This window comes from Phyllopteryx taeniolatus, unplaced genomic scaffold (assembly GCF_024500385.1).
Source record: "Phyllopteryx taeniolatus isolate TA_2022b unplaced genomic scaffold, UOR_Ptae_1.2 contig_65, whole genome shotgun sequence".
Classification (NCBI taxonomy): Eukaryota; Metazoa; Chordata; class Actinopteri; order Syngnathiformes; family Syngnathidae; genus Phyllopteryx; species Phyllopteryx taeniolatus.
In genome coordinates this window covers 10,530-82,618 of record NW_026903613.1, presented here as the reverse complement: position 1 = coordinate 82,618, position 72,089 = coordinate 10,530, and the positions used below count along the sequence as shown (strand labels likewise).

Here is a 72,089-nt window from a genome sequence, read left to right as displayed (position 1 = left end):
AAATGGTTATAAGTGGTTGACTTCAGTATGTGTTTGTTTACTATGATAGGGGTTTTAATAGTATTAAGAGTTTAAGAAGACTTATGCTTGACCTGGCGACTCATACTCATGATCTGAATTTGGTTTGGCGACCTCTGGTGGTTGAACCAGGAATTGAAACTGGGGCTAAGCTCAATCACATGAACCCAGCTACATTGAGCCAATCACTTCCTTTTGTTCCATCGCTTCATGTGGCTTCGGAGCCCACTTGACATCATGCAGCTCTTAAATTGTGACTGCTAAAACTTGGATATTTTAGCCCACTTCTAACTTGTGAAAACAAATTGCGGTAAGTTGCAGATGTTTCTATTGTTGTTTTGGTCATGGATATGGCAACATTAGCCCTCGCCCTATGGTGTCGCACACACACACACGATCACTAAGTCTGGTCCGCAAACAGCTTCTTCATGAAGTCATTTCAGTGAATAAAGCAAATGTTGTTTCTGGAGGGCCCAATGCATGTGTTGTTGGTTAAAAATTGAAAATTGCCAGGTGTGTGTCGACTCCCATCTATTATTTTTTTTTATTTTATTTTATGTTCATGCTCTGATTGAAAAATTTTTTTTTACTTAAAGTTACTTGAGTATTTTTTTTTCATTGAGTACTGTCAAAGGAACGCAGGACAATTTTTAAAGAACTGCAGGCCTCCCTTGCCTCAGTTTAGGTCAGTGTTCATAACACAACAATCAGGAATATCCATCCATCGATTTTCCGAGCCGCTTCTCCTCACTCGGGTCGCGGGGATGCTGGAGCCTATCCCAGCTGTCATCGGGCAGGAGGCGGGGTACACCCTGAACTGGTTGCCAGCCAATCGCAGGGCACATACAAACAAACAACCGTTCGCACTCACATTCACACCTACGGGCAATTTAGAGTTGTCGATTAACCTACCATGCATGTTTTTGGAATGTGGGAGGAAACCAGAGTGACCGGAGAAAACCCACGCAGGTACGGGGAGAATATGCAAACTCCACACGGGCAGGGCCGGGGATTGAACCCCAGTCCTCAGAACTGTGAGGCAGACGCTCAAACCAGTCGTCCACCGTGCCACCACAATCAGGAATAGACTGAGCAAAAACGGCTGCAGCAGGATAACAATCCAAAACACACCAGCCAATCTACTTCTGAATGGCTTAAAACGACAAAATGAATGAACTCAACACCCGTCGGGGAATTGAACACCTGTCTTACGCATGACAAGCGGAGATACTGTCCACTATACTAACACTAACACTATACCTTGCCTTCACCTAGTGTAAAGCACACGTCAATGCACCTGAACGCATGGGTAATGCCAGCTCGCGAGGCAGTTGGCTGGTTCTGCTGACAGATAGCATGAGCGTAACAGTTTCAGTTGTTATGTTCGCCGAACACGCGATAGGTCCCTCTTTGGAAAGAGGCTGATTGACTTTTTTGTTTTCCTGCAAAGAAGAGCCCCACCAAAAGCTAAAGACCAAAACCAAAACCCCATCAGGGAAACGAACCCCGGTCTTCCGCATGACAGGCGGAGATACTGTCCACTATACTAACGAGGAGTCTGTTGCTCAACAGTCACCGGGTGTCAAGCACATCTCAAAGCACCTGAACGCCAATGCCAGCTTGCGATGCGGTTTGCTGGTGCTGCTAACAGATAGCATAAGTGTAACAGTTTCAGTCGTGCGGTGGTTGTTATGTTCGCCGAACACGCGTAAGGTCCCTCTTTGAAAACGAGGCTGATGGACTTTTTTGTTTTCCCGCAAAGAGAGTCCCACCAAAAGCTAAAGACCACATGAAGTCAACTCCCCTTCGTGAAATCAAACCCCAGTCTTCCACATGACAGGTGGAGATACTCTCCATTACACTAATGAGGAGTCTTTTCATTTCACCAGAATGCATCAGCAATGCCAGCTAGCGACTCGACTGATTTACAGTTTAAGCAATTCAGGGATATATATTATTTGACGTGAACAAATGAGCGGGATTACTTTGACAAAAGTTATTATTAATGTGTAAATAAAAACAATGCGGGTTAGGTGTCTTTCTCATAGCAAAAGAGATTATTTAAATGAAGAGAAAATGTGTGAAATTAAGAAAATACATGAGGTGAAGAAAAGATTGTACTACTGGGAAAAAACCAACTCCACGAACTTTAAAAAAAAAAATCATGGAAAGAATTTCTACATCAATGATTTTCTTTAAGCCTTAAAGGGTCACTGTCCTTAAAATTATGGCTTCATAGGTAGTAATTAATTAGTTCAGCTGGCCAAAGCCCGTAAGAGCTGACAAATAGACCACCATATTGATTTATTTTACTTTTACAGCAACATTTTCGCCATACAGTTCGCATCCATTTTGCACCATCCACCGGTCGGGAAATGATTTGTGTTGACTCCTGCCTGGCAGACGAGAAGTTTGTTCAACATCCAAGAGGTACGGACAGTGATAATGCCATACTGCATACCAAAATACTGCAGGATTTCGACCCATGGGGTGCACACATATTGTTCCACGAAAGGAGTACCGTACTTAGGGAAGTCATGGCTCACTAATTGCTGTTGAGCTCCTGGCAAGTATAATCAAGCCCATGTGTGTACCGAGTAGTGAGGATATTACCGGTGAGGACTATAAAAAAACATTCGTCAACCTCTGTTGTCTGAAGCTAGCAGGTAGGAGAGGGTGGGGGATGCAACGTATGCTTTATAAAATATTCGTCGCGGATCTATTATTCTACTTCGCTAACTGGCCGTGCTAATTATCTTGGAGTAATGGAAAATGGATATATTGTGCTGTTTCTGTAAGGCAGTGGTGTCAAAGCCGGTTTTCCTCAGGGCCATTATGATTGTAAAACCATATCAATGTTAAATTGCCTTCTCATATTATTACACATAGACAAGAAATTGATGGATAACTCAATTACTTGAGTATTTATGTGACGAAGGATCGATACTTTTACTCCGTTACAATGATCAACATGCCGTTCGCTACCTTTATCCATTCCTGCGTGCGCGTGTCTATTTTTAGACTCCATCTTCAACTTCCTCATTGGGCGCTGTTGCTCCTATCCAACGTGATCACTAGTGTCATTTGACTCCACTTCACCAATCAGATGATGACTCAAGGCAGTCACATGACCGCACAGTAGCCTTCCCGATCCAATCAAAATGACTCATTTTTTGAGGGGTGGGGGGGAAACAGCCGCGCAAGTGTGTTTACTTTACAGACTCCAAAAAAACAATAGCTTTGTCATGCAGCTGTTAAATTGTGACTGCCAAAACTTGGATATTTCAGCCCATTTCTAACTTGAGAAAACAACTCTCGGTAAGTTGCAGATGTTTCTATTGTTGTTTTGGTAGTGGATATGGAAACATTAGCCTTCGCCCTATGGTGTCGCACACCCATAAAGAAGAGCCCCACGAAAAGCTAAAGACCACCTGACGTCAACTCCCCTTCGTGTAATCAAACCCCAGTCTTCCACATGACAGGCGGAGATACTCTCCACTATACTAATGAGGAGTCTTTTGCCCACTTAATTTCACCGGAATGCATCAGCAATGTCAGCTAGCGACTTGTCTGTGGCCTGACTGTTATTTACACTTTAAGCAATTCAGGGATACATATTATTTGATATGTGACCAAATGAGCGGTATTACTTTGACAAAAGAAAGCGTAAACTCTCCAAGTGTGTGTGTGTGTAATATATTGCATTTTCTTACATGGATTGCCTTTGTGTAATAAGAACATAACTCTTGTTATGGTTGTTATTGTTTTGTTATGACAAGCAGCAGCATCAGGGGTTGAGGTCAAGCAGAGGGGTTATTGAGGGACTAGGTGACCCCATGGTGGCAGTGAAGAGGTGGTGCTGGTCTTGGAGAACAAGGAGGAGGAGGAAGATGTGGTGGTCTTATTGGGCGAGAAGGAAGAGAATGAAACAGGAAGAACAAAAAATGTGTTCTTCGGTTGTGTTCACCCGGGGCCTCTCCATCTAAATTCTGGGCCGAGTACGTCCCTGGATGGATCGCATACAAACCAATCGGGTCTCGGAAGATGCCAACTTATAAAAATTCACTTCCAGAACAATTTGTCTAATTTTGTCTGAATTTCTATATATTTAGAATTATGTCAAGAACATTAGAAGGGACAGTTGTTGCAGTTTACCTGTATTATCTAATGGGATGAAAATGATTCTACATAATGTTAAATTGCAAAACATAATCACTACTCTATTCTGTCTAATTGTTAATAAATTATGGCTTCAATATTTATTTCATAAAATAAAAAAAATATGATAAACTGCAGAGTGACGTGAGGGTCGCATTTCATCACCACATAAGATGTGAGCATAAAAGTGGTTGAAATGGTAATATGTATTAAATGTTGATTTCAGTCAAATGTTGAGATGATTCACTTGATCGACAGTTTAATGCCTATCATGCCTTTCACATTCTTTCACTGTCGTGCTGCCTAAGGATCCTGCAGGTTTTGTCCTCAGCCTTGCTGCCAACAGCTTCAGACAGACAAATTCCTTTCCAGGTTCCACCAAACTAAGCTGTGACTGTATAGTGGTTAGTCCTCTGCGTTATGGCCGCAGCAACCGTTTTTCAAGTCTGGGTCAACGCAGGAATGAAGCGCTGCAATTGGCTATTTTAGTGCTAGTTTGAAGTTTGTGGGAGACAGTGAAAATCCTCCACAGGGGCTTTCAAAGGGCCCAATCCCTTTGTGGGGCTAGTGGCGCAAAGGATGATGTGTCTGACTTTGGATCATAAGATTCTATGTTCAACTCCTGGCTAGCTTGTGCACAGTTTTGTTGCACTTGTTTTTATTAACTTTATTCATTTACATTTTTTCATTTTTATTGTTGACCTGCCCAACTTCTTAAACACCTAACCTACAATTCCATTACAACATGCTGGCAATTTTTTGACTTGAATTTGTTGTTTTTTTACTCGTGCACTCACTGTAGTTGTCTCGCCATGCTGCACTATTTGCATATACTGGCCACTCATGCCAGAGTAGCATCTGCTCCATTTGCACACTGATTGAGGAGTATCTGCAACATTTGCACAACCAACATTGTCCCAGATTATCGCACTACTCGTCACTTTAAACCGCATACACTCCTTGAAGTCTCAGCGCCCTTTGCACAATGGTCATTGCCCCGGACTATTGCAATATTAGTCATTCGAACTGCTCTAAGTGTGAGAGGACTGCAGCTTTTTGCACAATTGTCCAAAAAAAAAAATAATAATAATTTACCGGCATTACCAGATAACTAGCAACCCTTTATTGCTCAGTGACTATTTTTTTTGTCAATGTCTTTCTGTCTCTAAAGTGTTCTCTGTCAATTGACTGTCTGTTGTCGTACTAGAGTGGCTCAAACTACCGGAGACAAATTCCTTGTGTGTTTTTGGACATACTTGGCAAATAAAGATGATTCTGACTCTGATTCTGAAGAATGAGCTGGAAGCGACATCTGCGTCGAAGTATATTGAGAGGGTGGCCGCCAAGGCGAGCCCCGAAAGATTCAATGAAAAGCAGGCAACTTTGACAACTCGAACCACTTAGAGCAGCGGAGGAAGGCTGGTAACCAGCACAGAAGGAATTGCACAACCCAAGTGGTCGTTGTAGATGCACCAGAAGAGTTGGGTTCTAGGCGTTGCCTTGGAAACGACAGGGTGGGAAAAAAGATGGCACCAAGGTGCGCTTTGCAAGGTGTACAGAACAAGTGCACAGGAAGTCTGAGGTCTCTGATAAGAGACGATGCCCACATGTCCTGTGCTGTTGAAGCCATGCGTGTGTGAGAATCACGAAAGAAGTACAATGACTTAGCGGCCACCGAGAGTGACGACCAGCTAATCAAGAAAGACACAATCAAGGTTAGAGTGACAGCCAAATGGATGGACCAATGATGAGGGCCGGGGCCCGTAATATGCGACTCATTGGGCGCAGTTTTCCATCTCACCGAGGGGTCTTGTGGGCTCGAAAGCTTGGAAGAATGGTCGCGAGAGCGCCCACTGGTGGACATATTCAGCGTTTCCGGTGTACACATCCCTTTCGTCAAGCTGTCATCTGGCTGCGATTTTGGTAATGGCGACGCATCAAGGAGGCTCAGAGCGTAGCACTAGGAGGATTCTCTATTGTGTTCTGGCCGCTTCAGGGGCCGGCGCACCTGTGCATAAATCTCGCGTCTAGTGTAGTCAATTAATGGCATGAAACGACTTAGCAGATCTTGTCCAATGACCAAAGGTACTGACTTGACAGGTGACACGAACACCGGATGAATTATGGAATCTGGAAGGTGGAAAACCGTCAGCCCCGTCATTAGTAAGGAAAATTAAAAGAAATCGCCTTCCTCATCTGTCAGCAAGATACAAAAAACAGCTTATTATTCCAGTTTTCAAATAAAAAGTGGCTAGCTCTCAATCATCTATTTTATAGTGTGTGTGTGCGTGTGTGAGAATATCTTGAAAACTGCGTTATCAATATCATATTATTTATCGTGTTATAATTAACATATAATAATACATAACACATCACAATATGTTGTGATCGTAGGAGGAGGAACTTTGTGAAGCAAAAGAGGAGGAGAATTTTTGTGTCTTGTAGGCTGGTTGAGTAAACATTTGTTCATGCCAAGTGAAATCAGTCTTCAGTCCGAAAATGTGATTGCAATGGTGGAAGTAACCAAGTACAGTAAGCCCCCGCTATATCGCGGTTCACTTATTGCGGTCCCGCTCTCTTGCGGACTTTTTTTGTAAGTGTTATTGCAGTTGTTGCTCTAATTTTTTTACTGTTTGGATAATATTTGTATCTATTACTCTTACTCTCTTGCAATATATTATGTGTTTAAATGAGTTTGTATCGTTTTAAAGGTGTTCAAAGACCTTAAAAATGTTTTGATTGCCGTAAATGCCATAAAAACATGGCTATGGTGTATTTAAATAGGGTTTTTCAAAATTGCAGAATCTCACTTATCATGGAATGGACTGCACTTATATAGCACTTTTTCTACACTACCACAGTGCCCAAAGCCTCACATTCACCCACTCACACACACACACACACACACACACACATTGATTCATTCATTCACCAATGGGTGGCTGCTGCCATGCAAGGCAGCTGCCAGGCCCACTGGGAGCAAATTCGGGCTCAGTCTTGCCCACTTTGATATGCAGACAGTGGGAGACGGTATTTGAATGAGCAACCCTTCAGTCACTGGACGACCCGCTCGACCTACTGAGCCATAGCCCCATGAGAGGTCTGGAACCTAACCCCAGAGGTGGAGTGGGGATTACTGCACATTGTACAAAAGTAGATTTGTAGTTAGTTGTCAGTAAAGTTAGTTTTTTTATCTTACTGTCGACAATTTACTTTCATTCTTTGAAGTTGAAAAAAACTGTAATTTCTCTTTGTTACTTTGTCAAAAATAACAAAATTTTTCAACTTCTATGGCTGATCGACATGTTAAAAAAAACATATAAAGGGAGCAGTAAAGTCATCGACTGTTGAGGTCTCAATTGATTGAGATATTTCGGGTCATAAAGGAACATCTAAAAAGTTATAGTTTTTTTGTCATTCATTGCGGAAAGTGAAACCCATGTAAAATAAAGGTATTACAAGCCCTTGTTTTTGCAAGCTGATGATAAAGGCTTAACAATAATGAAAACCCAAACATCATAGTCTCCCAAAATTTGAATATTTATCCAACACAAAATTGTGTCTCGTGAAAATAGTGAGTGGCTAATAACTCTGTGAAGCCAATAGCCACAGTAGCTGGAGAGCAAAAAGTTAATGTCAAGCCCTGGACCTGATGAAAGAGAATATTCACATTGGCATTATGTTTAATCTTAAAACAAATGACTTTGGCTCTGATTTGAAATCTATATTCAGTGTACCTTCTTTAAGGCTTACTGTTAACAAGTGTTGAGAATTAGCACTCGTGCTAAAACACTTGTAGCCACACATCTCCTTTATCCAATGTTTTTGTGATGTTTATTTCAAATAAGCAAATGATTGATTGAAATAGATGGTGAAGAAACTTTTAACTCTTTGGGTAAGATGGAAAACTGCATACCATCCATCCATCCATTTTCTACCGCTTATCCGGCGGGTCGGGTCCCGGGGGCAGTAGCTTTAGCAGGGACGCCCAGACTTCCCTCTCCCCAGTCACTTCATCCAGCTCTTCCCGGGGGAATCCCGAAGCGTTCCCAGGCAAGTCGAAGGACGTAGTCTCTCCAGCATGTCCTGGGTCGTCCCCGGGGTCTCCTCCCGGTGGGACATGCCCGGAACACCTCACCAGGGAGGCGTCCGGGAGGCATCCGAATCAGATGCCCCAGCCACTCATCTGGCTCCTCTCGATGTGGAGGAGCAGCGACTCTACTCTGAGATCCTCCCGGATGACCGAGCTTCTCACCCTATCTCTAAGGGAGAGCCCGGACACCCTGCGGAGGAAACGTCAAAATTTCGGCCGCTTGTATCCGGGATCTTGTTCTTTCGGTCACGACCCACAGCTCGCAACCATAGGTGTGTCATGTCCCTGTGTTTCAAGTTGTTTTCTTTGTGTTGCAGTTTCTGGGTGGGCGTGGACATCGGTGACGCACCTGTCATGCATTGTAATCATCAGCCTTTTTAGGGGGCACCGTGACAGTGTGTGGGCGTCGGAATATTCACTCGTTTTTGCCCAGTGTTTGCCGCTGTTCTGACAGCTGTCCAAATTTAGGCTCAATACGATTATACCACACGGACCGTTTGTTGTGTCTCCCTGCGTTATCTGTTTTTGATTCTCTCTGGTTGTGAGTTCCTTTAGTTTCGTATGTCTCACCATCACATGCTCTGCCATTTAATTAAAATTGTTCGGACCTCTGACCTGGAGTCTATTTTTTGGGATCTGCCCTTACGGCATTGCCGATCGTGACAAGGTGAGGGTAGGAACGTCGATGGACCGGTAAATTGAGAGCTTCGCCTTTCGGCTTTGCTCCTTCTTTACCACAAAGGACCGATACAAAGTCTGCATCACTGAAGACGCTGCACCGATCCGCCTGTCGATCTCCCATTCCATTCTTCCCTCACTTGTGAACAAGACCCCAAGATAATTGAACTCCTCCACTTGGGGCAGGATCTCATCCCCGAACTGGAGAGGGCATGCCACCCTTTTCCAACTGAGGACCATGGTCTCAGATTTGGAGGTGCTGATTCTCATCTCAGCTGCTTCACATTCGGCTGCGAACTGCTCCAGTGAGAGTTGGAGGTCACGGCTTGATGAAGCCAACAGAACCACATCATCTGCAAAAAGCAGAGATGCAATACTGAGGCCACCAAACCGGACCCCCTCTTCGCCTCAGCTGCGCCGAGAAATTCTGTCCATAAAAGTTATGAACAGAATAGGTGACAAAGGGCAGCCTTGGCGGTGTCCAACCCTCACCGGGAACGAGTCCGACTTACTGCCGGATATGCGGACCAAACTCTGACTCCGGTCGTACAGGGACAGAACAGCCCGTATCAGGGGGTTCGGTACCCCATACTCTCGAAGCACCCTCCAAAGGACTCCCCAAGGGACACGGTCGAACGCCTTCTCCAAGTCCACAAAACACATGTAGACTGGTTGGGCGAACTCCCATGCACCCTCGAAGACTCTGCCGAGGGTGAAGAGCTGGTCCACTGTTCCACGGCAGGACGAAAACCAAACTGCTCCTCCTGAATCTGAGATTTGAGTTCCCGACGGACCCTCCTCTCCAGCACCCCTGAATAGACCTTACCAGGGAGGCTGAGGAGTGTGATCCCCCTGTAGTTGGAACACACCTCCGGTCCCCCTTCTTAAAAAGGGGGACCACCACCCCAGTCTGCCAATCCAGAGGCACTGTCCCCGATGTCCGCGCGATGTTGCAGAGGCGTGTCAACCAGGACAGCCCCACAACATCCAGAGCCTTTCGGAACTACGGGCGAATCTCATCCACGCCGGGGCCCTGCCAGCGAGGAGCTTTTTAACTACCTCGGTGACCTCAAACCCAGAGATAGGAGAGCCCGCCTCAGAGAACCCACACTTTGCTTCCTCTTGGGAAGGCGTGTCGGTGCAATTGAGGAGGTTTTCGAAGTATTCTCCCCACCGACTCACAACGTCCCGAGTCGAGGTCAGCAGCGCCCCATCCCCACTATACACAGTGTTGGTGGTGCACTGCTTTCCTCTCCTGAGACGCCGGATGGTGGACCAGAATTTCCTCAAAGCCGTCCGGAAGTCTTTCTCAATGTCCTCACCGCACTCCTCCCATACCCGAGTTTTTGCTTCAGCAACCACCAGAGCTGCATTCCACTTGGCCAGCCGGTACCCATCAGCTGCCTCAGGAGTCCCACAAGCCAAAAAGGCCCGATAGGACTCCTTCTTCAGCTTGACGGCAACCCTCACCGTTGGTGTCCACCAACAGGTTCGGGGATTGCCGCCACGACAGGCACCAACCACCTTACGGCCACAGCTCCGGTCGGCCGCCTCAACAATGGAGGCGCAGAACATGGTCCTCTCGGACTCGATGTCCCCCGCCTCCCCCGGAACATGAGCAAAGTTCTGTCGGAGGTGGGAGTTGAAACGCCTTCTGACAGGGAATTCTGCCAGACGTTCCCAGCAGACCCTCACAATACGTCTGGGCCTGCCACGTCAGACCGGCATCTTCCCCCACCATCGGAGCCAACATACCATGTGAATCCTAATAAAACGAACACACATTTTGTAATTTAATATATTATGTAACTATATCACAGTCGTTTCTCGTCTATGTATTTGTATTTGCTTTGATTTGCTTTTATTTGCTTTTAACTTCTCGTTAGTATAGTGGACAGTATCTCCGCCTGTCACGTGGAAGACCGGGGTTCGATTCCCTAACGGGGAGTTGAGTTCATGATCTCTTCAGCTTTTGGTGGGGCTCTTCTTTGCGGAAAAACAAAAAAGCCCATCAGCCTCGTTTCCAAACAGGGACCTTACGCGTGTTGGTGAACATAACAACCACTCCACGACTGAAACTGTTAGCAGGACCAGCAAAACCGCCTTGCACGCTGGCATTGCCGATGCGTTCAGGTGCATTGACGTGCTTGACACAAGGTGAAGTTAGGGCAAAAGACTCCTCGTTAGTATAGTGGACAGTATCTAAACCTGTCACGCGGAAGACCGTGGTTTGATTCCCTGACGGGGAGTTGAGTTCATGTTGTTTTTAGATTTTGGTGGGGCTCTTCTTTGCGGTAAAACAAAAAAGGCCATCAGCCTTGTTTCCTAACAGGGACCTTACACGTGTTTAGCAAACATAACAACCACGACACGACTGAAACTGTTGCTCTCATGCTATACGTTAGCAGGACCAGCAAACCGCCTCGCAAGCTGGCATTGCCGATGCATTCAGGTACATTGACGTGCTTGACACAAGGTGAAGATAGGGTAAATGACTCCTCGTTAGTATAGTGGACAGTATCTCTGCCTGTCTCGCGGAAGACCGGGTTTCGATTCCCCGACTGGGAGTTGAGTTCATGTAGTCTTTAGCAATTGGTGGGGCTTTTCTTTGCGGGAAAACAAAAAAGCCCATCATTATGTTTCCAAACAGGGGCCTTACGCGTGTTTGGCGAACATAACAACCACAACACGACTGAAAGTGGTGCTCTCATGCTATCCGTTAGCAGGACCAGCAAACCGCCTTGCTAGCTGGCATTGCTCATGCGTTCAGAACATTGACGTGTGCTTGACACTAAGTGAAGGTAGGGTAAAAGACTTCTTGTTAGTATAGTGGACTTTATCTCCGCCTGTCACGTGGAAGACTGGGGTTCGATTCCCTGATGTGGAGTTGAATTCCTGATATCTTTAGCTTTTGGTGGGGCTCTTCTTTGCGGGAAAACAAAAAAGCCCATCAGCCTTGTTTCCAAACACGGACCGAACGCGTGTTTGGCGAACATACCAACCACTACACCTCTGAAACTGGTGCTCTCATGCTATCCGTTAGCAGGACCAGCAAACCGCCTTGCTAGGTGGCATTGCCCATGCGTTCAGCACATTGACGTGTGCTTGACACTACGTGAAGGTAGGGAAAAATCCTTCTCGTTAGTATAGTGGACAGTATCTTCCCCTGTCACGTGGAAGACTGGGGTTCGATTCCCTGATGGGGAGTTGAATTCATGATCTCTTTAGCTTTTGGTGGGGCTCTTCTTTGCGGGAAAACAAAAAAGCCCATCAGCCTCGTTTCCAAACAGGGACCTAACGCGTGTTTGGCGAACATAACAACCACGACACGACTGAAACTGGTGCTCTCATGCTATCCGTTAGCAGGACCAGCAAACCGCCTCGCGAGCTGGCATTGCCGATGCGGTCAGGTTCATCGACGTGTGCTTGACACTAAGTGAAGGTAGGGCAAAGGACTCCTCGTTATTATAGTGGACAGTATCTCTGCCTGTCACGCGGAAGACCGGGGTTTGATTCCCTGACGGGGAGTTGAGTTCATGTTGTTTTTAGCTTTTGGTGGGGCTCTTCTTTGCGGTAAAACAAAAAAGCCCATCAGCCTTGTTTCCTAACAGTGACCTTACACGTGTTTGGCAAACATAACAACCACTCCACGACTAAAACTGTTGCTCTCGTGCTATCTGTTAGCAGGACAAGCCAACCGCCTCGCTAGTTGGCATTGCCCATGCGTTCAGGTTCATTGACGTGTCCTTGAAGGTCCGGCAAAAGACTCCTCGTTAGTATAGTGGACGGTATCTCCGCCTGTCACGCGGAAGACCGGGGTTCAATTCCCTGGCGAACATATCAACCACTACACGACTGAAACTGGTGCTCTCATGCTATCCGTTAGCAGGTCCAGCAAAACCGCCTCCCACGCTGGCATCGCCGATGTGTTCAGGTGCATTGATGTGTTCTTGACACAAGGTGAAGACCGCGTTTCGATTCCCTGACTGGGAGTTGAGTTCATGTGGTCTTTAGCTTTTGGTGGGGCTCTTCTTTGCGGAAAAACAAAAAAGCCCATCAGCCTCGTTTCCAAACAGGGACCTAACGCGTGTTTGGCGAATATAACAACCACTACACGACTAAAACTTTTGCTCTCGTGCTACTTGTTAGCAGGACAAACCAACCGCCTCGCTCGCTGTCATTGCCGATGCGTTCAGTGCATTGACGTGTGCTTGACACTCGGTGAAGTTAGGGCAAAAGACTCCTCGTTAGTATAGTGGACAGTATCTCCGCCTGTCACGCGGAAGATCGGGGTTCGATTCCCTGATGGGGAGTAGAATTCATGATCTCTTTAGCTTTTGGTGGGGCTCTTCTTTGCGGGAACACAAAAAAGCCAATCAGCCTTGTTTCCAAACAGGGACCTAACGCGTGTTGGTGAACATAACAACCACTCCACGACTGAAACTGGTGCTCTCATGCTATCCGTTAGCAGGACCAGCAAAACCACCTCGCACGCTGGCATCGCCGATGCGTTCAGGTGCATTGACGTGTGCTTTACACAAGGTGAAGATAGGGCAAAAGACTCCTCGTTAGTATAGTGGACAGTATCTCTGCCCGTCTCACGGAAGACCGCGTTTCGATTCCCTGACTGGGAGTTGAGTTCATGTGGTCTTTAGCTTTTGGTGGGGCTCTTCTTTGCGGAAAAACAAAAAAGCCCATCAGCCTCGTTTCCAAACAGGGACCTAACGCATGTTTGGCGAACATAACAACCACTACACGACTGAAACATTTGCTCTCGTGCTACCTGTTAGCAGGACAAACCAACCGCCTCGCTAGCTGTCATTGCCGATGCGTTCAATGCATTGATGTGTGCTTGAGACTAAGTGAAGGGAGGGCAAAAGAATCCTCGTTAGTATAGTGGACAGTATCTCTACCTGTCACGCGGAAGACCGGGGTTCGGTTCCCTGACTGGGAGTTAAATTCATGTGGTCTTTAGCTTTTGGTTGGGCTCTTCTTTGCGAGAAAACAAAAAGCCCATCAGCCTCGTTTCTAAACAGGGACCTAACGCGTGTTTGGGGAACATAACAACCACTCCACGACTGAAACTGTTAGCAGGACCAGCAAAACCGCCTCGCACGCTGGCATTGCCGATGCGTTCAGGTGCATTGACGTGCTTGACACAAGGTGAAGACAGGGCAAAAGACTCCTCGTTAGTATAGTGGACAGTATCTCCGCCTGTCTCGCGGAAACCCGGGTTTCGATTCCCTGACTGGGAGTTGAGTTCATGTGGTCTTTAGGTTTTGGTGGGACTCTTCTTTGCGGGAAAACAAAAAGCCCATCAGCCTCGTTTCTAAACAGGGACCTAACGCGTGTTTGGCGAACATAACAACCTCTACACGACTGAAACTGTTGGTCTTGTGCTACTTGTTAGCAGGACAAACCGACCGCCTCGCTAGCTGTCATTGCCGATGCGTTCAGTGCATTGACGTGTGCTTGACACTCGGTGAAGTTAGGGCAAAAGACTCCTCGTTAGTATAGTGGACAGTATCTCTGCCTGTCACGCGGAAGACCAGGGTTCGATTCCCTGCCGGGAGTAGAATTCATGATCTCTTTAGCTTTTGGTGGGGCTCTTCTTTGCGGGAACAGAAAAAAGCCAATCAGCCTTGTTTCCAAACAGGGACCTAACGCGTGTTGGTGAACATAACAACCACTCTACGACTGAAACTGGTGCTCTCATGCTATCCGTTAGCAGGACCAGCAAAACCGCCTCGCACGCTGGCATCGCCGATGCGTTCAGGTGCATTGACGTGTGCTTTACACAAGGTGAAGATAGGGCAAAAGACTGCTCGTTAGTATAGTGGACAGAATCTCCGACTGTCTCGCGGAAGACCGCGTATCGATTCCCTGACTGGGATTGGAGTTCATGTGGTCTTTAGCTTTTGGTGGGGCTCTTCTTTGCGGAAAAACAAAAAAGCCCATCAGCCTCGTTTCCAAACAGGGACCTAACGCGTGTTTGGCGAACATAACCACTACACGACTGAAACATTTGCTCTCGTGCTCCCTGTTAGCAGGACAAACCAACCGCCTCGCTAGCTGTCATTGCCGATGCGTTCAGTGCATTGACATGTGCTTGACACAAGGTGAAGATAGGGCAAAACACGCCTCATTATAGTGGACAGTATCTCCTCCTGTCTCGCGGAAGACCGGGTTTCGATTCCCTGACTGGGAGTTGAGTTCATGTGGTCTTTAGCTTTTGTTGGGGCTCTTCTTTGCGGGAAAACAAAAAAGCCCATCATTATGTTGATGCGAACATAACAACCACTACATGACTGAAACTGTTGCTCTCGTGCTACCTGTTAGCAGGACAAACCAACCGCCTCGCTAGCTGTCATTGCCGATGCGTTCAGTGCATTGACGTGTGCTTGACACTAGATGAAGTTAGGGCAAAAGACTCCTCGATAGTATAGTGGTCAGTATCTCCACCTTTCTCGCGGAAGACCGGGTTTTGATTCCCTGACTGGGAGTTGAGTTCGTGTGGTCTTTAGCTTTTGTTGGGGCTCTTCTTTGCGGGAAAACAAAAAAGCCCATCAGCCTTGTTTCCAAACAGGGACCGAACGCGTGTTTTGCGAACATAACAACCACGACACGACTGAAACTGTTGCTCTCGTGCAATCTGTTAGCAGGACAAGCCAACCGCCTCGCTAGTTGGCATTGCCGATGCGGTCAGGTTCATTGACGTGTGCTTGACACTAAGTGAAGCTAGGGCAAAGGACTCATAGTTATTATAGTGGACAGTATCTCCGCCTGTCACGCGGAAAATAAGGGGTCCATTCCCTGACGGGGAGTTGAGTTCATATTCTTTTTAGTTTTTGGTGGGGCTCTTCTTTGCGGGGAAAAAAAAGCCCAAAATTATGTTTCCAAACAGGGGCCTCACGCGTGTTTGGCGAACATAACCACTCCACGACTGAAACTGTTGCTCTCATGGTGTCCGTTTGCAGTCCAGCAAACCGCCTCGCAAGCTGTCATTGCCGATGCATTCAGGTTCATTGACGTGTGCTTGACACTAAGTGAAGGTAGGGTAACAGACTCCTCATTAGTATAGTGGACAGTATCCGCCTGTCACGTGGAAAATCAGGGGTCCATTCCCTGACGGGGAGTTGAGTTCATATTCTTTTTAGCTCTTGGTGGGGCTCTTCTTTGCGGGAAAAAAAAAGCCCTTCAGCCTTGTTTCCTAACAGGGAACTAACGCGTGTTTGGCGAACATAACAACCACTACACGACTGAAACTGGTGTTCTCATGCTATCCGTTAGCAGGACTAGCAAACCTCCTCTCTCGCTGGCATTGCCAATGCGTTCATGGTCATTGACATGTGCTTGACACGAGGTGAAAATAGGGGAAAGGACTCCTCGTTAGTATAGTGTACAGTACCTCCGCCTGTCACGCGGAAGACTGGGCTTCGATTCCCTGACGGGGAGTTGCTTCTTAAAATCAGTGTCATGGCAGGTAAATTAGTTGCTCAGCATTAATCTTTTCCAGCACTTTGGAGACAAGTGGAAGGATGGCAATGGTCCTGTCGTTGCTGGCTGTCTCCATCCCCAATTTGACAGGTGGGACGACTGCCATCTTCCACATTTGTGGGAATTCAGTTGATCGTAGTGAAAGGTTAATAATATGGAGAATGGGTTCTGCTCGATCAAACATACGGCCCGCGGGACAGAACTGGCCCGCCACTGGGTCCAATCCGGCCCGTGTGTATGGAGAACACATTCACTGCTATTTTTCAATAAAAAGTAACTTTGGTTGGAAATTTTGTCCACTGGAGGGTGCATTGACAACACTTAAATGACATTGTTGTACTTGTGAAGGCCAAACGATGCCTAGTTTCAGGAGCACACTCGTATAAAATGGTGTGCCATGTTCACACTACAATTCTGTGAAAATAAATACCTCCTGTAGAAATGTGTTAAGTCATTGAATATTACACCATTTTCAGTTAAAAACTTCACTTCAAAAGAGGCTGGTTTGTTGGAAGCTTTTTTTATTCCCACATGCACAGCCACAACTGAAATTTTAATTTATACATTTACAAAAAATGCATAACTGAATGGTGCACGCTCACTGATTCATAATACTGTTGAAATAATTTTGGGTTAACAATTTCAGACTGCTCATATGATTTGCAACAAGACAATAATGAATAAATGTGAATATTTTCCCTACGTACTTGTAATTATTGGACCAAAACAATGGGGAAAGTTTTGAATAGCCCTTTAATGATTTTTAGGCCACAAATATTGTGGTCCGGCCCGCTTGAGATCTAATTGGGGTGAATGTGAACTAAAATGAGTTTCTTCTAGATGAACTAATATCGTCCTTGAATCGAATCAGCAATCACGAAACAGTTGGTTGAACAAAACAGGTTAAAGCGGGTTGTAATATGTTCAGATTCATTATCAGCATTATTGTCCTTAAAAAAACATGGTTTCGCAAAGTAGGTCACATGTGTTCTTTTTGTGATTGATGAGATATTGTATAGATTAAGTTAATTAGAGACAAGCATCAGGTTTATGTGGGTTCCAGCACATAAACGAACAAAGGTGAATGAAAAAGATGATTAGTTTGCAAAATAAGCACTTAAACGAGACGAAGCGTTGGGAATATCTTTTGGGATTGGTAAAGGCAAGGCTGATGTGAAAAACATAATCAAAACAGAATGGCAAAAGGTTTGGAATGGAGGTCACACAGGACAGCATTTCTCTCAAATTCAGCAGACTGTGGGGGGCATGAAAGCAGTGGGGAGAAACACAATCATAACAAGATTAAGATGAGGACATACAGGGCTCAATGGGACAATGCATTTAATTGGGAAGCATTGTACGGGTTTGTGTGAATGTGGAGTGGAGGAGGGAGGAGAGTGTTGAACATGTTATTTGTTATTGTCAAAGGCATGAAATAAGTTAAGGGATGCGCAGAGATGAGTTGAAGTGGGGTTCACGTTTTTAATCTTAGAAATGTACTCAACACGGAAGAAATTAAGATCAAAGGCAGTTTTTAAATGAAACTGGATTGAGAAAGAGAATATAGTCTAAAAGTTGATTTAGTTTTATTTATTTATTTTGCTCCCTCGTACTATACATCTGTGTAGACGTACTTTGACCCACACTCCAGCACAGTAGATGGCGGTAATGCATCTTGAAGGTTTGATGCCACCCGCCAACAAACAAGAAGAAAAAGAAGAAGAAGATGAAGATGATCATAGGTAATACATCTCCTTTCCCTTCTCGCCGTGCTTCAATCGTGCTTCAGCAAATTTGCCGGAATTTGGACTCAATGTTGTGAATCCTCGACGCGGGACGCTCCTGATCACTGCTTTGGACGAAAACATCATTTGTGCAATCTTCGTGTCCAGTTGGAGTCTTCTCTGCCACGTTGAAGCTTCTCGGCCTAGCTTAGCTCAGCTTAGCTTAGCTTGCTAACAAAGAGACACGTTTGTGATCAACACTTCGCTAAGCAGAGATCAAGCATGAGGTAAAGTGTTCTTTTATCCGCTACCGACTAGTAAGGAGTGGGGACCACAAGACCTACAACCCCAATTCCAATGAAGTTGGGACGTTGTGTTAAACGTAAATAAAACCACAATACAATGATTTTCAAATCATGTTCAACCTATATTTAATTGAATACACTACAAAGACAATATATTTAATGTTCAAACTGATAAACTTTATTGTTTTTAGCAAATAATCATTAATTTAGAATTTTATGGCTGTAACACGTTCCAAAAAAGCTGGGTACGTTCGTTTACTTCTTCAGCGAGCGTTAGCAGTGCAGTGTTCGTGTTTAGCCTGGGGAGGAAGGTGGACACTGGCGAGGATGAAACAGGCGAACTCGTGGGTTGAGTCGACTGGCTTACAGTTAAAAAAACAACGACTCCAAGTCCAGGCTGCAGTGTGTGTTGAGCTCCGAGACGTCGATACACCGTTTTTCGTTGATATAGAAGCATATTCCGCCACCTTTGGTTTTTGCTCCATGACGCGTTCCGCTCAGTGTAGTTGGAAGCCCGGAACCATTACGGCGACATCAAAGACGTGTTCTTTAAGGACAATGTTCCTCAACGTACAATTGGAAGGAATTTGGGGATTTCATCATCTACAGTCCATAATATCATCAAAAGGTTCAGAGAATCTGGAGAAATCACTGCATGTAAGCGGCAAGGCCTAAAACCAACCTTGAATGCCCGTGACCTTCGATCCCTCAGGCGGCACTGCATCAAAAACCGACATAAATGTGTAAAGGATATCACCACATGGGCTCAGGAACACTTCAGAAAACCTATCCATCCATCCATTTTCTTTACCGCTTATCCTCACTAGGGTCGCAGGCTGCTGGAGCCTATCCCCGCTATCTTCGGGTGGAAGGCGGGGTACAGCCTGAACCGGTCGCCAGCCAATCGCAGGGCACATAGGAACAAAACACCATTCACACCTATGGGCAATTTAGAGTCTTCAATCAACCTACCACGCACGTTTTTGGGATGTGAAAGCCCAGAGAAAACCCACCCAGGCACGTGGAGAACATGCAAACTCCACACAGGCGGGGCCGTGATTTGAACCCCGGTCCTCAGAACTGTGAGGCAGATGTGCTAACCAGTCATTCAAGAGGAAAAGAACCATCCGGACTGTTATGGACGCAAAGTTCAAAAGCCAGCACCTGTGATGGTATGGGGCCGTGATAGTGCCAATGGCATGGGTAACTTAAACATGTGTCAAGGCACCATTAATGCTGAAAGGTGCATACAACTGTGGCATTAAAAGCAGAGACAGATGCATTCCCCATATTTGAGGATGAATGCCATTACTACTGAAGCAAGAAACACAGTTACCTTTACATTCCAATACGTCACTTCCAAACCGCCAAAGAGGTTGTCGTGAATATAACGCAATATAACAGTTAACAATCAATATTTATCTAATAACATGACAAAAACGTTAAATGTTGTTTTTACTTTTTGTTTTATAATCAGGGCAGGAGGCGGGGTACACCATGAACTGGTTGCTAGTCAATCGCAGGGCACATTGAAACAAACAACCGTTCATACTCACATTCACACCTACGGGCAATTTAGAGTCTTCAATCAACCTACCATGCATGTTTTTGGGATGTGGGAGGAAACCGGAGTGCCCGGAGAAAACCCATCCAGGTACAGGGAGAACATGCAAACTCCACACTGTGATTTGAACCCCAGTCCTCAGAACTGTGAGGCAGACACTCTAACAGTCGTACACCGTGCCAAGTCGGGTGCACTGAGGCACAAATAGTGCTGATTCTTTGATTGTCGGGGTGCTCATAACTCCCCCGAAGAAGTAAGCTTGCCTGATGAAGACTGAATTACTTCGAAATATTGCATTACAGGCTTACTTGTGGGATGTTAGGGACAGATGGAAGGATGAAGGGGGTGCCAGATAGATTTTGTCATATTTTGTTTTTTTGGGCTCGGGGGTGCCATAGTTTACGCTTTTGTCTGAAACCAAAATTTAAAACAAAAAAATACCCCCAAAAAATGGAAAATCATAAAAATGACAAAAATAACCAAACTGATAAATTATGATCTAAGTCAAACAAGATGAGGAACGGAACATAAATTAATGACGCTGTTTATACGGCTGAGAGGGTGTATGGGACGGTCAACTGAAAGGATAAAATGAGACCAAATTAGGCATGAAATAACCAAAATTAAGAGATCAAATACGGATCCAAATGAGCCAAATTAAACATTCCTAAAGATAATTTAAATCAACAAAACCGAATTTAAATCAACAAAACCAAAGAAAACGAAAAATGCCAAAATAGGTGGCACGGTGGATGACTGGTTAGAGCATCAGCCTCACAGTTCTGAGGACCCGGGTTCAATCCCCGGTCCAGCCTGTGTGGAGTTTGCATGTTCTCCCCGTGGGTTTTCTCCGGGCACTCCGGTTTCCTCCCACATCCCAAAAACATGCATTAATTGGAGACTCTAAATTGCCCGTAGGTGTGACTGTGTGTGCGAATGGTTGTTTGTTTGTATGTGCCCTGCGATTGGCTGGCAACCAGTTCAGGGTGTACCCCGCCTCCTGCCCGATGACAGCTGGGATAGGCTCCAGCACGCCCACGACCCTAATGAGGAGAAGCGGCTCAGAAAATCGATGGATAATCCAAAATAAAGGGTTAACAGAGTAAGTCAAAACATAGGATGGAAAACAACTATACCAAAAAATAAGGGACAGCAAAAACCAAACTAAAAAGTTCAATTAAACATAAAGGATAAACATAACTAAATTGAAACTGAAAAGAAACCTAAATAAAGGATCAAACAAAACCTAACTAAAAGGGGACAAATGATAAGTGCGCCCTTCTTTTGGAGAGGTATAATATACTGGGATATCCCTTATTCTAATCTTACTCTAACCTTAAGCAAAGGTCTACTTTTTATGCAGTTGCTCTCTGTAGCCCTAACCTTAAATTGACTTTGGTTGAATGGATAGGATGGACTGGCATTGTTGGGATTTTAACCTTAACCTGTTGGGTACCTGCTGGCCCATTTGTTTGGATGTGGCCTGTGACCCTCTACCGCCCTCTGCTGGTCCCTTAATTTTTTCTTACGTTTCCTTGTGTGGGACTGACCCTGGAATGGATTTTAATATTCCTATATATATGCTAGATAGCGGCACGGTGGCCGACTGGTTAGAGCGTTAGCCTCACAGTTCTGAGGTGCGGGGTTCAATCCCCGTCCCCGCCTGTGTGGAGTTTGCATGTTCTCCCCGTGCCTGCGTGGGTTTTCTCCGGGCACTCCGGTTTCCTCCCACATCCCAAAAACATGCATTAATTGGAGACTCTAAATTGCCCGTAGGCATGACTGTGAGTGCGAATGGTTGTTAGTTTCTATGTGCCCTGCGATTGGCTGGCAACCAGTTCAGGGTGTACCCCGCCTCCTGCCCGATGACAGCTGGGATAGGCTCCAGCACGCCCGCGACCCTAGTGAGGAGAAGCGGCTCAGAAAATGGATGGAAAATGGATGGATGGATATGCTAGATAAAAATATTATTATTTTGGCACATATGTGGTTTTGTATTTATGTTCCCCTTCATATCAAAAAGATATAAATACTGTCCCATATGAATATGAAACAAAATGTGGGCTCAGATCTTTTGATTGACTATAATACAGGGAAATAGGAATCACTGATTTATTTGTGCCCGTGCATGGGATGCTTGATCATCCTCTCTTTTTCTAACCTAAACCAGATTCTTGTTATTTGTGTATCCTTTCCTGTAAAATGTTATAAAATGTGGGCGGCAGAAACGTTTTAATTATATGGTACAATTTATCCGCTATTAAAGGCAGTCTCACCAATTCATGGGATTAGAATAGAAATACGTGTAATAGGCGAAATAGTAGGAGGTTGTGTTTTTTCTTTTCCCTTTGTGAAACGTTTTTTTTTAATCGCTTTTTTCTTTTTCTTTTAGTAGTTTCTTGTATATTTTACAGAAGCGTATTGCTGCCACACCCAAAAAAAAAGCTTCACTATCACGTTATAACATGATACGTTTCATGTTATAACGTGATATGTTTCATGTCATAATGTGATAAATTTCACGTTATAACGTGAATAATTTCATATTATAACGTGAAAAGTTTCAATAACACTACTGTTTTTCGTTTGATTCTTATGGGCTAGACGTGTTTTTCGTCAAAATATTTTCTGTAATTACTTTACTACTGGGTGTGAGTCATGGTCAAATTCAGCTTACGTCGCCGACGTCGGAATGGAACTATGTCGGAAACAGACCACGTAACCCCCTGTGCAGTGAGCTATTTCACGCGCATCCCAGGTTGGAAAACATTACGAATGCATCAAACGCTATGACTGAGGGTGTAACGGTAATGAAATTGTATGATGATGTTTTTTGTACTGATCAGAGCCGTATACTGAGTGACAGAACATTCTAGGTATGGGGCGAGAAGCGTATCTGCCTGACCCTCTATTAACTAACCCTAACGCTCTAATTGACTACGTTAACAAATGCAGGGCAGCTCAACCTCTGGCTTGTGGAGGTCATGGCTTGCAATATGCTTTAGGTGGTATGTCAAACTCTTTTGAAATGGCGTCTTGAGAATGTGAATATCACCACAGCATGAAACAAAGCATACTATAGTTATGTTTAAAAATGTAACGTGTTTTCTGAGGCTATTTTTAAACAATACCTTTCCTTGATCTTAAATTTTGTAAAAGTGGGATTTGAGACTGCAACAATAATGAAACGTGGGTCCCTGGGTGAAAACAGAGGACCACTCACAGCTCAGTTGGGGGAGGGGCATCCATTCAGTATAACAATCAGCAGAGAATTTTGTGTGACAATATATAAAGACAGCCATATAATTATATAATATTAGCCTATAATGCATGTAATCTATATCTATCGATCTATCTGTCTATCTATCTAGCGATCTATCTGTACATATAGAGTATATATACTGACAGATAAAGTTGTTGTTACCCCTCTGTTAATAAAAGAAAAATTAATTGCATGATAAATGAAAATGGAAATGATATATTGCAAAATATAACAATAGTATAGCAATACGAGCATATAAAAATAATCGAATTGTGACTCAAGTATCATGATAGAATTGTATCGTCGGGCAACTGCTGATCCCCCCTCCAGTATTTTATATGACTGGTAACATTTTTAGATTGCAACACAATTGCATTACACAATGGTATCAGTCTACATAATTTAAGTGTGCAAATGTCAATGAATTGTGCATACATTTGTTTCTGTTTTGATAGATTGATGCCACAGTCATTGCCTTTAAAGATGTCAGCAGTCTGGCTGGCTACATCCCAATATATGGAGATCGCATCGCAGCAAGACGCATCTGTTTGGAAAACAAAGGTGCAAATAAAGGAACAAGAGAATCAAAAATAATTCACTGCTTGAAAAACTAAAGATAAAGATGGGTGTTGGGAATGAGGATAATGAAAGTGATCATGAGGAGACTACAACTGCAAAGCGGAAAAGAACCTACACAAAAAACAACAAATGGGCTGAAAAGCTGACCAGAAAAGTTGAGTTGGGGTGGATTCGTGAAGGTAAACAAATAAGGAAACGCAAAGGATGGGGAACGAGGACACTTGGTGTGTCCAAAGAGTCCAAAAAAGCTGACATGTTGCAGTATGCTAAAGACATTTTCTTTCCAAATGGAAAAAGTAGATTTGGAAGATGTGAAGCATTCAGTTGTGACATATTAGACTACCAAGAGGAAGCTGTACTTGATGAAGATATCACAATTGGAGACCTCTACAAAGTACGAAGAATGGGAGTGTTACAATTTTACCTTTGCACTAATAGACTGGTAGACTCTGTTGCGGAAAGCTCTGATGCAAATATTGACCTTCAGCTGAGAGACACACATGAAGATGATCTTCAAACCATTGTCATTCAGTCGGCTGATTTGAAGGAGTTAGATGCACATGTAATTTCTGACACATCTGAGGTGATGATTGGCCCTTTCCTTGGAGAACCCATGGCAAGTCAGCTGGATGACTCTTTGATACATCAACCCATCCTGCAGTTTGAAGTAGATGAGCTGGCCATCCCGTCAGTCACTCCTACCGCATTAAGCACAGCAACATTCAACACTCCAGACACAGCATATACAGGTGATCAAGCAAGTGATTCTACAGCTCTATATGCTCTTGAATGTGTCATCACCATAAAATTTCACAGAGTCCATCTTCTGGAGGAAATGATTAGCCAGTTTAAGGATGCAGCACTGCTCAAACACCACTTAAAATACACTTACATCGATGAAAAAGGAGCTGATGCAGATGGTGTTTCAAGGGGTGTCTATGCTGCATTTTGGACAGAGTTTATGGACCACACAGCTGAGGGGGAGGACGTTAGAGTTCCAACACTGTCTCCTAGATGGCAAGAAGAAGATTGGAAATCCATTGGCCGAATTCTGCTGAAAGGATATGAAGAACATGGATACTTTCCTTGTCGCCTTGTCCCTATTTTCACAGTGGCACTTATTTTTGGTGAGAATAAAGTGTCAGATGATATGCTCTTTGAAAGTCTCCTCATGCAGATAAGATCGAGATCTGATAACCATTGCCTTAAAAGATGATCTTTCAGATGAGGACAAAGATGAATTGTTAGATTTTCTGGACCGCTTGGATGTAACAACTCTTCCGACAAAAGAGAATTTGAAAGTCATCCTTCTAAAAGTGGCACACAAGCAGTTGATCCAAAAACCAAGATATGCTGCAGAAAAAAATTCATTAATTGTTAGCACCCCCCTAAAAGAAGCATTTGTGAACCCACAAGATCTCTTACAAATGTATCAGGATAAAAAGCCAACAACAAAAAAATGCTTTTGAAGATGCTGACAGCATCTCCTACTAGTCAAGCAGAGAATATAAGCTTGTGTTTTCTGCAACAGTACATCAGAGGACTGGATGATGCAGGACTTAGAAAATTGTTAAGGTTTATCACAGGGTCAGATATAATCTCTGTTGACAAGGTTGAGATCCTGTTCACACCAGCAGATGGACGAGCAAGACGTCCAGTAGCTCATACCTGTGGGCCAGTTCTGGAACTGCCATGGACATACACTTCTTACCCAGAATTACGTACTGGAATAGATAGCCTACTTGTTGCTGAAAGCTCCTTTCAGTTCAGCATAGTTTAGGTCAGTAATACAAGTAAATTACTCTTTCAGGGACAAAGCCACAGTGAGAATTACTGACTTCAAAAAATATTTACAGATACACAAAGCTGTTTATCCACCGTGTTCATACAGAACATACCTGTTCCTTTTAAAGTTGTTACCTGTTATTTACCAGAAAGCAATAACTACGAGGTGGTAATTTTGTTACGTTTAAGTTAAATCTCACCAGTCTGGTGATACACTGTTTTGTGGAGACACAATTTGTGATTGCTGTTCTGCATGTTGTGACCAAAATGTCTTTGAAAATAATTACACAGCTGCAAATGGGGAACTGAATATTAATTCTTGAGTTATTTTATTTGTAATCATGATGGGTGCGGCATGAAGACCTATCCCGTTGGTTCTTTAGAAATGAGAAATGTTGAAACAGTAACTTAATCTTAAATGTTTAATTTTCTAATCTCTAGTCATTTGTTAAATAATTAGACTTTTTCATTTTAGCAGTTCACAAAAAGTTTTCAGTAAGAGGCTATAACATTCCTGATTTAAAAAAAAACAAAAAACTTTCAAATTGATCCACATTGGAGACATCAGTTGAAAAATGCCTGTGGTAACATCCATCCATCCATCCATCCATTCTCTTAACATCTTATCCTCACTAGGGTCGCAGGTGTGCTGATGCCTATTTTAGCTGACTTCGGGCGAGAGGTGGAGTACACCCTAAACTCGTTGCCAGCCTATCACAGCCTGTGGTATGAATGAAAAATAAATAATTGAGGATTGGGTGCCCATTCTCGATAAATACAAGTCACATGTAAACATGATCTCACCAACACACCACCACATTTTGAAATACCTTGAGATGTTGTATTCCTCCTGTTCAACCTTCATTTTCATGCATACATCTGTTGCTCCATTCAGATAAATTCCTTTTATAGCAGATTAACCTCTCTGTGATAACAGCCTCTTAATCCAGGCCTATTACAATTTCAGAAAAAGATGATTTGTCTATATGTGCCCTGCGATTGGCTGGCGAACAGTTCAGAGTGTACCCCGCCTCTCGCTGGGATAGGCTCCAGCAAGCCTACAACCCTCGTGAGGGTAAGTGGTACGGAAAATGGATGATTTGTCAGACGTCCAATAATTTAAAATGTCTGAGCCAGAAGTCATTTGGGATCACCATGGCATCATCATACCACAACAATAAGTGTACAGTGTACAATTAAAAAATAAAATGTCACCATTTGATAAACTGTATCAGATTATACTGTAGTTTCAAGATCATTCTCGACATCTTCTCTCTTCCCAGACAAACAGGAACCAAACAACAGGGTCCCAGTCTTCATATTTTATTTCTTCTTGGTGGATCAGCAGGCTCAGACGTCTGGCAGATGAGGAACTCTTAGACCACTGTATAATTGGCGTGCTGGATTAATTGTTGATTTCAGGGGCCTGGCAGATGTAGCAAAAACTTTGTAAAGCCGCAGACACTGTTTTTGCTTAGAACTAAGGACAGGAAGTAAAAATGAACAGAAAAAAATACAATTGTTGTGATTAACCTCAAAAATAGAAATGTATAGGTTTTTAAGTATGTCTGCTCTCAGGAAGAGATACAGCTCTATGGCCTCATCTGCTGTGGTGGGTGAGTGCAAGAAATTTTCTGTCATTATAAGGAAGCACAAGTTGAATACAGTCTCATCACAAGGATATGGTCCTCTCTGGTGGCATTCTTGTTAACAGGCCTGCACTGCCTCATGAGAGACCTGTTTTAGTTTATCTTGTCCTCCAAAGAGATGAGTGATGGTGTACAACAAAATTGGACATCCACTTGGAGCTACTGCATTTCTGCTGTTGTGGATAATGTGGGTATTCCACAAACTTGCTGCAGCTCTTCCTGCAGAAGAAAAAGACATTAACAGTGAGAATGTCAAATAATACATGCTTTCTATTTTGCGTCAATATGACACATGCAAACATACTGTATATACTGTAGTGTCTTCTTGATCAGAATCAGAATCAGAATCAGAATCATCTTTATTTGCCAAGTATGTCCAATAGACACAAGGAATTTGTCTCCGGTAGTTGGAGCCGCTCTAGTACAACAGACAGTCAATTTACAGAACACTTTGGAGATATAAAGACATTGACAAAAAACAATTGTGCAAAAAGATGCAGAGTCCTCTAGCACTTAGAGCAGTTCGAATGGCTAATATCGCAATAGTCCGGTGCAATGACCATTGTGCAAAGGGCACTGAGATGATGATGAAAGGGGTGAATGGGTGGTGGTAAAGGGCATTTTTTTCACACAGTCAAAAAATTCAGGAATTATCCAAACTATAAACAGCTGTTTTTGAAGGCCTAGCATGTAGTGACTTGATGTATAGAGAAAAAGAAAAAGGTAGTGAAGGAGGCAGAAGTGTAAAGAAGGAGAGGAAGACAGGAAGGAGAGATTGACAGACTACGAAGAAAACATTTTAAAATAGAGCATTGAAATTAAAATACACAAATAATGGTCTCGGCATAGGGAACAAAACAGCTCAAAAGAATTAGATATGGGACAGAGGAAAGGAGTGCTTAGGAGAGGAAGGAGGAAAGGTGAACAGAATAAGGAGGTAAAAACAAGCTCAAGCCCGTGAACGTGAATATTTACATTCATTCAAAGGGAAAGTGTATATAAGACGAGCGGGGGGAGAGAGAGAGAGAGACATACAAACATACAGCAACTATATAGCTAGATAGATAATGACACTTATTTATATATATACATGATGCCTACCTCTATGAGGTTCAGGCAAGTAAACAATACAAGCTGTTTGTCCAAGAAGTCTCCCAAAAATCTGTCATTGCCTTTGAGTTCCTGGAGACGCTTTATCCAGAATTGAGCATGATGCCTTCTCAAAAAGGCCCACCGGCTTTCAATCCTCTGATTGTGATTGCTGGACCCAGAAATGAAGCGGTTACCGACGTGGCGATCCATATCCGTACTCCAGTGTCGGAATTTGCATCTCTGCCACTGTGACGTTTTCTGTCCCCGACTCTGCTCGAATTCTGGCAGGTGTCCCCATCCTTTTCTCAACTTCGGATATGGAATAACCAGCGATGATCTTGGGGGTGCTGTTTGTTGAATAGACATGGAACCAAACCATGAGCCTTGAAAAGCCATCAATCGCTCCATTGATGCAAAGACCAAAAGGCTTTAGTTTGTCGTACGAGTCAACATGCCACATACAATTTGGCCCAGGGTTAACGTACGTACATCGGGTCAAGCGGTTTCTCCGCCTTTGCGCAACACCACAGGGGTCTAAAAACTTAAGCAGATGTCCCGGGGTACTCTGGGTCACAACATACCCAGTTTGGATGCAGTGGAGATGGTGTAGTTTGTATCCGTGGAGCCTTCCGTGCCCCTCCAGCTGATCAATTAGAAATGACGCTACCTCCAGGGGGTCGGACTGATTCGGCCTCCTGTACAGTCCCATGCACTTTGAATTACGTCTGAGAGTACACATACTTATTACAAGGCTGTCAATAACTTTAAAATCTCACCATGTCTCAACCCAAACATGAAATAGAACTTAATCAAATCGTTTAAATGAACCGAGCTATCCATTCTGCAGACACACACCGTTTCGAAGCAATAACTTCCAATTCAGGTCGATGGCGAAGCCAATTTGGCGAAGCCATATGAACGTGTATCTTCTTTTTCACTCTTAACTCTTTTTGAACACTCGGACTTATTTCTGTTAAGTATTATAGAAAAGCATCATAGATTATAATAATAATAATACGTTAAAAGGACTCCGCCAGTGACCCAGTGGGGGTCAAATTTATTACGTTTTAACGTGATTACTTTCCACGTTATAACCTGAACCGAATCACATTATAATGTGAAAGTTTCACACTATAACGTGAAAGTTTTCACGTTATAACATGAAATTTTTCACATTATAATGTGTAATTTATCACATTATAACGTGACCCATATCACGTTATAACATGAAACGTATCACGTTATAACGTGATAGTGAACCTTTTTTTTTTTTTTTTTTTTGGTGTGGTAGCAATACGCTTCCGTATTAGAGACACCAAGACGTGTCCCATATGATCTGGCAGTCAGGATTAGTGGTTTTCACTGGTCTCCTACTCCTAGTATGGGAATGTAACCTGAATTCTTTTGTTTTGGCCTGGTCTTTTTACGAAAAATTGGGCTTGAAAGTAAGTGAAGATTTTTTTTTAAGAAAGTTGAAGTAACACCACAATATGGTCTAGTGGTCAGGATTCCTGGTTTTTATCCCGGCGGCCCGGGTTTGACATTTTTGGGAATGTTCCTTGAATCGCTTCTGAACACTACCATTTAGAATTTGTCACCTTGTATGGTAACATTATCTCAGGTCCAGTATTCTGGCATGGACCTTCACCCAGGAAACCAGGTCCGACTCCGAGTATGAGAGCATTTTTTTACCCAGCATTCCACCAATTTGGCTGTTCATCCAGAAAACTTCCAATTGAACTTGGGGGGGGGGGGGAATCAACAAAGGTGTTTCCCAGATGGTCAAGCGGTCAGGATTCTTGGTTTTCAGCCATGAGGCCTGGGTTTGACTCTGGGTATGGGAAATGTTCCCTGAATTCGATTTGGGCTTTAACATCATGGTGAATAATTCCAGTTTGGGGAAATGTCCAGGCGGGCACGCTGGGCGAGTGGTTAGATTGTCTACCTCACAGTTCTGAGGATAGGGCTTCAATCCCCAGCCCTGCCTGTGTGGAGTTTGCATGTTCTCTCTGTGCCTGTGTGGGCTTTCTCCAGGCACTCTGGTTTCCTCCCACATCCCAAAAATATGCACGCTCGGTTAATTGAACTCTAAATTGCCCGTAGGTGTGAATGTGAGTGAGAATGGTTGTTTGTTTATTTGTGCCCTGTGATTGGCTGGCAACCAGTTCGGGGTGTACCCCGCCTCCTGCCCGATGATAACTGTCATAGGCTCCAGCATGCCCGCGACCCGAGTGAGGAGAAGTGGCTCAAAAAATGGATGGATGGAAATGTTCAACATTTTAGAAAACCAAAAAAGGATTTTTCCATATGGTTAAGCGGCCAGGTTGCTCCTGGTTTGGGAATGTTCCCTGTTTTCCACTCTTTGGGCTTTGACCATGCAGAAAATTTCAAATATGTTGTGCTTCGAAAAACTGGCAGACCAACGTGTCCCATAGGGTCTGGCGGTTAGGATTTCTGGTTTTCATTGGTCTCCTACTCCCAATATGGGAATGCTTTTTTGGCCTGAGCGTATCAATTGGAAAGAAGACCAAACATCATGTGTCCCATATGGTCTAGTGGTCAGGATTCCTGGTTTTCACCCAGGTGGCCCGGGTTCGACTCCCGGTGTGGGAATGTTCTTTGAACCTCTCCTGAACTCTCCAATTTGGACTTTGATTAACACTTGGTATGGCAACTTCCCTTGATTCTGGTACTGTGGCATGGATATTTATCCCAGTGTGACTCCCATTCTGAGAGTGTTTTTTTTACCCGGCATTCCACCAATTTAGCTTTAACATTCATCAGCGAAAAAAAAAAAAAAAAGCGTTTGGGGAAACGTTCAATATTTGGGGAAAAAACCAAAATAAAACAAAGGAGTGGCCCATATGGGCAAGCGGTCAGGATTTGTGGTTTTCACCCAGGTGACCTGGGATTGACACTCAGTGTGGGAACATTTCTTGAATTCCTCCATTTGGGCTTAGATTTTCATGCAGAAAATTTCCAATATTTTGCCCTTGGAAAAAAATAATGGTCGGTACACCAAAACGATCTGGCAGTCAGGATTACTGGTTTTCACTGGTCTGTTATTCCTGTTATGGGAATGTAACCTGAATTCTCTTATGGCCTAAAATTTAAAGTCCAGAATTTTTCAAAAATAAGTTGAAGAAATATCATCGTGTCCCATATGGTCTAGCGGTCAGGATTCTGGTTTCACCATGGACGGCTTGGTTAAATTCCCAGTATGGGAATGTTCCTTATATACTGAACTCTCCCATGTACAGCTCCAATATTTTGGAAAATAAAAACAAAGCACTTGTCCCATATGGGCAAGCAGTCACAATTTGTAGTTTTCACCCAAACAGCCTGGGTTCAACTCCTCATATGGGAACATTCCCTGAATTCCACCATTTGGGCTTTGATTGGCTGTCAGAAAATTTCAGAGAGAATAAGTGGTAGAGACACCAAATGTGTCCCATATGATGTGGCAGTCAGGATTACAGGTTTTCACTGGTCTCCTACTCCCAGTATGGGAATGTAATCTGAATTATTTTGTTTTGGCATTGGCATCATTGAAAGGTAAAGAATTTCCCCAAAAATAAATTGAACACACACCATAATGTGTTCCATATGGTCTAGCAGTCAGAATTTCTGGTTTTCATCCAGGTAGCTGGGCTTCAACTCCCGGTATGGGAATGTTGTTTGAATCTCTCCTAAACTCTACCATTTGGACTTTAATTGATACATTGTATGGTAACGAATGGCGTCGCTATGTTTTGCAACAAATAGTTTACGATGGTCTTGAGACAGCACTCAGTGTCTTTACTCACACCTTGGCAATCAAACCTTTTTGTAGGCAATCAATTAGGACTGAACCAGCTGATATTCATTTGTACTGACAAGAGGCTGGATTGCTGTTTGATTATTGATAAATAGGCACATATCTAAGCTTCTGAACGTTACAGTGAGCATGGTTGTTGCCATTATACGTAAGTGGAAAGCCAATCTTGCCAACATAAATTTGCCTCGATCAGGTGCCTCTCGCAAGATTTCTGACAGAGGGGTTTGAGGAGTGCAAAGAAGAATCAGAAGAGTTGTCCAAGATCCAAGGACCATCTGTTGAGAACTTTCAAAAAGACGTGGAATTAGCAGGTACTGTTTTCACCAGGAAAAGAGTGAGTAATATACGCTGCTAGGGCCTGTATACATGCTCACCACACACGACCCCATTGCTGAAAAAAAAGCATGTCAAAACTTGTTGAAAGTTTGCTGAACAACATTTGGACAAGCCAGTTAAATACTGGGAGAAATAGTCTGGTTGGATGAGAGCAAAATTGAACTGTTTGGTAATGCACACCACGTTTGGAGGACAAATCGCACTGCACATCACTCTAAAAACACCATACCAACAGTTCGGAGGTGGGAACTTGATGGTGTGAGGATGGTTTTTCTACAAATGGGACTGGTAAACTTCACATTATTAAAGGAAGGATGAATGGGCAAATGTGCCGAGACGTTCTCGACAAAAATCTGCTGCCATCGAGGAGGATGATGAAAAGGAAACATGTCATGGTCTGTGTTTTGGTTTGGGTTGTGTTTAGTTTTGTTCCATGTTTTCCTGTGTTCCATGTTTGTCGTGTGCTCATTAGGTTGTTGTGTCCACCTGTTCTCGTCTACTTTGTGTCGACCAAGCAGCTCTCTCCTGGCACTCGTGTCTTGTCCAGGTGTTCCTCGTTGTCTCGTCAATTTGTTTGTATTTAGTTCCCTGGTTTCTTTCACTTCTTGTCGGTTCATTGTCGTTGTCACATGTCTTTGCCATGTCATAGTCGTCAATTGTCTTTATCATTGTGTTATGTCATTGTCAGGTGTCATTTTCCCTATCTATTCCACGTCTTACTCACAGGTCATAGTTTGTTTCCAGTTTTAGATATTCAAGTGTTTCTTTGTTACTTTGCTTTGATTATCTGTTGTGGGACTTCGTTCAGTTTTGCTTCATCCAATATCCTTGTTTTCCCTTTTTGAAGATTAAATATTATTATTTGAGGAAGTGACTGCAGGCCCCGTTCCTGCTCCTCGGCAGCTGCGGCAGGCTCCCGTTCCAGCTCCTCGGCAGCTGCGGCAGGGTCCCGTTCCTGCTCCTCGGCAGCTGCGGCAGGCTCCTGTTTCTGCTCCTCGGCAGCTGCGGCAGGCTCCCGTTCCTGCTCCTCGGCAGCTGCGCCAGGCTCCCGTTCCTGCTCCTCAGCAGCTCGCCAGGCTCCCGTTCCTGCTCCTCGGCAGCTGCGCCAGGCTCCCGTTCCTGCTCCTCGGCAGCTGCGCCAGGCTCCCGTTCCGGCTCCTCGGCAGCTGCGCCAGCGGCCGCCACCCGCCCCCGCTCCGGCGGCGCTCGTCCAGCGGCCGCCACCCGCCCCCTCTCCGGCGGCGCTCGTCCAGCGGCCGCCACCCACCCCCGCGGCGCTCGTCCAGTGGCCGCCACCCGTTTCTTTGTTACTTTGGTTTGATTATCTGTTGTGGGACTTCGTTCAGTTTTGCTTTATCCAATATCCTTGTTTTCCCTTTTTGAAGATTAAATATTATTATTTTGAGACTCCCGCACTCCTGATCGTCCATCCATCCATCCATTTTCAACACCGCTTATCCTGGTTAGGGTCGCGGGACGCTGGAGCCTATCCCAGCTGACTTCGGGCGAAAGGCGGACTACACCCTGAACTGGTCGCCAGTCAGTCGCAGGGCACATATAGACACGTACAACCATTCGCACTCACATTCACATTCACACCGTCACTGAGTGGGAACTGAACCCACGCTGCCTGCACTAAAGTCAGGCGAGTGTACCACTACACCATCAGTGACCAACTCCTGATCGTGTAAAGCCTAATTTTATTGGTGTTCTTGACCTGTCCAGTTTTATTCCCCAATATATCAAACTCATCTGTCTTTCATATGAACCTTAAATATAACTATTAACTAGAATACACAACATGAGAACAGATTTACCAAACTGTGTGTGTCATTTTGTGTCTTGCAGACATCACTGAAGATTTTCGTACTGAGGGGCAGGAGCCAGAGCCCCCTCACATTAAAGGAAATGGAGGACGAAGTGGTCCACCAAATCAAAGAGGAAGAGAAATTGGAGCCCACTCCCATTGAAAAAGAGGATGCGGAAGAGCACCCCCATAGCAAACATGAAGTAGAGGAGGACATCACCAAGTTTCTTTCGACTGGTGTCCCTTTGAAGACTAAAGATGAAAGCCAAAGTGAGGAGACCAGAGGGGCGGAGCCTCCAAGCAGCAGCTAAAGTCAACACATGACAACAGAAGGTGATGGAGACCCCTGTGGAGGATCACAAGCAGACGGACTCTTTGCTCCACAATCAGATAGTGACTACATGATGTTGCACTCTACTCACACTGATGAAAGTGATGATGATGAACAGTCGGAAGGTTATATGACATTTCACACTGACAACAAACAATGGAAATGTTCTCAGTTTGGGAAAACATTTGCCTATAAGAGCATTTTGAAACAAAACGTGAGAACCCACATTGGTGAGAAATATTTTTCCTGCTCAGTTTGCGGTCAAAGATTCCTGAAACGGGACACTTAAAAATACACACAAGAATACACACTGGTGAGAAACCTTTCTCTTGTTCAGTTTGCAGTAAAAGATTAAGTCAGAAGGGAGATTAAAAAAACACACACAAGAACACACACTGGTGAGAAACCTTTTTCCTGCTCAGTTTTGGTCAAAAATTCACTCAGAAGGGAAACTTAACATAACACACGAGAACCCAAACGGGTGAGAAACCTTTTTCCTGGACAGTTTGTGGTAAAATATTCTCTGTGAAGGGACACTTAAAAATACACACAAGAACACACACTGGTGAGAAACCTTTTTCCTGCTCAGTGTGTGGACAAAGATTCTCTTATAAGTATCAGGCTAAGACACACAAGTGTGCTGGTGAGAATAGAAGTGATCAAGATGCTTTTACTGAAAATGTAAATGTTGAATCTAAAAAGTAATTAGTATGTTACTGCTTTACAAAAATCTACATTCTTGTATTCTGTGTACCAGCTTTAATTGTATCTTCTTCTTGTCCACATATTTTCTAAAAGCCTCCAGCGGGCAAGTGTTGAGAATTAGCACTGGTGCCAAAATACTAGTTAAAGGTGAGAACATGGGCATTAATTCCATAGTTCTGGACTCATAAATGATGTCTTCAGAAAAAAATTGTAATTTTAGAATCATTTTCTGATTAAATATGTAACTTTCAGCCACATGTTGGCCTGCCCACATTTTGGACATGTCACATGACACGTAACGAGCATGATTTCCTCATTGAACTTCTATGTTTTCTATGGTGTAATTTTTGTCCATATTGAAAGTCTGGGTGAATTTTTTGAACAGTAATGAATGAAAATACTGATAGTGAAATATTGGAAGGCTTGTAGCCGGGGAGCTGATCGCAAGACGAGTGAAGAACCAAGAGAGCAGAAATAACACGAGAGAGCGAGAGAAGGCGGGAGTCAGGGGTTAAGTACCCTGGGGGTGTGTCAAAGAGGACCAGACAGGACCACACCCATCAGCTTGAATCTAGTCGACAATTTTGATAAAAGTGGTGTAAAAATAATTTCTTAATATAAAATGCTCTCAACTTTGTATTCTTTCCTCACAGGTCAAGCCTACAGAATGACAGTTTAAACTTTAGTCTTGGCAAATCAACTGCTTGTGATTCAAATCACATTTCATGCTGGTTGGAGTCAAATCGAGACAAACAATTCACAAAATCTCATAATTGCGCTTGTAAAGTTGACACATTGACACAGACATCAAGGCATACATTTGGAATAATTCTGCAGAGTTCGTAAAATACCAAAACAGACATTTATCATTGGTTAAACATCAAATGAGAGTTCACGGGTTGCAGTTACTTTCAATGCCAACGGGTGTCGCCTTGTTCCAGCATGTGTTCCTATTCAGAGACAGGTGGTCCGGTGGGGTCCTTTGATGCTTGGGAGTTCAGACTTGGAGGGTAGATGTCAATTAGTTTCGGGTCCACGAGGCGTCTCCTTGGGGCAGTCTCACAGCAGGGCGGCTTCGAAGAATGCCGTTTATCGAGCCGTGGGGAGTCACTGTGTCACCTCAGTTTGCGGGAAGCATGTCCGCCACACACGTCATCCCACATGAAGTCATTGTTGCAGATTCGTTTCCTTATACAGTACATCAGCTCAATTTTGAATTGATTGCACCACAGATGTATAGCATATGTGTGTGTATATATATGTACAGATAGATCACAAAGGCGTTTCTGTCGGTGTCATTTTGTGACAGACGTTGAGTTTGTCATAACATTGGCTGACATGATGAGGGTCTCCCGACCGAACGCGTTACGTCGGTTAATATCCCAAAACTGCAGCTGATCTGATTTGATCTTGTAGTATATTTCAATAGTACTACAATCAGAGTTCCTTTGCAAGGGCCAAATGTTTGGAGATCTGTATTCAAGCCAACCATCTTTTCTTTGTTGTTCTACATCAAAGGACTGCCTTCAACCATTTGTACGTTTATTAGGGTTTTCATTCTCCGCCCAGACAGTAACATGTCTTGGGTTCACAACAGGCGTCCCGGTCTGCAAAGAGGATAGTTTGGCATCTTATTAGATAAGGGAACCGTTTGGCTGTGCTGCTCAGTTGTGAGTTAGCTGCAGATTGAACATGAAGCCGGCAGTTTACTTATAACAACAAACAAGACAGTGGAGAAAACGAAAGCTAACATATAATTTTGGGCACATCATTTGGCTTATGCACTATAACAAAACCTTTCCTGTTATATTACACCTTATTGTTGACTTAAGGAGTGTGACAAAAGGATTTAAGTTCAATCACTTTTTCCTATTTTATTTCTGTTTTATTTTATTGATCGGTCATTTAGTCTAATTTTGGATATTAAACCTATTATTTGCTTAATTTTCTGGTTCAAGTGCAATTGTAGGTTTATGAAATTAAATTGCGAAATCTGTAGCGACACTTCAAATCGACCATACAAATGTCCCTTTAAAGTTCACAACAATGTCAAAATTCAATTCAAAGACAATCGGAATTACAAAGCAATCATAGAACAATGTTTTCAAATGTCCTTTTTGACAAAAAAAAATCCCAAGAGTCCACAAGCAAGCAAGTCCATTTCTTGCTTTAAGTTAGAGCATTTTGTTTTTGGAGGGTTCCCAATGGATTAAAGACATTTCCAATCTTTTTAATGGGGGAAATGGATTTTATATCCAGGCAAATTCAGTCACCGTCACTGTTTAAATGAATGCATTTTAAAAAGGATTACAAATACACTTTATAGTTCACCACCAAAAGTCAAAGTTTATTTACAGTCTTATTTCAATCAATCACTTATTTGATATTGACATCACTAAAACATTGGACAAAATGTATGCATTGCTTTGACGAAGTATGGGTCCTCATGGTCCATATTTCACAAACAAGTTAATTTTAGCGGCACGGTGGAGACTGGTTAGTGCGTCTGCTTCACAGTTCTGAGTGCGAATGGTTGTTTGTTTGTATGTGCCCTGCAATTGGCTGGCAACCAGTTCAGGGTGTACCCCGCCTCCTGCCCGAAGATAGCTGGGATAGGCTCCAGCATGCCCGCGACGCTAGTGAGGAGAAGCGGCTCGGAAAATGGAGGGATGGATTTCTGTACATTTGCATTCAAATTGTCAAAATGAAAGCATTTAAAATCATGTCAGGAGTGGGATTTGAGCACACGCCTCCATTCAGAGACCAGAAAACCCATTTAGAAGGTGCTGAACCTTGCGTCTGGCACCTTAGACCACTCGGCCATCCTGACACATGGATTGTGTGGGTTTTCTCCGGGCACTCAGGTTTCCTCCCACATCCCAAAACCGCATTGGAGACTCTAAATTGCTCGTAGGTGTGAATGTGAGTGTGAATGGTTGTATGTGCCCTGCAATTGGCTGGGAACCAGTTCAGGGTGTACCCCGCCTCCTGCCCGATGACAGCTGGGATAGGCTCCAGCACGCCCGCGAGGAGATGCGGCTCAGAAAATGAATGAATGGATGGATGGATGGAAGTTAATTTTATGTATTTTTTGCTCAAGAAAATTCAACTGGCAGTCATTTCCCATAATATCCAAATGTTTTGGAGCAATTGGTACACAACTAATTCCGTTTGGAATGCCGCTTTTTCCTCGCATGTGTACTATGAAGTGGCAGTAATTAGTCATATTTTATATGTCGTAGCTGTCAGATGGAATACCCTCACCTTCAAAATGACAACTTTTCAAGAAAAAAAAAAGAAAATACAGCTTGCTTGTGTTTCCAAGCACCACTTTGTTCAAATTGGTATTACTATATATATCTTATATTGCTGTCATATACTGTATCATTGCATCACTTGAAGAACAGTTAGTACTCCAAAATTGTTCCATCACTAATTTAATGTGCTGAAAAATTGCTGATTTATTAAGATGTCATCATTAAAGTGATACAAACAGAGCGGGAGAGTGCCGCATCCTTGCAAGCCTCATGCATGAACCCAATAAAAGCGGCTTCATATCCAAAAACTGCATGCGGACATCTTTACTCTGAAAATATGACAACAATCAGTCCATTTTTTTAGATTTTATGGATGAGATTGATTTGGATTTTTTTCGCCTGTGGTTCCGAGTCGGAGGTCACCCAGGAGACCTGCGGCTTTCCGTTGGGCATGGGATGAATGAAGACACTTGGCGTTTGGGCTAATTCGATTTATTGAACAAGCCTTAGTGTTATAACAGCTGCTTACATTGACAGAACAACGAAAAAGCCCCCGAAAACCCCTGAATCTCAGTTTATCAAGGTTTAATTCTCTGGGCATGGAATTAGCTCCTCCCTGGGTGCACCCGGCAAATGGCCGTTCCTCATGACCATATTTGGAATCACAACCGCCTGCTGGCGCCTCACCTTCTAGCTACGCTCACACCCGGTTCCCTTATCTAATAAGATGCAAAACAATCCTCTTTGCAGACTGGGACGCCTGTTGTGAACCCAAGACATGTTACTGTCTGGGTGGAGAATGAAAACCCTAATAAACGTACAAATGGTTGAAGGCAGTCCTTTGATGTAGAACTTCAAAGAAAAGATGGTTGGCTTGAATACAGATCTCCAAACATTTGGCCCTTGCAAAGGAACTCTGATTGTAGTACTATTGAAATATACGACAAGATCAAATCAGATCAGCTGCAGTTTTGGGATATTAACCGACGTAACGCGTTCGGTCGGGAGACCCTCGTCATGCGTCAGCCGATGTTATGACAAACTCCACGTCTGTCACAAAATGCCACCTACAGAAACGCCTTTGTGATCTATATGTACATATATACACACACATATACTATACATCTGTGGTGCAATCAATTCGAAATTGAGCTGATACCTACTGGGGGCGTGCCTTTAGCGTCCTCTTTCACGCGCACCCTTCCCCCTTTAACGTCCGCATGCTGTCCTCAGTCACGTCCGCCTTTCCTTAATATAAGCAGCGTGTTGGCAGGAAATGCTCCCAGTCAGTCAAGCGGAGCGCTCATCAAAGTCACACAACAACATTTACAGATTTTGGTGCACACATAAGGTGCGCCTCATTATAAGGCGCCCCGTCCATTTTGGAGAAAATTTAAGACTTTTAAGTGCGCCTTATGGTCGTGAAAATACGGTAGTTATTGACATTTTGGATTATTCTTAAATTTTGGAGGATAATGGCTTTATTTTATTCTTAAATTTTATGATATGATACAGTTCATATTGCAGTCATTAAATAAATTTGGCTTTAGTAATTATTTTTGCTCCACCATTAAAACCCTCTATGAGAACAGCAATAGCTCCATTAATTTATCAGGTGGCACATCCCCTAGATTTGAACTTTCTAGAGGTATTAGACAGGGTTTTCCTGCATCTCTATATCTTTTTTTGACAGTGGCACAGCTCATGGCATATCATGTTAAAAATAGTGCTGTTGAAGGTATCTCTCTCCTTGGTAAAAAAAATCCTCTTGACTCAACTTGCGGATGATTCACCACTTTTTTTGGAAAAATGAAAGCCAAATCTCTGCAGCCTTTAATGTAATTTGGGAATTCTCAAGGGCTTCTGGTTTATGCTTGAATATTAACAAATGCGAACTCATGGCTATTAAAGATTGTGCAAAATCTGAACTGTATAGCACAATAAAAAAGGAAGTGCGATACTTTGGTATCTCAATAACAAAGGATCAAAGCACAAGATGCAGTTCAAACGTCAACCCATCCATCCATCCATTTTCTGAGCCGCTTCTCCTCACAAGGGGCGTGGGCGTGCTGGAGCCTATCCCAGCTATCATCGGGCAGGAGGCGGGGTACACCCTGAACTGGTTGCCAGCCAAACGCAGGGCACAAACAAACAAACAACCATTCGCCCTCACAGTCACACCTACGGGCAATTTAGAGTCTCCAATGAATGCATGTTTTTGGGATGTGGGAGGAAACCGGAGTGCCTGAAGAAAACCCACGCAGGCAAGGGGAGAACATGCAAACTCCACACAGGCGGGGCCGGGGATTGAACCCGGGTCCTCAGAACTGTGAGGCCGACACTCTAACCCGTCGTTCACCGTGCCGCCCAAATGTCAACCCAATTGTTTAAAAAAATATATATAAAAATAAAATAAATTAAAAATTAAACCAATGGCTCTTACGAGATCTATCGCTAGGAGGAAGAATCTTAAATCAGAAGGAATCTCAAAGGAAAGGCTCTACATGTCGATAAACAGATCCTGAGAGAGCTTGATAGAAGGGTCCTTAATTTTGTGTGGAAAAATAGGCCTCCTCCTCCTGGAAGTCGTCACTTTATCGTGGTGGAGGGGTTTGTGTGTCCCAATAATCCTAGGAGCTAAGTTGTCTGGGTCTTCACGCCCCTGGTAGCGTCACCCATGGCAAACAGGTCCTAGGTGAGGGACCAGACAAAGCGCGGCTAAAAAATACCCAATGAAGAAAGAAACAAATGGATCGAGGTTTCCCTTGCCCGGACGCGGGTCACCGGGGCCCTCCTCTGGAGCCAGGCCTGGAGGTGGGGCTGGGAGGCGAGCGCAGGGTGGCTGGGCCTGCACCCATGGGGCCCGGCCGGGCACAGCCTTCCCATGGGCTCACCACCTCTCTTTGCAAATACTTTTCTTTCTTTTTTTTGCAATAAAAACCCACAAAGACAAGATTGCTTCCTGACTTATTCTGTCAGTAAAAGATTTGCCAAAACACGTCACCATTTTTCTCATTAAATATATTTCCAAAGGTGCTATTAACGTGAAAATTTCACCAGATGTTGGGAACAACCCAAGTAATCCATACATACAAATAAAGTAGAACAAATAAGATCAGAAATTTAGTTGTGTGTAATAATGTGAAATGCCAGAGGGAAAAAAGTATTGAACATGCCAACTGGTATTTATTACTTTGTACAAAAGCCTCTGTTTGCAATGACAGCTTCAAGACGTCTCATGTATGAAGAAACTAGTCGGATGCATTGCTCTGGTGTCATTTTGGTCCATTCCTCTACACAAGCAGTCCTCAAATCTCAAAGTGTTCCGTGGGCTTCTTTGATGGACCTTGAGTTTCAGTTCTTTCCATACATCTTTGATTGGATTCAAGTCAGGTGATTGGCTGGGCCATCCGAACAGCTGTTGTTTTTCTTTGAAAACGATTGAGAGTTTCTTGGCAGCATGTTTTGGATCATCCTGTTGAAATGACCACCCATGTTTCTTTTTCATCATCCTCCTAGATGGCAGCAGATTTTTGTCGAGAACGTCTCGGCACATTTGCCCATTCATCCTTCCTTCAATAATGTGACGTTTACCAGTCCCATTTTCAGAAATGCATCCCCACACCATCATGTTCCCACCTCCGAACTGTTGGTATGGTGTTTTTAGGGTGATGTGCAGTGCCATTTGTCCTCCAAACGTGGTGTGCATTATCAAACAGTTCAAGTTTGCTCTCATCCAACCAGACTAATTGTCCAAATGTTGTTCAGCAAACTTTAAACAAGTTTTTACTTACCAGCAGCACGACTACAGGTGGGCACTGTGGGAAAAATGGCAAAATATTGCACCGAGCAGACAATGCATTTGTTATGCAAATGATTTGGTACAGAAAATTGTTAATAACTCTAGTCCTTATGCTCAGCACTGCAATTGGCTGGCGACCAGTTCAGGGTGTACCCTGCCTCCTGCTCGAAGATAGCTGGGATAGGCTCCAGCATGCCCGTGACCCTTGTGAGGGTAAGCGGTCCAGAAAATGGATGGATGGATGTATTGCAAGCATCGTTGATTCTTGTTGTCTCTCTGACCTGACTTTGTGAATTACACTTTCAGCAATTAAGGGAAACTTACATATTATTTGATATGTGAACAAATGAGCAGGTTTACTTTGATATAAGAAAGCGTAAACCCTCAAAGTGTGTGTGTGTCGGTGTGTAATTCTTACATGGAATGTCTTTGTGTGTTCAGAACATAACTCTTGCTAAGACTATTCTTGTTTTGTTATGATAAGCAGCAGCATCAGGGGTTGAGGTCACGAGCAGAGAGGTTATTGAGGGACTGGGTGACCCCATGGTGGCAGTGAAGAGGTGGTGCTTGTCTTGGAGAACAAGGAGGAGGAGGAAGATGTGGTGCTCTTATTGGGGGAGAAGGAAGAGAATGGAACAGGAAGCAGCAATAACCCGACCGGTAGAGATGCCGTGTGTAAGGCTGCCGTACTGTGGAGGCAATTGTATTACGCATACAGTGTTAACAGCAAAAATGATGAAATCACGGTCACCGCTCATTGGTTAGTATTCGGGGCTTTGTTTCAAGGCAGGACGAACAAAATGTGTTCTTCGGTTGTGTTCACCAGGGGCCTCGCCATCTAAATTCGTAGTCCCTGGATGGATCGCATACAAACCAATCGGGTGTTGGAAGCTGTCAACTTCCATCCATCCATCCATTTTCTGAGCCGCTTCTCCTCACTAGGGTCGCGGGCGTGCTGGAGCCTATCCCAGCTGTCATCGGGCAGGAGGCGGGGTACACCCTGAACTGGTTGCCAGCCAATCGCAGGGCACATAGGAACAATCAACCATTCGCACTCACAGTCATACCTACGGGCAATTTAGAGTCTCCAATTCATGCATGTTTTTGGGATGTGGGAGGAAACCGGAGTACCCGGAGAAAACCCACGCAGGCACGGGGAGAACATGCAAACTCCACACAGGCGGGACCGGGGATTGAACCCAGGTCCTCAGAACTGTGAGGCTGACGCTCTAACCAGTCGGCCACCGTGCCGCCAGCTGTCAACTTATAAAACTTAAATTCCAAAACAATTTGTCCCAATTTGAATTTCTACATTTTAAAAATGTTGTCAAGAACATTACGAGGGACAGTTGTTGAAGTCTATTATGTCATGGGATAAAAATGATTCCGCATAATGTTAGATTGGAAACATAATCATGATTCTGTCTAATTGTTAATAAATTATGGCTTCAATGTTTATTTTATAAAATAAAAAAATATGTGGAGAGTGACATGAGTGTCACATTTCATCACCACACAAGATGTGAGCATAAAAGCGGTTGAAATGGTAATCTGTATTAAATGTTGATTAATATTCTTACCAATACAGTAAAATGTTGAGATGATTCACTCGATCGACAGTTTAATGCCTATCATGCCCTAATTCACTGTCGTCCTGGCTCAGCATCCTGCAAGTTTTCCTTTCAGCCTTTCCAGTTTTAGACAGACAACGTTCGTGCCAGGTCCCACCAACCCAAGCCGTGATCGTATAGTGGTTAGTACTCTGCGTTGTGGCTGCAGCAACCCCGGTTCAAATCCGGGTCACGGCAGAAATGAAGCCCTGCAGTTACTTTTTTTAAGTGGTTTACGTGGGACAGTTAAAATAATCCACAGGGGCTTGCCCAACACTTTCGTAGGGCTAGTGGCGCAATGGATAACGCGTCTGACTACGGATCAGAAGATTCTAGGTTCAACTCCTGGCTAGCTTGTGTGCAGTTTTGCATGTGGTATTAAACCCAATTCAGAACGCTGTATTTGTTACGTTCAGCTTAAATGTCTGCGTTACGCTAACTCATGCAACACTGTCAACGCGGTCAGGTCTTTCCATGACACTATCCAACATAATGGAAACCCCTAATGTTAATAACTAAAAAAAAAATCCTATGTCATATTATTATTTTTTTTTTTTAATTATTATTCTGGAACCTAACCCCAGCAGTGGGGATTACTGCACATTCTTTACTGTACTTAAGTAGAGTTTTAGGTGTCTGTAAAGTTTTTTATCTTACTGTCGACAATTTACTTTCGCTCTTTAAATTAAAAAACAAAACAAACCTATAATTTCTCTTCCTTACTTTGTCAAAAATAACTACTTTTTACAACCTCTATGGATGATCGACATTTAAAAAAAAAAACGTAAAAAGGGAGCGGTAACGACATCGACTGTTGGGGTCTCGATTGATTGAGATATTTCGGTTCTAAAAGGAACATCTAAAAAAAAAAATCTTGATATCGTTCTTAGTTATAGTTTTTTGTCATTCATTTCAGAAAGGGAAACCCATGTAAAGGTATTACAAGCCCTTATTTTTTGCAAGCTGGTGATAATGGCTTACTAATAATGAAACCCCAAAAATCATAGTCAGAAAATTTGAATATCTATCCAACACAAAATTGTGTCTCGTGAAAATGGTGAGTGGCTAATAACTCCGACTGGTCACTCGAAGGAGATTGACAACTTAGAGGAGTCTGTGTCTTCTGTATTAACATTTTGTTTCAGTCGTTGATGGCAAAAATGCAATTTTATCATCTAATATGTTCAACTAAACTAACGAGAACACTTGTTTTCCAAGTGGTGTTCAGGTCACATCTCAGCTTTCTTATGTAAAAGCTAAATAAGTTTGTTGTTGCTGTTTAATTTCATCATTAAAATTCATCCCTTTCTGTGTCAACTTAAAATAGCGTTGTAGTCTTTTTTTCACTCCCAACATCCATTTCATTTCCTTTTCTTTTTTCTTCCTTCCTGCCTTTTTAAAAAAGCTCTGAGTCCTTACCGTTACCATTTCCCACCAGTCTGCCTGTGAGTCATACAAATCTTGAAGGGTCTGCCACCCCTGTACTGCTCCCTGTACTGACCAACCAAAGCCTCATTTTCTAGCAGGAAGCAGTTCAGTTTCCACAGACCCCTACCAACAGTCACGCCAGAAGGGAGTGACAAAGTACATGACAGAAACAAGTGATCTGAGAAGAAGACAGGGATTAATCCAACATTAACAGGTGACCAGTCCCGTGTAAATATATAGTCTATACGAGAGGCTCTAGTGCTATCACCACTGAACCGGGTGAAACCTTGTCTCGGATACATGGTTTTAAAACAGTCTTCGAATTTCAACTCATAATTCGTATGGCTGTGGTTTTCGAAGAATTGATTAACCCAGATCAAACTTGCGCCATCCCTGGGAGGAAGATCACGGACAGCCTCTTGCTGATCCGTGAAACTATCTGCTACGCGAGAGACAGAAATATGCGACTTGTATTCTTAAATTTTGATTTTGAGAAAGCCTTCGATCGAGTTTCGCACCAGTACCTCTATAGGTTACTGCAAAAGTCTGGCTTTCCCGAAAAGTATATGGAGTGTGTGGGATTGCTGTATCACCAGCAAATTCATGGTTAACGGGAACCTGACAAAAGCAGTCGATATCAACTGCGGTGTAGGTCAGGGTTGTCCGTTATCTGCCCTCCTCTACGTTCTATGTGTAGAACCGTTTTAATGAAAAAACAATGAAACATATCAATGTTTTAATTCTCCTTATTTATTTAGAACCACTACTACAAAGTAACAAGCACATTCCTATTTCTAATACTGTGTTTCATGGTGGTCTCTACTCCCTTGGGTGTCTACTGTATTTGTCTACGTGATGGTGCTTGAGTGGAAATTAAGCAGTTCTACATTTTGACCTCTCGATGGCGTCAGAGTAAATCAATCATTATGAAGCGTCGGCATATGTCAGAATCAGAATCATCTGTATTTGCCAAGTATGTCCAAAAAACACAAGGAATTTGTCTCCGGTAGTTGAAGTTGCTCTTGTACGACAACAGACAGTCAATTGACAGAGAACACTTTTGAGACATAAAGACATTGACAAAAAACAGTCACTGAGGAAGAAAAGGGTTGCTAGTTATCTGGTAATGCCGGTACATACATTTTTGACAATTGTGCAAAAAGATGCAGAGTCCGCTAGCACTTAGAGCAGTTCGAAAGACTAATATTGCAAGAGTCCGGTGCAATGACCATTGTGCAAAGGGCGCAGAGACTTCAAGCGAGTAGTGCGATAATCTGGGACACAGATATGCAAATAGTGCTTCGTGGCGAGACAACTACAGTGAGTGCACGAGTAATGTATAATTGGCCCCGCAGAAATGTCACAACAAACTCAAGTCAAAAAATTGCCAGCATGTTGTAAGGGAATTGTAGGTTAGGTGTTTAAGAAGTTGATTGCAAGAGGGAAGAAGCTGTTGGAATTCCAGTTTCTAGAATTCTAGTTCTAGTTTGCATTGATCGGTAGCGCCTACCTGAGGGAAGGAGCTGGAAGAGCCGGTGACCGGGATGTGGAGGGTCCGAGAGGATTTTGCACGCTTTTGTTTCCACTTTCACCTTCAATTTGTTTGTTAATGTCATTTTCATTATCCTGCGCCCTTTCCTTCCTAGCTTTCAACTTGTTGGCAAAGGATTTAGGGCAATTTCTGAAGAAATGGTTTGATTCTCCACAGAGATAGCACTTTCTGCCATTGGTACGTTGTTCAAATGTATGTCCAATTTCTCTACATTTTCCACAAATGATTTGTTGACACACCTCTGCCAGGTGCCCATGTTTGCCACACTTATGGCAACGCTTGGGTTGACCCTGGTAATGAATGTAGGCTCGGTTTTCTCCCAAGACTATCACTGATGGGAGATGTTTCAGGCCCTGTAAGCCCTGAGGGTCTTGCCATTGTTGAATGGGGACCCTGCCAGGGACAGTTCCAAATGCCATCTATATCTCTCACTTCATAGGTTGGCCTTTAACTGTGCAATATCTACCCAGCCAAAAACAAATGTCACCTGCATTCACTGTCTCATTCTGACAATGACTGTTTTAGCCGCATTATCAGTCAGTTTTTCAACATTAAATGCAGAAAACTGGGCCTTCACATCTTCATAACGAGACCAAAATTCACAAAGGTTTAAGCAGAAATGAAACTTACATCAATAGACAATTTAAAGCTTCAGAATCAGAATCAGAATCAGAATCAGAATCAGAATCAGAATCATCTTTATTTGCCAAGTATGTCCAAAACACACAAGGAATTTGTCTCCGGTACTTGGAGCCGCACTAGTACAACAGACAGTCAATTTACAGAACACTTTGGAGACATAAAGACATTGACAAAAAACAACAACAAACAACAATTGTGCAAAAAGATGCAGAGTCCTCAGTTCGAATGGCTAATATCGCAATAGTCCGGTGCAATGACCATTGTGCAAAGGGCACTGAGACTTCAAGGAGTGTATGCGGTTTAAAGTGACGAGTACTGCGATAATCTGGGACAATGGTTGTGCAAATGTTACAGATACTCCTCAATCAGTGTGCAAATGGAGCAGATGCTACTCTGGCATGAGTGGCCACTATATGCAAATAGTGCAGCACGGCGAGACAACTACAGTGAGTGCACGAGTAATACATAATACAGAAATGTGACAACGAACTCAAGTCAAAAAATTGCCAGCTTGTTGTAATGGAATTGTAAGTTAGCTGTTCAAGAAGTTGATTGCAAGAGGGAAGAAGCTGTTGGAATGTCTACTAGTTCTAGTTTGCATTGATCGGTAGCGCCTACCTGAGGGAGGGAGCTGGAAGAGCTGGTGACCAGGGTGGGGAGGGTCCGAGAGGATTTTGCACGCCCTTGTCTTAGTTCTGGCAGCGTGCAAGTCCTCAAGGGTGGGTAGGGGGGTACCGACAATCCTTTCAGCAGTTTTGATTGTCCGTTGCAGTCGGAGTTTGTCCTTTTTTGTAGCAGCACCAAACCAGACTGTGATGGAAGAACACAGGACTGATTCGATGACCGCTGTGTAGAACTGTCTCAGCAGCTCCGGTGGCAGGCCATGCTTTCTCAGAAGCCGCAGGAAGTACATCCTCTGCTGGGCCTTTTTGAGGACGGAGTTGATGTTGGTCGCCCACTTCAGGTCCTGGGAGATTGTAATTCCCAGGAACTTGAAGGTCTCGACGGTTGACACAAGGCAGCTGGACAGCGTGAGGGGCAGCTGTGGCGAAGGATGCCTCCTGAAGTCCACGATCATCTCTACAGTCTTGAGCGTGTTCAGCTCCAGGTTGTGTCGGCCGCACCACAGCTCCAGCCGCTCCGCTTCCTGTCGATATGCAGACTCGTCACCGTCCTTGATGAGGCCGATGACAGTGGTGTCATCTGCAAACTTCAGGAGTTTGACAGTCGGGTTCGCTGAGGTGCAGTCGTTCGTGTAGAGAGAGAAGAGCAGCGGAGAGAGGACACAACCTTGGGGCGCCCCAGTGCTGATGCTGCGTGTGGATGAGGTGGCCTCCCCCAGCCTGACCTGCTGTGTCCTGCCCGTCAGAAAGCTGTAAATCCACTGGCAGATGGCAGGTGAGACGCTGAGCTGGAGAAGCTTGGATGAAAGGAGTTCAGGGATGATGGTGTTGACCTTGCGTAGGTCCCTGCACTGTCGAGGTGTTCAAGGATGAAGTGCAGTCCCATGTTGACTGCATCATCCGCAGATCTGTTCGCTTGGTAGGCAAACTGCAGGGGGTCCAGCAGGGGACCTGTGACACTCTTGAGGTGGTCCAGCACAAGACGTTCAAAGGACTTCATGACCACCGATGTCAAAGCGACAGGCCTGTAGTCATTCAGACCCGAGATTGCAGGTTTCTTGGGGACTGGGATGATGGTGGAGCGTTTGAAGCAGGATGGAACTTCGCACATTTCCAGTGATCTGTTGAAGATCTGAGTGAAGACTGGCGCGAGCTGGTCCGCACAGACTTTGAGGCAGGATGGAGACACGTGGTCCGGGCCTGCCGCTTTGTTAATCTTTTGTTGTTTGAAGATGCGTCTCACATCCTGTTCATGGATGGTTAACGCAGAGGTCAGAGGTGTGATTGTGGTCTCGGGTGCGGCCGGGTTGGTGTGTGGTGTGAAACTGTCCTTTTCAAATCTGCAGTAGAAGGTATTCAAGTCGTTGGCTAGTGTGCTATTGTTCTCAGCTTGGGGGGATCGTCGCTTGTAATTAGTCAGCGACTGGAATGCATGCCAGACTGATTTAGAGTCGTTTGCGCTAAACTGTATCCGGGATCTTGTTCTTTCGACCCACAGCTCATGACCATAGGTGAGGGTAGGAACGAAGATCGACCGGTAAATTGAGAGCTTCGCCTTTCGGCTTAGCTCTTTCTTTACCACAACGGACCGATACAAAGTCCGCATCACTGCAGACGCTGCACCGATCCGCCTGTCGATCTCCCGTTCCATTCTTCCCTCACTCGTGAACAAGACCCCAAGATACTTGAATTCCTCCACTTGGGGCAGGATCTCATCCCCGACCTGGAGATGGCATGCCACCCTTTCCCGACTGAGGACCATGGTCTCAGATTTGGAGGTGCTGATTCTCATCCCAGCCGCTTCACACTAGCTGGACATTTTTCGTCAGGAACGTGTTCTGCCGTCTCAGCGTCGCGTGCCGCATAGCCGACAGTCTTCAGACTCTCCGTCATCCCCATCTTCTTCTCCAGTAGCGCAGCGCCGGATGGGTGTCCGCATCGAGGCGACTGATCGTTACTTGTTCCGGCCGTTCAAGTGAGATCTCTGGAAGATCGTGTGCTTCGTTGTCAGCGTAGAGGTTCGTTTCAGTTTGTTTCGGCGTGATGCGTGGCTTCGAGTCGCTCAGCATCGGATGGCAGCTTTTGCTGTCGTGCGAAGTGTCGTGTGCACCGCCTTGTTCATGCCGCCTCTGCAGCGGCTAGTGGTCGCTCTTTCATTGCCCGGGACACCGCAATGGCTTGGGACCCATAGAACTTCCACCGCCACTGTTTATCTTCGAGGTAGTCAGGAGTTCTCTGATTGAGCCTCGGTGGTGGTTTTCAATTTGAACTCATGTTCCATGGTTTGCAGATATTGAGTGCCTCTTTAGGGGATGTCAAGAGGTCTTTGTGTGTCCAGCCATCTGGGTAGAGGGCAGTCATAGCTGGACATTTCGTCAGGACGTGTTCTGCCGTCTCAGCGTCGCCCGTGCCGCATAGCCGACATTCTTCTGACTCCGTCAGCCCCATCTTCTTCCTCCAGTAGCGCAGCTCCGGATGGTGTCCGCTTCGGAGGCGACTGATCGTTACTTGTTCCTGCCGGTTCAAGTTTTGATCTCTGGGGAAGATCGTGTTGCCTTCGTTGTCAGCGTAGAGGTTCTTTCGTTTGTCGGCGTGGATGCGGTGGCTTCGTGTCGCTCGCCGGATGGCAGCTTTTGCTGTCGCGAAGTGTCGTGGTGCACCGCCTTGTTCCATGCCGCCTCCTGCAGCGGCTAGTTGGTCGGCTCTTTCATTGCCCGGGACACCGCAATGGCTTGGGACCCATAGAACTTCCACCGCCACTTGTTTATCTTCGAGGGTAGTCAGGAGTTCTCTGATTGAGGCCTCGGTGGTGGTTTTCAATTTGAACTCATGTTCCATGGTTTGCAGCCTCTGATGGGAGGAGAGGCTGTCTGTCACCAAGCGGATTGGGGTCCCTGGCTCACACCTTTCGGTGGCCATCTTTAGCGCCGCTTCGATCGCAATCATCTCAGCTTGGAAGGAGGAGGTCCAGCTTCCAGCTGGTAGGCTTTGCTCCCACGTTTCCCCTGATTCCCTGTGAATCATCAGGACTCCGGCACCTCCGGCAGTATTACCAGTTCGCGCCGAGCCGTCAGTGAAGCAGGTCAGTTGGAAGACGTCTGCATCTTTGTTGAGAGCGCTGACGGTGGCTGCGTAGTTGTCTTCGGGTTGCTGGTATCTGCCTTCAGCCGCTTTGGCAAAGGTCATGGCGGTGATCTCTTCCCATGGTGCTCTCAGTTGGGGAAAAGGGTCCTGGTCACCCTGTGCATTGACGAACACCGTCGCCCATCTGTCGCGTGCGTGGTCGCGCCAGTCGGTCTTCTTAGTTCGCCTTGTCGGGTGCCTCCCCGCCACCAGTCGTCGCGGGTTGTCGTCTGGAACGCGTAGAGACTTGTCGTATGCGTAGATTGCTAGCTGAGTGGCTCGTGTTTTGATAGACGGCAGATCACTCTCAATGAGGACTGCATCAGATGGCGTCGTCTTCAGAAGGCCAGTTATGGCTCGAGCAGCATATCTTTGCGAGGCTTCAAGTTTCTCCAGATTGGTGGGGGATATCCAGGGAATCCAGGCTGGCGCCGCGTATTCTGCTACCGTTCTGGCTGTGGCAATGTAGGTGTTCCGAAGGGTTGCCTTGTCATAGCCCCAGTCAGTGTGTGCTAGTTTGCGGATTGCCCGAGCTCTGGTCGCCATTTTGCGCGCGACTGTTTCGGTGTGTTTGATGAAGGTCAGTTGACGATCATAGGTGACTCCGAGGAACGTGGGTGTTGGATTGTGGTGCATCGGTTGTTGGAGGATGCTCAGCGTAGGCTGCCACTTCGCCTCGTGTGAGTTTGTGGAGAAGAAAGTACACTCACACTTGGATGCATTTAAGGTAAGTTTCCACCTCTTGCTCCACCCGACAATGGCATCTACCGCAGTTTGAAGTTGTTCTTGGGCAGTCTCCAGTTGCGGCGCTTGGGTGTAACATGCCACGTCATCTGCAAAGAGGCTGCTGTGTACGCCACTGGGCAGGGTCTTCGTGAGGTCATTCACGTATATCAAGAAGAGTATTGGCGAAATGACCGACCCTTGTGGTACCCCCTGGCGAAAGATCCCAATCTTACTTCTCTGTCCGCCGAATGTGACAAAGTTGACTCGGTTGGATAGCCAACTCTGCACCCACCTGACAACGGTGTGCGGTAGCCCCACTTGGATCATTTTCCAGAGTAGAGCATCCCGCCAAACCTTGTCGTATGCCTTGCTGAAATCGAACAGCGCCAGCATCGTTCTTTGCATCGGCTTGGCCTGGAAACCGTCGCTGATCGTTTGTGAAAGTCGTAGGAGTTGGTCTTCAGTGCTCCTTTGCGGCCGGAAACCGGATTGCTCTGGTGTCAGGAGCCCTTCTCTTTCCAGGTGGTAGATCAATCTGTTGGTCACCATACGTTCCATAACCTTTCCCATTGCTGAGGTTAGGCTGATTGGTCTGTACGATGACACGGCCTGCGGGTCTTTCCCCCGTTTGAGGATTGGTCGGATGTCCGCCGTTCTCCAGGCCTGCGGGGTGTTGGACTCTGACCACGACTTATTGAAGGTTTGGAGGAGAATGCTTGACGCTGTGGGTCCAAGATGGTGGAGGAATTTGGGGTGGATCTGGTCCGGGCCCGGTGATTTGGACGGATTCAGCATCGCTATTGCAGTGTGCAGTTCCTTCATCGTCAGGGCTGCGCTCAAGACATTTTCTGCAGTTGGCTTCCGGAGCTCGATGTTGGTTGCTCTTTTCGCCCATCTGTCTTCCTTTCGGATGTCGAGCTTGCTAGCGGCCTGGTACGCGGCTTTGAAGGCATTTGCTTTGCTCAGAGCCGAGATCCGGGGTTGCCCGTCAACCATAAGGATCTTGTCTTTCGACTCCCCCTGTCCCTCTTCCAGCTTTCGAAGTAGGCTCCACATGTCTGCTGTCCCCTTTGCCTCCAGGACTTTGCGTTTCCAGATTCCTAGTTTCCTTTCGCGTATTTTCACTGCGACATCGTTTTCGGCTTGGTGGTATTCATCAGCATGGAGATGCCGGTCTTGTTTCAGGGCGTCGCGGCGACGGATTGCTCCATCTACTTCGGCTCCCATCCATGGTCCACCGCCTTGTCCAACCTTCTTCAGGCCGATGTTAGCATACGCCGCCTCCAGGATGGCTGTTTCCAGCCGCTGTGCGTCTTGTTTGACAGTGGTGTGCTCGGGGTAGTTCTTTAGTTTCTCCTCAATTGCGTCTGTGAATCCTGTCCAGTTTGCTCCTTTCCAGTTCCACACTAGTCGGCCCTCTCGCACTCTGGCCGGCACTGAGTGAGTTACTGTCAGGAGGATGGGGAGGTGGTCGGAGGCAAGTGTCTCAAGGGTTGTCCAGGAGAAATGTTGTTGGCGCGCTTCAGGGACGATGGTGATGTCTGGGGCTGATTTGCTGCCGTTCCCAGGGTCCACCCTTGTGTGCCTGCCGTCATTGATCGGTACCCCCCCCTGCGTCCAGGAGGCTTTCTGTGAGATTGCGACCTCTTTCGTCCTGGCGGGCATTAGTGTCCCAGAGCATATCATGGGCATTGAAGTCTCCCAGGAGGATCTCGTTCCCACCAAGCTCGATCTTCAGATCCGTGCACCCGTTTGCTTCATCCGGCCAAGCTGATGACTGGACTGGTGGCACGTAGACATTGGAGATTTTTAGGGCTGGGCCCTTTCCTGCAGGGATTTCAACCGTTAGTCCATCCGTTCCTGGGTTAAGGTCTCGCAAGGCCGTATCTCCGAGGCGGTACGGGATTTGGGTTCGGATGAATGTCACCACTCCTCCTCCCCTCTGTAACCCTTGGACCATTCGATCTCTGCGAATAGCGGTGTAGTTCCGCATTCTTGGGAGCTTATCCGTTGTCTTGAGCTTGCTTTCTTGGATGCAGCAGACATCGATCTTCTCTTTCTCAAGGAGCTGTTCAAGTTCATCCATCCGGCACAGCACTCCGTTGGCGTTCCATTGGAGGATGATTGTTTCTTCTTTCATCGGATCTTTCTGCTTGATGTTCGGCAGGGGTGTGTTCTGGGGTAGTCTTTCGCGGTTGCTCATCTCGGTTCTGCACTCCGCGCACCTCCAGTCTGTTCTCTGCCCAGCAGCCTCTCTTTCGCCTCTCGTGTTGCTCGTGCATTTTTTGTGGTAGGAGCTGTTGCACAAGGAGCATTGCAGCCGTGGGGCGTTCAGTCGGATCGCCTCGCCACAGTGCTTGCAGCGTGTTGAAGGGAGGGGTGGGTGTGCATTTTGCTGTTGGTGGTCTACAGCGTTGACATCCGTGTTTGGTGCACTCGTTGATGGCAGGCGGCAACTAGGACACTTCCATTGGTGGGTTCTTTTCCCACCCGAGCACTTGAGGTGGGCATCCTTTGTGCAGTTCACACAGGAGTTCCAGGGTGCTCGACTTCGAACTGTTCTGTTACAAATAGAGCATGTTCGTTTTGTTTGTTGGGTTGTTGTTTGTGGCGGGGTGTGTAGGGATTGTGTGGGTTGGGTTGTAGGTGGTGATGTGTTGTGACTTGGTGAGTGTTGTGAGTGCGGGAGAGGGAGTTGATGGGGTGGGGACAGTACTGTTGTTGCTGTGTCCGTTGTTACCGCCGCCGTGCAACAGGACCACGTTGATGTGCGGCCAGCTGCGGCGACTCTGTCTTTCCGATGTATGGTGGTACAGTCTGTAGTGGTAGCGACTTCCGCAGTCTCTGCAGGTGGCTGCTTGGTAGTTTATGCGGATTGACTTGTGACATCTGCGGCAGTCGTTGGTGTCGTCTGGTCGCGGCAGTCTCGGCAGTAGAACCCGTCCGTTCAGCTGCTGTCCTGCTGCCTCCTGGCGAGGCCGCTGCAGGTCTTTGTGAAGTGGGCCGCCCGTACGAATTCCTTGCAGACAGGTGTCGGGGTGGGAAGTTGGGCGGTTTTGCCCAGCTGAAGCTGGGTGGTCCTGGGTTAGTCTCGACATCCCCCGGCCCGGAGAAGGAGCAACCGAAGGAGTGGCGAGGTTCCTCCGGTTCGCCTAAAAGGCGTTGTGGCTGAAGGCAGCACCTTTCGGTACAGTCTTTGTCTCGTTTCGCAGGCGTCGTCGTACGGCGTCGCCCTCGCAACCCACCGCGAGAAGGTAGCCATGTGTACAGAATCAGAATCAGAATCATCTTTATTTGCCAAGTATGTCCAAAACACACAAGGAATTTGTCTCCGGTAGTTGGAGCCGCTCTAGTACAACAGACAGTCAATTTACAGAACACTTTGGAGACATAAAGACATTGACAAAAAACAACAACAAACAACAATTGTGCAAAAAGATGCAGAGTCCTCAGTTCGAATGGCTAATGACGCAATAGTCCGGTGCAATGACCATTGTGCAAAGGGCACTGAGACTTCAAGGAGTGTATGCGGTTTAAAGTGACGAGTACTGCGATAATCTGGGACAATGGTTGTGCAAATGTTACAGATACTCCTCAATCAGTGTGCAAATGAAGCAGATACTACTCTGGCATGAGTGGCCACTATATGCAAATAGTGCAGCACGGCGAGACAACTACAGTGAGTGGACGAGTAATACATAATACAGAATACAGAAATGTGACAACGAACTCAAGTCAAAAAATTGCCAGCTTGTTGTAATGGAATTGTAAGTTAGCTGTTCAAGAAGTTGATTGCAAGAGGGAAGAAGCTGTTGGAATGTCTACTAGTTCTAGTTTGCATTGATCGGTAGCGCCTACCTGAGGGAAGGAGCTGGAAGAGCTGGTGACCGGGGTGGGGAGGGTCCGAGAGGATTTTGCACGCCCTTGTCTTAGTTCTGGCAGCGTGCAAGTCCTCAAGGGTGGGTAGGGGGGTACCGACAATCCTTTCAGCAGTTTTGATTGTCCGTTGCAGTCGGAGTTTGTCCTTTTTTGTAGCAGCACCAAACCAGACTGTGATGGAAGAACACAGGACTGATTCGATGACCGCTGTGTAGAACTGTCTCAGCAGCTCCGGTGGCAGGCCATGCTTTCTCAGAAGCCGCAGGAAGTACATCCTCTGCTGGGCCTTTTTGAGGACGGAGTTGATGTTAGTCGCCCACTTCAGGTCCTGGGAGATTGTAATTCCCAGGAACTTGAAGGTCTCGACGGTTGACACAAGGCAGCTGGACAGCGTGAGGGGCAGCTGTGGCGAAGGATGCCTCCTGAAGTCCACGATCATCTCTACAGTCTTGAGCGTGTTCAGCTCCAGGTTGTGTCGGCCGCACCACAGCTCCAGCCGCTCCGCTTCCTGTCGATATGCAGACTCGTCACCGTCCTTGATGAGGCCGATGACAGTGGTGTCATCTGCAAACTTCAGGAGTTTGACAGTCGGGTTCGCTGAGGTGCAGTCGTTCGTGTAGAGAGAGAAGAGCAGCGGAGAGAGGACACAACCTTGGGGCGCCCCAGTGCTGATGCTGCGTGTGGATGAGGTGGCCTCCCCCAGCCTGACCTGCTGTGTCCTGCCCGTCAGAAAGCTGTAGATCCACTGGCAGATGGCAGGTGAGACGCTGAGCTGGAGAAGCTTGGATGAAAGGAGTTCAGGGATGATGGTGTTGAACGCTGAGCTGAAGTCCACGAACAGGATCCTCGCGTAGGTCCCTGCACTGTCGAGGTGTTCTAGGATGAAGTGCAGTCCCATGTTGACTGCATCATCCGCAGATCTGTTCGCTTGGTAGGCAAACTGCAGGGGGTCCAGCAGGGGACCTGTGACACTCTTGAGGTGGTCCAGCACAAGACGTTCAAAGGACTTCATGACCACAGATGTCAAAGCGACAGGCCTGTAGTCATTCAGACCCGAGATTGCAGGTTTCTTGGGGACTGGGATGATGGTGGAGCGTTTGAAGCAGGATGGAACTTCGCACATTTCCAGTGATCTGTTGAAGATCTGAGTGAAGACTGGCGCGAGCTGGTCCGCGCAGACTTTGAGGCAGGATGGAGACACGTGGTCCGGGCCTGCCGCTTTGTTAATCTTTTGTTGTTTGAAGATGCGTCTCACATCCTGTTCATGGATGGTTAACGCAGAGGTCAGAGGTGTGATTGTGGTCGCGGGTGGGGCCGGGTTGGTGTGTGGTGTGAAACTGTCCTTTTCAAATCTGCAGTAGAAGGTATTCAAGTCGTTGGCTAGTGTGCTATTGTTCTCAGCTTGGGGGGATCGTCGCTTGTAATTAGTCAGCGACTGGAATGCATGCCAGACTGATTTAGAGTCGTTTGCGCTAAACTGTTTTTCCAACTTTGCTGTATAGATCCTCTTTGCAATGTTAATTTCTTTGGTCAGCTGGTTTCTAGCTCGATTATACAGGGCCCTGTCCCCGCTCTGATATGCGTCCTCCTTAGCTTGGCGAAGCTGCTTAAGTTTAGCAGTGAACCACGGCTTATTGTTGTTGAATGTGCGAAATGATTTTGTTGGAACACAGACCTCTTCACAGAAACTGATATAGGATGTGACAGTGTCCGTATATTCATCCAGGCTGCCAGCTGAATTTTCAAAGACACTCCAGTCTGTGCAGTCTAAGCAGCTTTGAAGTTCCATCTTGGCTTCATTTGTCCACTTTTTGACTGTTTTCACTGTAGGCTTCGCACATTTAAGTTCTTGCCTGTACGTCGGTATTAAGTGAATTAAGCAGTGATCAGACGAGCCCAAGGCTGCACGAGGTATAGCACGGTATGCGTTTTTTACCGTGGTGTAGCAGTGGTCTAAAGTATTATTTTCCCTGGTAGGACAGTCGATGTGCTGCTTGTATTTAGGGAGTTCGTGGTTGAGTTTAGCTTTGTTAAAGTCCCCGAGAATAATGAGGGGTGAGTCGGGGTGTTTTTTTTCAATTTCGTTGACTTGATCGGCGAGCGTTAGCAATGCGGCGTTCGTGTTAGCTTGAGGCGGAATATAGACGGCAGCGAGAATGAATGATGCGAACTCACGTGGCGAGTAGAATGGTTTACAATTTACGAATAGCGACTCCAAATGCGGGCTGCAGTGTGTGCTGATCACCGTGACGTCCGTACACCATTTTTCGTTGATATAGAGGCATATCCCGCCGCCCTTTGTTTTCCCCGATGATTCCATGTCGCGGTCCGCTCGATGGATGTGGAAACCGGGAAGCATAATGCCGGCATCAGGTACAGCGTCGCAGAGCCAGGTCTCCGTGAAGCACATGGCCGCGGAACGTCCGAAGTCTTTACTTGTCTTTAACAGAAGATGAAGCTCGTCCATTTTGTTGGGTAGGGAGCGTACGTTCGCGAGGTGGATCGACGGGAACGCCAATCTGTGTCCTCTCTTGCGGAGTTTCACCTGAATGCCGGCTCGCTTCCCTCTGTGGCGCCGCTTCCGTCTCCATGCGCCGAAAACCGCGGACGCCGCTCCGGTGAGTAACTCTGGGAAAAAACTGAGCGGATATTCGAAAGTTGGTGACAGAAAGTCTGGAGTAGACTCCTTGATGGTTAGCAGGTCTCCCCTTGTGTAAGTGAGTCGTGTAAGGTCTCCAAAGACGGACGAAAAACACAAAAACAAAGACAATACTAGAGAGCGCGTTACCGAGGCGACCACACTGGTAGGCGCCATCTTAAGGCGGAGATACTATCCACTATACTAACGAGGAGTCTTTTTCCTAACAATCACTGAGTGTCGAGCACACCTCTATGCACCTGAACGGCAATGCCAGCTCGCGATGCGTTTTGCTGGTCCTGCTCACAGATAGCACGAGAGGAACAGTTTCAGTCGTGCAGTGGTTGTTTTGTTGGCCAAACGCGTCTTGTCCCTGTTTGTAAATGAGGCTGATGAGGCACACGTCAATGCACCTGAACGCATTGGTAATGCCAGCTCGCGAGGCAGTTGGCTGGTTCTGCTGACAGACAGGATGAGCGTAAGAGTTTCAGTCGTACAGTGGTTGTTATGTTCGCCTAACCTTCACCTAGTGTCAAGCACACGTCAATGCACCTGAACACCGGCAATTCCAGGAAGCGAGGCAGTTTGCTGGTCCTGCTAACAGATAGCACGTTAGCAACAGTTTGAGTCATATCGTGGTTGTTATGTTCGCCAAACGCGTAAAGTCCCTGTTTGGAAACAAGGATGATGGGCTTTTTTGTTTTCCCGAAAAGAAGAGCCCCACCAAAAGATCACATTATATCAACTCCCCATCAGGGAATCGAACCCCGGTCTTCCACGTGACAGGCGGATATACTGTCCACTATACTAACGAGGAGTCTTTTACCTTACCTTCACCTGGTGTCAAGCACACAATGCACCTGAACCCATCGGTATGCCAGCTCGCGAGGCAGTTGGCTGGTTCTGCTGACAGACAGGATGAGCGTAAGAGTTTCAGTCCTACAGTGGTTGTTATGTTCGCCGAACACGCGTAAGGTCCCTCTTTGGAAACGAGGCTGATGGGCTTTTTTGTTTTCCCGCAAAGAAGAGCCCCACCAAAAGCTAAAGACCACATGAACTCAAGTCCACGTTAGGGAATCAAACCCCGGTTTTCCGCTTGACTGGCGAAGATACTGTCCACTATACTAACGAGGAGTCTTTTGCCCAACAGTCACTGACTGTCGAGTACACCTCAATGCACCTGAATGCCAATGCCAGCTCGCGATGCGGTTTGCTACTCCTGCTAACAGATAGCACGAGAGGAACAGTTTCAGTCGTGCAGTGGTTGTTATGTTCGCCAAACACGCATAAGGTCCTTGTCTGGAATCCAGGCTGATGGACTTTTTTGTTTCCCCACAAAGAAGACCCCCACGAAAAGCTGCGTGCCACATGAAGTCAACTCCCCTTCGTGTAATCAAACCCTCATGACAGGCGGAGATACTCTCCACTATACTAATGAGGAGTCTTTTGCCCACTTCATTTCACCGGAATGCATCAGCAATGCCAGCTAGCGACTTGTTGTCTCTGTGGCCTGACTTTGTTATTTGCACTTTAAGCAATTCAGGGATACATATTATTTGATATGTGACCAAATGGATGGACATTAGAAGCGACGGTTGTTGCAGTCTACCTGTATTATCTATCCATCCATCCATTTTCTGAGCCGCTTCTCCTCACTCGGGTCGCGGGCGTGCTGGAGCCTATCCCAGCTGTCATCGGGCAGGAGGAGGGGTACACCCTGAACTAGTTGCCAGCCAATCGCAGGGCACACATAAACAAACAACCATTCGCACTCACATTCACACCTGCGGGCAATTTAGAGTCTCCAATTAATGCATGTTTTTGGGATGTGGGAGGAAACCAGAGTGCCCGGAGAAAACCCACACAGGCACGGGGAGAACATGCAAACTCCACATAGGCGGGGCCGGCGATTGAACCCTGGTCCTCAGAACTGTGAGGCTGACGCTCTAACCAGTCGTCCACCGTGCCGCGTGTTCTGAATTCAAAACTTGAAATCTCCTCACGTGGGTTGTCTTCTTCTGTTTTGCTGACATCACTGAAGATCTTCGTACAGAGCGGCAGGAGCCAGAGCCCCCTCACATTAGAGAGGAAGTGGAGGACGAAGAGGTCCACCACATCAAAGAGGAAGGAGCCCATTTTGATTAAAAAAGAAGAGGAAGAAGTGTGCCCCCACATCGAAGAGGAAGAGGAGGAGGATATCAACAAGGTTCCATCGACCGGTGTCCCTTTGAAGAGTGAAGATGAAGGTCAGTGAGGAGAGCAGAGGGGTGGAGCCTTCAAGCAGCTCAAGTCGACGCATCACAACAGAAGTTGATGGAGACCACTGTGGAATTGCACAACCCAAGTGGTCGTTGCAGGTGCACCAGAAGAGTTGGGTTCCAGGCGTTGTCTTGGAAACAAAAGGGTGGGCCGGGCGGGGAAACAGATGGCACCGAGAGTGACGGCCAGCTAATCAAGAAAGACACAATCAAGGTTAGAGTGACAGCTGAATGGATGGACCAATGAGGTCCGGGGCCCGTAATATGCGTATATATCATAGGGCGCAGTTTTCCATCTCACCGTCTTGTGGTCTCGAAAGCTTGGAAGAATGGTCGTGAGAGCGCCCACTGGTGGACATCTTCAGCGTTTCCTCTGGGCACATCCCTTTCGTCAAGCTGTCATCTGGTTGCGATTTTGGTAGCGGCGACGCATCCAGGATGCTCAGAGCGTAGCACTGGGAGAATTCTCTATTGTGTTCTGGCCGCTTCAGGGGCCGGCACACCTGTGCATAAATGTCGCGTCTAGCGTCGTCAATTAATGGCATGAAACGACTTAGCAGATCTTGTCCAATGACCAAAGGTACTGACTTGACAGGTGACACGAACACCGGATGAATGATGGAATGTGGCCCTATTGTCCAGTGCAACCACACTCGCGAGCTTGAGTGGGTGTTCACCGAAGCAAGGGGGCGAATTGTCATTACACAGTGTTGGTTAAGTGTACGGCTGTCTTGCTGTACTTTGTCACGCAGTAGGTCAAACACGTCCTCGGACATGACAGTGATGTCTGCTGCAGTATCCACGAGTCCGTCATGTTGGAACGTACGTTCAAGTGTGGTTATCAAGTAAAATTTCCCTGATGAGTCATTAGCGGTGAGTTTACTGAGAAGACGCCAAAATGGCTGCTTGTCTTTTTTCCCAAAAAACATGCATGGTCGGTTAATTGACAACTCTGAATTGCCCGTAGGTGTGAATGTGAGTGCGAATGGTTGTTTGTTTATGTGTGCCCTACGATTGGCTGGCAACCAGTTCAGGGTGTAACCCGCCTCCTGCCCGAAGATAGCTGGGATAGGCTCCAGCACGCCCGCGACCCTTGTGAGGAGAAGCGGCTCAGAAAATGGATGTATGGATGGAGGTCGCTGAAGTCATTCAGTGAGTCACAGGGCACGGTCGGATTGTCAAACTGGGTTTTGGTCCGCGAATTTTGATTTTAGTAACGGGTGTTCCCTGGTCATCGCAGTGGTCAGTTATGTGCTTGCCCAGTCAGTTGGACGGGACGCTTGTCATCACTATTTGGAGACGTCGGAGTCAGAACAGACCATCACGGCGGGCTGGCCGAGCTCGGGGACGTGGCCTCCAAGCAGGGGCTGTCGTGGGTCTTGCTTCACATTATTCGCCAAGCTGCGGATGATCTCAAGGATAGCATGTGCAGTCGTACCCAATTCTTTGTTAGCGACCCCTTGTGGGGTTGGGAAGGAGGATACCTGACTTTTGGGCTTGTCGCGTTCGAGCGAACCAGACCAGGTGTCAGTTTTTTCCAGCAAATGTTCAACGTTTTGGCACGTGTCACCCAAAGTGATTAAAAATAGACAAGCAACTAATTAAACTACTAAATGTGGTTACTGTAATGTGCAGTGCACGTACGCGAACGGAAGATGGTGTTTATCGCTTGGGTGATGCAGGGCCTTCGTTGCTCAAGCTTGTCATACTCTCCCGTTGTAAGTCTCAAAATTGGTTCAAAATAAAAAAGGCACAACGCTTCAATCGTACAATTGTTGCGGTTGTGTTGAAGCAAACGAGCGACGTTTCAATTCATCACAATCGCGATCGTTGCGCGGTTGGATTGAATGGCTTTAGCCGTTTTGCAAACGAGAGAAAATGAAAAAATAAACCTTTAACATAATGAAACCAATCGCGGCTCTCGGCGTTTTGAAAGCGATCACAAACTGAAGCTTTTAAATTAATAAAAGCAATCGCGGCGCGCAGCGTGGTTAAAACTAGTCAAAAAAGCACTCGCAAAACAGCAGAAAATCATAATGTGGTGCAACAGACAAGCTAAATTTATTGTTCCCAAAGTCATAATCATCGATCGGTCGAGCGTCTTTGTAGGCGATCGTCAGTAGCTTGCTAGCGGGTAGGTGGCTAACGGCTAACTTCGAGAGGGGGGAGGTCACAGGTTACGTCATGATGGAAACGTCCATGAGGTGGCAGTCGACCGCAAAGACCAACCAAAGAAGAGCTACATGATGTCACGTGGACACCAAAGATGGCGGACTACGGCGGCCTCAAAGTGTGACGCGAACCACCACATGGCGAAGCCTCGTGGTTGCAATACACAAAGCAGAGAGACAAAATGGTGGCCGCCGCAGATGCCACGTGTTGTCTCCCCACACAAAGGAATTAAAACTCTAGTTTTGCAACCTGTGTGGCATGTCAAACGTAATCTGTGTTGAGCAGCATTCCGTACCGTAGACACAGCGTTGTAAAGGCTTGCAAACGTGAGAATAGTAAGATTAACCCAAGATGGCAGGCGACGTGTCGATTTTACTGAAATAGCTTGTATTTTTGTGTGTTCTGAATTCAAAACTTGAAATCTCCTCACGCGGGTTGCATCAATACTGTAGCGATTGTGTATGAAATAATATTTGTAATTAATTTAGGATAAAGTAATAAGGCGGGAGCGATGTTTGCGTTACTTCCGGTTTATCGTAATCTTGATTTAATTGTTAAAAATCAAACTAATGTCTCAAATTTTTCAAGTTTAACTTCAGGCGAAATGCCGACAAACATTTTTAATCAGTCTTAGAATCTGAAGGTTGCTACACACTACGACATTTTGACTTACATTCAGAACGCACACAAAATACGACCACGAGTAGAATTTGATGATATATTTAATGAAACACACAACTACAACTACGAACTACAACAAGAACATAACACTAAGGGTAAACGAAAGAAAGAAAATAAAGCGTACAAAAATTGGAAAAGAGGACATCGTGTGTAGTCGCTTGACTAAACAAAATGAGCGTGTGAGCGTTTAATGCGTTGAGTCAGAGCCAGAGAAGGCAAAGTTGGGATTTCGTAGGAAGCTAGTAATTTCCCCACAATTATTACGCATTGACGTACGGATTGAAGGCATTTCAATTCTTTTCAGAGGGGAAAATGGCTTTGACATACAAGACAATTGAGTGACTCTCACTGTTTGAAGAATTGTATTTTATTAAGTCAAAAGTCTCGTCACAATCTAGTTCGATCAATCATTTGCTCATTTTAAAACATTGGACAAAAGCATTTTGACGCGAGTGATAATTCTCAGCATTTGTCCACAGCAGCCTTTTAGCAGAAACAAAGAAAACTAAAAGATTGATAAAATAAAAGATGGCAGACAGAATACAAGAATGTAGATTTTTGTCAATCAGTATGATAGTAATTTCCTTTAATATTCAACATTTACTTTTTCATTTCAAGCTTCTTCATCACTGCTATCACCAGCACACTTCTATATCTTCGCCTGACACTTATAAGAGAATCTTTGGCCACAAACTGAGCATGCAAAAGGTTTCTCACCAGTATGGGTTCTTGTGTCTTTTTAAATTTCCCCTCTGAGTGAATCTTTTACCACACACTGAGCAGGAAAAAGGTTTCTCAATAGTGTAGGTTCTTTTGTCTATTTCTAAGTTTCAACTTCCAAGAGAATCTTTGACCACAAACTGAGTCGGCAAAATCTTTCCCTTCTGTTTGTATTTTCATGTGTTGTTTCAAATTACTCTGAAAAGCAAATATTTTCTCACAGAGAACATTTCCATCGTTTGTTTTCGGCCACTTCATGTTTGATGTGGGGGTGCTCTTCCGCATCTTCTTTAAAGGGAGTGGGCCTGTCAACACATTTCCAGCTCTATCCTTAATCACCCTAACCTGCTGCACATCCTTCCCATCTCTGTCCCTCTGTCTGACCAACCTGTAGAGATGCTTTTAACTTTCTTCAGTGTCCAACCTGGCATACGTCATCATATGCCTCTTATTTGGCCTTTGCCACCTCTACCTTTGTTATACGTTGCATCTCAATGTATTCCTTTCGGCTCTCCTCGGTACTCTCAGTGTCCCACATATTTCTTCTGAGCTAACATCTTTCCTTGTATGATTTCCTGTACTATGAGGTTCCGCCACCAAGTCTCCTCTCAGAAGGTACACCAAGGACTCTCCTGCCTGTCTCTTTAATCACTTTGGCTGTAGTGGTCCAGTCTTCTGAAAGCTGTCCACAGAGAGCCCGTCTCACATCTTCCCAAAAAGCCACACGACACTCTTCCTCTCTCAGCTTCCACCACATGGTTCTCTGCTCTGCCTTTGTCTTCCTAATCTTCCTCCCCACCACCAGAGTCATCTTACACACCACCATCCTATGCTGTCTAGCCACACTCTCCCCTACCACTACCTTAAAGCCGGTAACCTCCTTCAGATTACATCAGATGCACAAGATGTAATCCACCTGCGTGCTTCTACCTCCGCTCTTGTAGGTCACCCTATGTTCGTGCCTCTTCTGGAAAAAAGTGTTCATTACAGCCATTTGCATCCTTGTTGCAAAGTCTACCACCATCTGTCCCTCCAAGTTCCTTTCCTGGATGCCGTACTTACCCATCACATCTTCATCACCCCTATTACCCTCACCAACATGTCCATTACAATCTGCACCAATTACAACTCTCTCTCTGTCTGGGATGCTCAGAACTACTTCGTCTAGCTCCTTCCAGGATTTCTCTTTCACCTTTAGGTCACAACCTACCTGTGGGGCATAGCCACTAATCACATTACACATAACACCCTCAATTTCAAGTTTCAGCCTCATCACTTGATCTGATACTCTTTTCACCTCCAAGACATTCTCAGCTAACTCATCATTTAAAATAACCCCTCCTCAATTTCTCTTCCCATCTACACCATGGTAAAATAATTTAAACCCGTCTTCGTCTTCGACCCATAGGAGCTGAATTTCCACCGGCGCCCTGCAGGTCAACGGTGCCGGATGTTGTTAACCCGGGACATGACCGATCCGGTATGGGATTCTTTGGATGAACGCTCATATTTGTCGAGCAAAGTTATAAGCCAGATGCCCTTCCTGACGAATCCCTCTGCATTAATCCAGGATTGGGACTGGCCTACAGTTTGCACTGGGTTGTGCCACCCATGGGGGTGCATTAAGAGAGGATCAAACCCAGGTCAACCCAAATCATAGTCAATGTTGAACAACACTTGACCAAATAGGCTTAAGAATTAATGTTCCCTGGCCGGGAATCAGACCCAGGCAGCAGCGGTCAGAGCGCTGAATCCTAACCACTAGACCACCAGGGGCGGCACGGTAGACGACTGGTTAGAGCGTCAGCCTCACAGTTCTGAGGACCCGGGTTCAATCATGTTGGAACTATATATCTCGGGAGTTGGTTGACATGATGATTTGGAGAAAGGTTGATATATTGTGTGTCCAGGAGACCAGGTGGAAAGGCAGTAAGGCTCGAAGTTTAGGGGCAGGGTTTAAATTATTTTACCAGATGGGTAGATGGGAAGAGAAAGGGAGTCGGGTTTTTTTAAAAGAAGAGTTGGATCAGAATGTCTTGGAGGTGAAAAGAGTATCAGATCGAGTGATAAGGTTGAAACTTGAAATTTAGGGTGTTATTTATAATGTGATTAGTGGCTATGCGCCACAGGTAGGATGTGACCTAGAGGTGAAAGAGAAATTCTGGAAGGAGCTCGACGAAGTAGTTCTGAGCATCCCAGACAGAGAGAGAGTCGTGATTGGTGCAGATTGTAATGGACATGTTGGTGAAGGTAATAGGGGTGATGAAGAAGTGATGGGTAAGTACGGCATCCAGGAAAGGAACTTGGAGGGACAGATGGTGGTAGACTTTGCAGCGATGTAATCTGAAGGAGGTTACCAATTTTAAGGTAGTGGGAGGGGAGAGTGTGGCTCGACAGCATAGGATGGTGTTGTGTAAGATGACTCTGGTGGTGGGGAGGAAGATTAAGAAGACAAAGGCAGAGCAGAGAACCATGTGTTGGAAGCTGCAACAGGACGAGTGTTGTGTAGCTTTTCGGGAAGAGGTGAGATAGGCTCTCGGTGGACAGGAGGAGCTTCCAGAAGACTGGACCACTGCAGCCAAGGTGATCAGAGAGGCAGGCAGGAGAGTACTTGGTGTATCTTCTGGGAGGAAAGGAGAGAAGGAGACTTGGTGGTGGAACCTCACAGTACAGGAAATCCATCCATCCATCCATCCATTTTCTGAGCCGCTTCTCCTCACTAGGGTCGCGGGCGTGCTGGAGCCTATCCCAGCTGTCAACGGGCAGGAGGCGGTGTGCCCCGCCCTGAACTGATTGCCAGCCAATCGCAGGGCACATACAAACAAACAACCATTCGCACTCACATTTACACCTACGGGCAATTTAGAGTCTCCAATTAATGCATGTTTTTGGGATGTGGGAAGAAACCGGAGTGCCCGGAGAAAACCCACACAGGCACGGGGAGAACATGCAAACTCCACACAGGCGGGGACGGGGATTGAACCCCGCACCTCAGAACTGTGAGGCTGACGCTCTAACCAGTCGGCCACCGCGCCACCAGTACAGGAAATCATACAAGGAAAAAGGTTAGCTAAGATGAAGTGGGACACTGGGAGGACCGAGGAGAGGCGAAAGAAATACATTGAGATGTGACACAGGGCAAAGGTAGAGGTGGCAAAGGCCAAATAAGAGGCATATGATGACATGTATGGCAGGTTGGACACTAAAGAAGGAGAAAAGGATCTATACAGGCTGGCCAGACAGAGGGATAGAGATGGGAAGGATGTGCAACAGGTTAGGGTGATTGAGGATAGAGATGGAAATATGTTGACGGGTGCCAGCAATGTGCTCGCTATTTTGTCTCGAAAGGGTCACTTTTTCTACGAGTAAAATTTAGGAGAAAGCAACAACAAACCTTTTATCTGTCTTGTAATCTGAAGGTTGCTACAGGAATTAGATGGGTTCTCGATAGCCAGAGGTCTTTTGTCTAACCTAAACACACACAAATGATACAGGTAGTGAATTTTTCTCGAAATTTCATGAGCTCTACCAGAGGGAATCTACAAGGAAACAAGGCAGGAAAAAGCAAACAAAGGACAAACATTGGTAGGAAGAGGCTGAGCTTATGATGTGAGGGTGGAATGAGCGTGTATTGACAAAGCATATAGCTGGGGGTTCCTGTTCTTGTTTATGTAAACACAAATATGCACAAATCTGTACTTTCAGTAGACCACAAGCTGGACTTACTTTGCATGGAACAGAGTTTACGCAGGCTGGTCAATTTCCCGGATGTTTGGCCGGTCTGGTCTGCACGGGGAACAGGTGGATTTGGCGGAAAAGGAAGGGGAAAAAAGGAGAGCAGGAAAAGAAATGCCGGAGCCCGTATGTCACTATTCGCAAGACGTTCTGAGCGGACGTGCGCTGCCCCCGCTTCCTGCCCCCGGAGTTTGCCCAGGCACCGAAAAGGGTAGCTTGGAGCGCTGGCAGGATGCCCTGCGGCGGGGAAGGGTCTGATGTGTCCTCGCCACCTCATGGTGCGAGGTGGGGCTTCCTGGCTAAGCCAGTCTTCGGCAAGTTGGTCGAACGAGAGCCAGCAAACAGCGGGTTCCTCACCTTCTTGGTGATTAAGCCAGTGTCCCCCCAAAAAAAACATTTGTTGATGAGACACTTCAGGCTTGCTGGGGGTGAAAGTTAATTGACTTTGCGTCTGAGTGAGAAACCAGTAGTCCGTATCGCAGCTTTGATGAGCTACTTGGGACTGGCTGGTAATTCATTTAGCGTCCGTGTGCGAAGTTAAATCTAGCATCCCCGTGGCCGTCTGTCTCGGCGGGGGTGCAGAGACAGCGATGTAGCTCAGTCCGGGGTTTGGGGGTCAGTGCCTTCGGGCGAGAGCATGTCCATTACATTGGTGTCATTACTTTACATTTTGGCAACAGACAACAACTACATGTATCGAGCTCTAGACCAGGGGTGCCCAATACGTCGATCGCGATCTACCAGTCGATCGCAAAGGTAGTGTGGGTAGATCGCGTCATGCAGATGTACACAGACAGGCATGCGCAGGCACACACACCGGGGCCTTCCTTGCAAGCTAGTGACTTATCGTTTAATTTAAACTTAAGGGGTAAAAATGTGTGAGGGCGCTGGACCAAGTAAAAAGACGAAAACGTACCACTTCCATACGGAATGGGAGGAGGACTATTTTTTTCCGATGTCATTTTCAAAGTGCGTTTGCCTCATCTGCCTGTCCAACATCGCTATTCCGAAAAAAGGAAACGCGGAGCGGCATTTTCGGACTGTGCATAAAAACGATGACATTGACTTCCCACCGAAAAGCGAGCTGAGGACTTGCACGCTGCCAGAACTAAGACAAGGGTGTGCAAAATCCTCTCGGACCCTCCCCACCCCAGTCACCAGCTCTTCCAGCTCCTTCCCTCAGGTAGGCGCTAGGGTTAGAGTTAGGGTTAGGGTCAGCGATGGTTGGCCGCTTGGGAGGACAGGGAGGACAGGGAGGGAGGACGACGCTTTTCCAGACTGCCTTAATTACCGCTGCATAATACACTAACAAGCACTATGCGCGAAAATGCTCAACATGAAGGAAATAATGGATTTAGCAACGAAGATCGCCTGTTCTATTAGTGACAGATCTCTTTTCCGTGCACATCTGGATAACGCTGACAGTGACTACTCTGAGTTACTGTTGCACACTGATGTCAGATGGCTCAGTCGAGGGAAATTCCTGCAAAGATTTCGAGACCTCTTTCAGTGAAGCTAAATATGCAGAATATAGCCAATTAGCATTTTTAACTGATCTGACCAACATGCTGAATGAACTGAACCTAGAGCTGCAAGGAAAAGATAAAACTGTGATCAATATGATAAGCTCAATTCATGCTTTCAAACGAAAAATGCGAAATTTCTCCTCAAAGCTCCAGCGCCACGATTTGGCAAAATTCAAAAACCTAGTGTCGGAGTTGGAGACGCAAGGGAAATCATGTGTGCAGCTTGACAGCGTACGCTACACAGAACAGATTGATAATTGTCTGTCAAGAGTTTGACAAACGCTTTCAAGACTTTGCATTACTCGAGCCAATCGCTACGTTCATGTGCTACCCTTTTCAGGAAGATGCTGGGGTTGTTTCACTCGCATCAAAAATGGCAACACTCTTTGACCTCAATTCTACTGGAGTAGAGGAGGAGATTTTGACATTACAAGCCGATATTGCACTGAAGTCCAAAGCTCGTGGACAGAGAAGTACCCCAACATGAGGAAATGTGCAACCTGTTTGACTGCATTATTCGGCTCAACTTATTTATGCTAGTCAGCCTTTTCTCACATGAAGATCATCAAGTCCAAGTACCGTTTCACCATGACTGATGATCATTTGGAAGTGTGCTTGAGGCTAGCTGTCAGCAGCGGATTATGCATCACTGGCTGATTCCATTCAGTGCAAGTCATCAGAGTAAGGTAAGGACAAAAAAATTGTTGTGTTCAGCAATATGGGTTCACACAGTTATGCAAGGTACACTACCATATATGGTTCATATCAAGAATTCTCAATATATTTAAACATAAATTTAAATGTTATAGTCGGTAGATCATTTTGACTTGGTCATTTTTTAGGTAGCTCGCATGTTAAAAAAGTGTGGGCAGCCCTGGTCGAGCTAATCTAATCATCTACAACCCGCAAAAAAAGCATCATCCCTAAAGTGTTATGCGACGCACAGAGCGAGCCGACGGGGATTTGAACGGCTCCCCTTGTGAATTAGCCTGCTACTAGCGGCTAGTATCTGTTAGCCGCTATAGTGGACTCACGGACGGGTGGACCAGCTTTAGGTCCGTCCAGTATTCCACAGCCTCACTCCGTACGCCGTGCGTAGATCCACACAACAGACACTTAATGGCAAGTTGACTGTTTATTCTGTTCGCAAGCCCGCAAGCTCACAAGCTAGTGAGCTAACAAGCTCGCTCGATCACGGCTTGTTCATCCAATAGGTCAGCGCCTCGCTGAGCTATTGACCTTTACCCTTTGAATTAAACTACTGAAATTCAGTTTTCCACGATACATTCATCAGTATTAACAACAGCTGCAAACGTTTTGCCCCTTTTGTCCTCATTTTTTTGCAGAACCGCTGACACTGTTTCATAATTTACTTTTCTTTTTTCTTCTTCTTTTTTTTTAGGGCTAACAATGCCTTTGACTTTGATTTAAAATATATGGAAAATGCAAACACAGAGTAGTTAATTTTCAGTTAATGTTTGGCTTCAATTAAAAGATAGCATCGTTAAAATTGTAAGGGGTAGCGTTTTATCACAATTTGTTTTCTACTTGGTAAAGTTAATTGAGTTTTTACATCGACTTCGTGGTTTAAGCACATGAGCTTTTATTTTGGAGGATACACACTGGAACTCACCACGTAGCGCAAACTTCCAAAAACAAAAGCCAAAGTAACGAGACGACAAACACTTTTTCTCATTCTGATTGCTGTTGTAGTTGGCAATGGGTTGCGAGTCATCATTGCCCCCTGCCAGTCTCCCCAATTTGAATGCATGGCACCTCAGCACACATGATCACAGTACAGCAATAATGGTTATGTTTCGGAATATGTTTGACGATTATTGCCTTTTGGTGATTATTAATTGCATCCAGTTTTTCGAGTATGCAAGATATCAGCAAACCTTGACTTGTAGAAGGGAGTGGCCTCCCATTGCCACCTACTACAGCAAACACAATGAAAATCTTTTATATGCTGAGTTGTTCCACATTTGTCACCCTGGGATGTGTCACTTGTAGACGGTCCATAACACAGACTGAAAGCGACATGTCGACTCAAGCGCCATGATTGCCGTTATTCCATCTACATTTGGAGTGACAACAAATCCAGCCGCGAGTTTTGTTTTGTCAGGCAAAACTTTGAATGTGGAAATTCTATGTCCCCCCCAGTAGTCCTTATTAGATGTGAAGTTGGCCTTTTATTTCCTATATTGCAAATTATGAACTTTGAAAATAACTAAAATGATGTAGGACTTCAATGAGTTCTTAACTTTAGGGGTTTCCATTATGTTCGATATTGTCATGGAAAGACCTGACCATGTTG

The 72,089-nt window shown here is 45.5% G+C and overlaps 1 protein-coding gene and 4 non-coding genes across 5 annotated transcripts; 4 read left to right on the top strand and 1 right to left on the bottom strand.

Moving 5' to 3' along the window:
* The first annotated feature begins 13,188 nt into the window (after window positions 1-13,188).
* trnad-guc (transfer RNA aspartic acid (anticodon GUC)) lies at window positions 13,189-13,260 on the top strand. Its single transcript has one exon. It is a non-coding gene; the product is annotated as a tRNA-Asp (tRNA).
* A 4,962-nt stretch (window positions 13,261-18,222) lies between these two features.
* Window positions 18,223-36,079, top strand: LOC133473909 (uncharacterized). Its single transcript, XM_061765377.1, has 5 exons — window positions 18,223-18,455; window positions 23,755-24,895; window positions 28,693-28,753; window positions 34,406-34,634; window positions 36,054-36,079. The coding sequence occupies exons 2-5, from the start codon at window positions 23,922-23,924 to the stop codon at window positions 36,077-36,079; spliced, it is 1,290 nt and encodes a 429-aa protein (XP_061621361.1). The 5' UTR covers window positions 18,223-18,455; window positions 23,755-23,921.
* trnae-uuc (transfer RNA glutamic acid (anticodon UUC)) lies at window positions 30,946-31,017 on the top strand. Its single transcript has one exon. It is a non-coding gene; the product is annotated as a tRNA-Glu (tRNA).
* Window positions 36,080-44,353: 8,274 nt separating the features above from the next.
* trnar-acg (transfer RNA arginine (anticodon ACG)) lies at window positions 44,354-44,426 on the top strand. The gene has a single exon. It is a non-coding gene; the product is annotated as a tRNA-Arg (tRNA).
* A 14,999-nt stretch (window positions 44,427-59,425) lies between these two features.
* On the bottom strand, window positions 59,426-59,497 carry trnad-guc (transfer RNA aspartic acid (anticodon GUC)). The gene has a single exon. It is a non-coding gene; the product is annotated as a tRNA-Asp (tRNA).
* Between the last annotated feature and the right edge of the window lie 12,592 nt (window positions 59,498-72,089).

Excerpts from the sequence above, each read along its gene's own strand:
- LOC133473909 (XM_061765377.1), top strand. The coding sequence starts at position 23,922 with ATGGGTGTTGGGAATGAGGATAATGAAAGTGATCATGAGGAGACTACA. Across the intron at positions 24,896-28,692 it reads CCAACACTGTCTCCTAGATG|GTGTCCCCATCCTTTTCTCA; the intron begins GCAAGAAGAAGA and ends GAATTCTGGCAG. Across the intron at positions 34,635-36,053 it reads GACTAAAGATGAAAGCCAAA|GTCAAGCCTACAGAATGACA; the intron begins GTGAGGAGACCA and ends CTTTCCTCACAG.